This window comes from Chamaea fasciata, unplaced genomic scaffold (assembly GCF_029207755.1).
Source record: "Chamaea fasciata isolate MVZ Bird 193981 ecotype frontalis unplaced genomic scaffold, bChaFas1.0.hap1 SCAF_3, whole genome shotgun sequence".
NCBI classification, from domain to species: domain Eukaryota; kingdom Metazoa; phylum Chordata; class Aves; order Passeriformes; family Sylviidae; genus Chamaea; species Chamaea fasciata.
Genome location: NW_027094088.1, coordinates 103581109 through 103653197, shown reverse-complemented (window position 1 = coordinate 103653197; position 72089 = coordinate 103581109). Strand labels below are relative to the sequence as shown.

The following is a 72089-nucleotide window of genomic DNA, read 5'->3' as shown; positions in this document are numbered from 1 at the left end:
AGATGTTTTCCTCACAAAACTAGCTGTTTACTTTTTGTACAGCAATACCACAAGCTAATGTTCCTCATTTTTAAGAGGGTCAGGGTCTTTGGGTCTATTTTAAAATGAAAAATAAAATAGTGCAGATCAACTAAATTTCAGAAAATAAATCAAACCTCAAATAATGGAAAGGGCAGCCTCTAATTTCTTACTCAGAATATGTGAATGTTGAAGATGGATAAATAGTCTGTTAATTTGCCTTCTAGTTTTAGTCTTTATCTCAAATGTAATTCTAATACACAGGAACTGAACTGCCAAAAATAAATTCTGGATTGCAAGAAGGCATCGTATTGCCAGTTATGGATATGATAGTCCTGTTTTATTACTATGCCAGGAAATATTCTGGGCACTGCAACTCTGCCGCTTACATGGTTAAACCGTAAGAATTGTCCATGATATGGTTTTGTTAAAATCACCTAGCATTTCCAAATTTCCTGGCAGCGTGCAGAAGTTGATATGGGAGAATGACCAGTCAGGACAGGCAGATTGAAATAGTTCACATTTTGGAAATAAAGAAAACTTAATAAAATGTAATTGTCATGACAATGCCAGCTGGTCCTATGGTCAGAGAACAGGCACCTGCACTGTTTGCCCTGTAGTATAAACTTAGCCTGTATGACTAAGACACCTCAGCACAGGAACACTGTATTTCTTGACGCCTCTTCCCAGAAACCCTACCAAGTAAAAGGAAATTCTTGAAAGAAAAGAGTAGCAGAAATATCCAGAAAGGGTTTTCTCCCCACATAAAGCTCCACTTTAAAAACTTAGAAAGATGTGGGTATTTAAAAGCACTTAAAATTCCAGAATGTTTTGTAGCTGACTGGGGGGTTAAGAGTAACAGTGGGAATACTAAAACCTCGTGCATAAATTCCTGACTGCAAACAGTGGTTGACCTGTAGACATCACAGACCTTCTACACAAATATCTTTCAGTGCTGCACAATTGTTTGAGGTATTTCCAGGAACTCCCAAACCATGTGCAGACCCTCTCTCTAGGGCTCACACTGTCTGAGCAGCACAGAACTGTGAGGTGCATGCACACTGCACAGGGCAGAGCTGGGCACACCACCTGGTAAAAACACAATGGCATTTGTCAGAGTGCTGAACCTTGCTTACAGTTCAGGGACTACTCAGGCCTTTGCTCTCCAGATCTTCACTGCTCTGTGTTAATTCTTCTCTGTCACATGGAATCATAGAACTGTTTAGTTGGAAGAGACTGGGCTCTGTCTGTTGTCCACATTTCCTCTCAAGTAATTGTGTCTCCATGTGGGGAGGGTTGGTCTCCACCCAGTTTCTCTGCTGTTCAGCCTTCCCAAAAGAAATTGTACCTGTAGACCAATGTTGAGGACACTTTCCTGGATCTGTAGTCCACTGACAAAGAAAGCTTTCATTTTGCTAAAGTCAACAGGGATATTTTAACTAACAAGGTTAATCAGCTGGACCATTAGTAGAAAATGTGGCTCTGGAGCATCCCAGGTAGGAATGAGAAAAGAATGCTTGAGGCATGCATTTTCCATATAAAAGTTAAGATGTGTCTCATGCAAGGAAAGCAAGTTTAATATAAATTAAATAGCACTTTTTCTTTCCCATATAACCCTTCTTCCAGATATTCAATATGTGATCTACTAGAACAAAGTTGATGTGCAAATGACCTACATTCATCTCCCAGAAGCTGCTGGTCTCAGAACCAATTACATCTTCAGCAATGTGGCTGCTGCCAGTACAGTTCCTAACATGGAGCAAGCAATGAAGGCCCATATTCTGCCATAATTCCCCCAGTCAGTCTGTTGTCATTCACCATGGGCTTCTGAATATTTTTCTAAGCAAAGGGCATGAAGCCATAAGTAAGGAAGGAATATATGAGAAGTAGAGAATCTTAAAAAGAAAACTTCACAAGTGCTATAAAGTATTCTTCAATTTTAGGATTTTGTTTGGGGTTTTAGTGATTTTTTTTTTTTTTTTTTTTTTGAGAGGGGTTGTTTGTTTGGGGGTTTTTGCCTTAAGCAGAATAAATTAATAGGAAAAAATTCTTGGGGAATCATTCTATTTTTAAAATAAAGAACAACAGAAAAACCTGTCAGATCTTGGAATCTTTATTGTCCCTCATTTTATGAACAAAATATGAGCAGGATACCATTGAGGACAGCTAAAGAAGGGGATTGAGTGGGAATGTTACTTGATTCAAACCTTTCTCAAAACTCTCCACTGTCAAGAATCTGTCAAGGGAGTTCCTGTATTCAAATGGACAGCAAATTAAACATATCACTAACCTCAGGGAACCTAGGAATACCAAAACAAGGGATATTTTTAGCCCATTTGGCTACTTGGGGGTGGTAAGTGTCTGCTCTCATTAAACTCTTACAACTGTTTCTCCCAAATGTCAAAATTGTAATGCTGTTGACTGATGCAGCTGAGATAACCCAGGCAGTGGTATCCCAGTGCTTTAGGTGACAGTGGTCTCACCCTGACAGTACAAGGGAACTAATTCAGCTTTCAGAGAAATTAGGAGTCCTTCCAAACCAGCTTAGGATACCTTCAGAATCCAACTCATTTTCTTGAGCTTCAAGCTATGTACAGTGGGTGAAGAAATACACTGGTCTGGTAGCTCTGCTTTTGTCTTCACTTCAAGAACTTCCTCTTTGCTTCATGAGTTTCAGGGCTGTGGAAAAACCCAAGCCAGGATTTCTAACTGAGCAAAAGCTCATGCTATGTAAATTAGAAGAAAAAAAAAAAAGTTACAAAGTCAAAACCAGCAGTGCACATAGACATCCACCATGGGCAGGAAGCCAACAGCAATGTTAGAAAATACAGAACAGAATATGTACAAAACCAGCTCTGTTATTCTGGAAATGCATATCAGAACATGGAGAAAATATACATCTGTGTTACAAAAAATAAGGTCAGATGTGCATGTGCACGTTTTTGCGTGGAAAGAGGAATTTAATTCCTTCCCTGAGTAAAGAACTTTACTATTCCAATATTATGACTTTTTCATTGCTTGCATAGGAATAGTACAGTAAAATATACTCTGGGCTCAGTTTATTTCAACCTCTGCATCTCTGGTGACTTCTCTGAGCTGATGAGGAAGAACCTTTCACATGTCACTGTGCTATTTTAAGCACCTTTAAGTTTTGGCGCATAGAACAACTACAGTGACAAAATAGACCAAAGGAGCTGTTACTGCTTCTGGCCCAACCATTCTCAAAGCTCAAAGAACTGAAGGTGTCTGGACCATGAGGAGAAGACAGTAAGACGGAAAGTTATTTAGGTTAGTTATAGCAATATAGTTGAGAAAAGATTTCTTAGAAATGGGGCATTTACATGGGATTGAGAGGATGGGTGAGGAAGGAACATGTGTGCTTGTCCTTCTGCTTGACTAACCCAAATAATGTCTGGCAGAACTGAGAGTGCACAACCTACAGCAGCCAGAGCTGGCACGTTCTCAGGCTTGCCCAGAACGTGAACCTAAAAAGTCTCAGATTCAGTTCAGAGTCTCAAAATGTGTGAGAAGGCTCAAAACCACCACATCTAGACTGCACTTACATAAGACTATTAAATTAATTAGTCTTGCAGCACAGTACAAAGTGTAATTCAATCCTGATGATAGATTGGGAGATTAATCACAATTTACAGCCTTGTGAAGGCAGATATGCACACATACACACAAAAGTATGTAAAAGGAAAAAAAGGAAAAGAAAAATATTCAAGCACTCAGAGACTTTAGCTTCCAGTAATAATTAAATGTATTGATGACATTTTTGAAAGATAAACTATTTCTCCCTTTTTCTCAGTTTTTCGTCCATCATAAAACTGGGGTTTGACTGCTTTCAATTTCTAAAAAAAAAAAAAAAATGGAAAAAAAAAAAAAAGCAGACAACTGGTGCTTTTCTTTTTGAAAGGAAATCTTGATACTTAGAACAATTTCTTTCTTTGCTGGCTTCTTTTTTAACAACTAAAAAATGTTGACAAATTTGACTTTTCCTTGAAAAAAAAACTTCAACTGAAAAGCCAACAACCTCCAGTGCTAGCCCTGGGCTAATATGGTCTTCTAAATTAGACATGAACATTCTTACACTGAGTTTTGGGTGTAGAGGGTTTTTTGGTTTGGTTAGGTTTGGTTTTCCATTTTTTTTCTGTTTTTGATCAGAAAAAATATCTTGAATTTCCAGAAAGTGAAATTCCATTATAGTCTTGAGAACCCACAAAAACCTTTGTAGTGTATTTGAGAAGTGAAAAGTACCATTTTGGACCCTAAGCCTTTCACTTACCATTTAACAGTCAACACAAAGTCATTTCAGTGGCAGATCTCCAATACTGTAATAACCTGTATATGTTATATGAAAATCATGTTCATGAATAAAAAGTGGCTGTGTGTGTTATTACTTCTTACAGAAAAGATGTGAGATCAGCACATTCCTTGAAAAGCTTTTAATTTGTGAAAGGTGTCTATAATTTAAACTTTTTTTTGCTGTTTTGCAATGATGTGCTATTTCTCCATTTTGATTGAAAATCACTTACATCAATAATAGGAACAGCAGATTTGAATTCCCACAGTTGTTTACTGCAGTGAAAGAAATCCCCTGAACACAATTATCTCGGATGAAGATTTTCATGTCCCTTCACTCAGAGCCTTCCTAAACACAATGTGTTTTGCCCTCAGTTGACTGAGAGGGCCTGAGTTTCAGAGAATAGGGCTTCAGCACTTCCTGAAAGTGTGACAGCTTCAAAGTATGTCCAATGAGACCCTAGAACCACCAGTCATTTTGGAAAAATGTTGTTGCTGTTTCTCTGATCCATTGTCTTTTTCAGAGTGGCACAACTGTGTTTGCTGTGCACAATTCCCAACAAACTGATTGATGTGGAAGGCAAGCCAGGAAAATCTTTGCTCCACCCCACTTTGCGTGTTCCATGGTCAAAAATGTTCAATAACTGCCCAGATGGGGAATATATTTTTTCCTCTCTGTTCCTGTACATACTCCTTCTGCAAATTGCATTATTATTGGGTCGCTTGCAGGCTGTTGACTTCATTCTACAGCTTGTAACCCTTTGCATAGTCTCCCACCTAACACATTGCTCTGGAAAGGCCACCAGTGAGCTGCTGCCATGAAATGTTCCTGTAAATGGGAACAAAGGGAGCATACGGATCCTTTGATTAATCCTTGCTACACACACACACACACACACACACACACACACACACACACACAGAGACATTTTTTACCACCCGAATGAAACCTGTGAGTGTCAGAACACTTTGTGTGCAGCCCTGGGCTGTAATGACATTTGTGTTATATCTTGCTCTTGTTGGGGTGTTGTATAACCATCATCACTCGAGCCTACATTTTCATTCCTTCTTAGGTTACATGACCAGCACTGAGATTAGGAACAGGTTTCAAAGTATGTCCACATACTGGTAATTTATCACACACACATTACACAAATAAATAAATAATACACACATATATATCAACTTAATTGCTGCATATGTAAGTACCTGATTTCACATAATGAATACTTCAAGGAAGCCTATACCCCAATAGATATTAATTATCCTGTCTGAACTAGAGGCCCCACTTTTCTCCTAAACATGCTACATTCAGTGGACTATTGGATTTATGCTGTTGCTCATCACTGTGCTGCTTAAACATTTTATTCGCTAAAACAAAAGCAAAAGTTAAATCTCCAAAGGAGAGAATTTTGTTTCTTGTTTGTGAGAGATATGGAAAAGGTAGGAGAGTTTTGGAGCAAGACTCAAAGAAAATTATCTTTCCAGGTTTTACTTGCATTGTTTTATTTAAATTGTTTTGATGTCAAAAGATAAGAGTATTGCAAGTATTATCTTCGGAGAAAAAAAATCCTTCTGCCCGTGTATACTTCTGGATAATTTGCATAACTTTTAGTTTACACCAGTGCAGCTAAGAGATGATTATTTTTTTCTGGTAGTGGGTTTGTGGCATCACCCAGAGCTGGGTTTCTCCCCAGGAGCAAGCAGACCTTTCTCCCCAGCTCAGCAAATGCAGCACCAGTAACAACAGAGGTACCAACACTTCCTCAAGGGAGGAAATTCCAGCTTATACAGGGCCACCCTCAATTTCAGAGGAATTTTGTATTATTTAGGACCACTACAAATTTCTGGTCCTGATCACAGCAAGTCTGAAAAGGATGCAGCCTTGCAGGCTGGAGGTACATTAGGTACAACCACCCTGTTTGTGTTTTGCTCTGTTGAAAGGACACCATTATTCTAAGTCCCAAGTAATTGCTAAACAGTTACACTTCAGCAAATTTCCATGAAAGATATACAAGTCCCCAGAGAAGTTCTGGCACAGGAGTGTTAAGTGCAGCATCCTTATATTTTAAGTAGGTGATTCTTTGCTACATAAAGGTCCCAGCCTGCTGCACACACAAAGGTAAGATGACCCTCCAGAGACATTAACAGGCTTTTTACCTCCTCTGTGCCTAATTCACAGGCAGGCAGCATCCTACCTCCCCTCTCCAGCCCTGCTTTGCTTATTTGTGTTTATGGTACACAAGGCAGTAGATAAACAAAAAGGAGTTTTAGACACTTTCTGTCCTTAGCTAAACCTTTTAGTTACACATTAGGGAACAGAAGTGTGGTACGACCCTCTGTTTATTTGTGGTTCTTTTAAGTGATGTCCAGAGACCTACATTTCATGCTTGTTTGAAAGTTTATATAACAGTGGGAAGCTGTTAAACAGCAGTTTACCTTCACTTTTTTCTTTTTTCATCATGTAAAGGATTTGAAATTAACACTCGTTCTACCATATTATTGTAGATATTGTACAACATTCTCCAGGTTTTCTCTTCCCTAAGAATTTATATTTCCTGTAAGTAATGATAGAGCAATCATGTCAACAAATCTAAAATCTATTTGGTAACTATGCACTTTAAAATAGCCCTTGAAATTTCCCAATTCAGCTGTCTGTAAAAAAAAAAAGTGATTAAAAAGAAAAAACTGCACTCTTCATATAAGACCTATGAACAAGGCGAAAAGTACTTCCAAAATGAAACCTTTTCTTTTTACTTCCTTGCATTCTATTGAGTAATACGTAACTTGATCTTTTAAATTAACTGGATATGTTTTATTTAAAATGCTCACAACGTCCTTGCACGTCTCCCAGCTCCTAAAGTTTGTCATGTTCAAACACCCTTAGGATCTCTCTAGCACTACAATGCATTCAGGAAATAAGTTTTTCTTTCATATGTCTAAAATCTTCCCTTTTTTCTTTATAAAATTTGACCTTAATTCTGTTTCCTTAAGAGTCAATGGTACTTTTGCTTTGCTATAGGATCCACTTCTTTTACTGCCTTACATAGCGACAGCTCCTTCCAACACAGAATACCTCTTTCATTAAAAAAAGAAAAGTAAAAAAAAAAGAAAAAAAAAGTTTTTTAAAAAATCCAAATTAAATATATAATTTATTTAGTAACCAGGTCTTAATGCAAAGTCATTTTGGGATATTGAATATGTTGTTTTCCTTCAAATCATCTTAAACCTTCAAGCTAAGAAACATAAAACAATTTCAATGCAAATCACTTAGCACAGAAATATGGTTTGGACTAAGAAATAACTGTATAAAAACTGCCAAAATTTTAATGCAAAATATGCATTTTCTTGGCTCCGTATATTAGGATGAAAGAAAATCCACTTTTTAATTATGAATTTAAGTGTTTGGAAAATAATTTTCAGCCTGAAAGACATGCCAGTTTTGTTGTTTTAAAAATTATTTGTGTCCAGGAATTTTTCTGGGAGAACATAGATGGAATTCATAGTAAAATAAATTTAATGTAATTCCATCATTTTTTTGGAAAGCTCACATGACAGAGTCATATCCCATTAATTCACAGTGATCACTAGAAGGCCAACTGAAAACTACAGAATAATACAAACTGGAGCCAAAAAATTTCAACGGTTCACTACACAAGACCTCATTTATTTTAGGTTTAAACAAAAGACATGTTGTCTTCCCCATGATAACTTTGTGCAACAACTCTAACTTAAATGACCATTCTGTAATGAAAGCAATTACCTTTTAGGGTTATGAATTCTCACGGTATAATGTTATGTGTTTATATTTTTTTTCTGCAACACTTCTGGATGCAGATTCAGACTCTGCTACAAACATGTAAAATATTCTGCACTGCAAGGCAATGACTGAAACAAAATTTCTCTTCCAAAGTTGCTGAAAACTTCATAGCTCACATAGACAAATTTGTCTTATTATCATTATTAGTATTTGTCAAGCTATACTATATAAATTCTGTCTATATATAGAGAGAATATTCTATTCACTAACTCTTCTTAAAAGAAAACCTTGGTGAGTGACAGAACTGCAAATCCAATCAAATACCATGAAAACTGGCCATAATAAACTTTGCTATAGTGAAACTCCACTTAAGGGTGCAGCAAAACGAAAATCACAGAGCACGTTTATGTTTTTTGACCGAGCATACTGCATTTACACAGCCACTTGAAAATGTTGATAGCTAAGTTTTTTAGGGAGGAAAAGAGTCACACTGAATGTCTTAATAGGTAATAAAAATAATAATCAGGATGGCTCGGAATGTTCCCCAATACTGCTCTCAATAGAGAGTAATCAAAGGGACCAACTGTAACTTTTGAACATTTAACCAGAATTCATCTCATAGTTAAAAGACAGATGTGGTGTGAAAGCTCTAATTTACAGTTATTAGCTTCCCCCTCCTCAAGCACATACAATGAAAAAAATAAACAAAACAACAACAACAACAACAACAACAAAGGGAGATTCAAAAGCTATAAAGCCCTGTTTAGGCCAACACGTTGTTACATTTCTTGAGCAAGGACAATTTTCTTAGTACAATCATTTCCTCCTACAAGGTAACTCATGTAAACACCATCAGGGTCATACTGTTTGTTCTGCGCTGCCAGATGGGGGATATAAACCATGCAGAAACAATTTCAGATTTCCACCCTGATTAGTTCATCTTGAATATTTTCACAGTGTGAATCTGGAAGTCAGAAGTTTACATAACGGTTATAAATTAGGGAGAAATCCTGCTGCCAAGAAAGTCACACTCAAGCAAACAAACTGTCTCCTTCCTAACATGTTTTAGGTGTTTCTTATCAAACACATTCTCAGCTGTAGGTGGAAAAAGACCTTGAATTCCTCGTCGGTTTTTGGATTGCTGTTTTCCCACCGCAGGCTGTTTAGTCACAGCGGTGATTTACCCGCACCGTCCCCATCCCCGTCCCCATCCCACGCCCGGTGCCCGGCCCGGCGAGCGGAGCTTGCGGCAGCCTGCAGCTCCCTCCGGGGGCCAGCGGAGAGCCCGCAGCCTCCCGAAACCCTCGAGGAGCTCTGAGCCGTCGGCCAGAGAGAAACCACTGAGTAAAACATACCCCCTGCAAGTCCTCCAGTCCTTCACACCGAAGAGTTTTGCTACCAGGCAGCCGAAGGGGTGACTTGTCCTGCACCCCTGAACTCCTTTCATCCGTGTTGTGCCTTCCTGAGCTTCTTCAGAGCATAGCTTTGGCTGGTTTTTACAGTCATCCCTAAACATAAGCCTCAACCCCAGTATTATTTTACAAAAACTCAACATAATGCCAGTTCTTATTAGACTCGATGGTGGCTGTGGTTGAAAGGAAAATAAAGATCACAGTGTGTCTGTAGAGTAGATAACAAATACCCAAGTAAGGTTTATGCAAAGGAAACTCTCAAGGCACAGGCAGATGGAGTAGGCAAAAGGTAAAGTTTACACATTCTTTCCAATTGGCTTGGCTGAGTGCTAAAGCCAGTAAAGCGCTTGCTTTTATTCAGAAATCAATTTAAAATCTATCATGTGCCAGACATATAATTGAAATTTCTGGTTATTGTAAGTACAGGAGTAAATTCTGCCCTCTGATACATACACAAGTTCAGTTTCCCTTTAGGATCATCAGTGTTAATGTACATACAAGTTAGGGCAGAGTTTAATATTATCTCCGTGGAGCAGCGAACAACATTAGGTCAAACAAGCCAGCTTCATTTAATACTAAGCTTGTTTAAGGAGAAATGTCAGAGTTCAGTTCCACTGGCTAATGATGTAAATCAGGAATCACTGAAGCCAGACACCTATTCTGATCTTATATCCAATTTGTGTTAGGATTACTCACTGAAATAAATCAGTTCTTTACCAGGAATCCATCCTACTGACACATGAGCAGTTCATAAACTTTGCTCAGACAAGGAAATCGTGCCACGCAGGTGAGTAAATTTATTTGTGTGGTTTAACTACTTGCTAAAGTTACTTTTTTACTGCTGCTGTTGAAGTATTTTCAGCTGAAAATTACTTCTCATTTTGAACAAAGTTTTGCAGGAAATACCAGCTTCCATTTTTCTTTTCTTTTTTCTTTTTTCTTTGTTCCTTTTTCTTCTTTTTTTTTTCCTCTCCATTCAGCCTTTTTTCTTACTCCCTCGTATTTTTTTTTCTTTTTTCATCTGTTCTTCTTTTCCCCTCCCTGAGACATACTATATGAATTTTTAAAAAGAACTCCTCGAGCATATATTTTCAAAATTTTCTAACCAAAATGTTTTGACGTTTTAATGAAAACACCACAGGTTTTGAGTTTTTGTTTTGTTTCTCTTGTTCTGTTTGTTTGTTTTGCTGTGATGGTGGTGTGTTTCGTTGTTATTTTTGTTAGAGCTTTTTTTGCTGCTGTTGTTGTTATTTCGAGAAGGAAAGGGCAAGTTTCCATTTAATTCATTTACCTGAGAAATGGAAAGAATAGGAAAGAGAGAGAAGTTTTCCAGGAGGCAGAAGAGCCGCTGGAGCCCTGGCGCGCAGGGGACAGAATCCCACCTCAGCTCAGCTGTCCCGCATTCGGTTGCGTTTTGCCGGGGACAAGACCTGTGCTAAGATCAGAATTATCCCCTGCGCTAAAGGACTTCAAACACTGCAAACATACATTAGGTAGCATATCGATACTTCCAGATGCGTTTCCCAAGATCAGTAGTAGGTTGCTGATCTGTTCGAATCCTTCGCCCAGGGGCCGCCGCGGACGCCCCCGCCGGGCGGAGCAGGCCCGGGGCTGAGGGAGCCGCGGCCGGGGCGCACCTGGCAGACCCCGGGCGAGGCTGCGCTGCTGCGGGCAGCGGCCGCCTGCTCCTCCGCCGCCAGGAGCTGGGAAACAGCTGCTCCTTGGAGCGGGAGTGGCCGACCGGAGCGTGTGAGCTGCCGGCGGTGCTGCCCCGGGCAGAGCCGCGGGTCCCGGCCGGCGCTTGGCAGCCACGGGCGCCCCTGGCCCCGCTCGCCTGCTCGCTCCTTCCCCCTCACAAGCTGTGCAATGGCGCCTCCTGCCTACCGGCAGGAGGAAGCTGCCTCTGGAAGCTCAGCCGACTAGCTTTTTCCCGTTCCCCCGCCGAGCTCCTTCCAGGGCTGCAGCGCTGTTCCCTGCGGGACAGGCGCGAACAGCGGGGCGGCCGCAGAGCTCCAGCCCTGCCCCACACCAGCTGTGGCCCTAAGAGACCCCTTGAGCTCTCTCAGGCCGTGGATGGGGATGGACAGCCACCCTCGGAACGCAACAGAGCCGGGCAATCACACCCTGTAGCTGCCGTTCTCCCCGCTGTGCACTGCAGAACCTTTGCAGAGATGCGGAGTTCAGTGGAGATGCCAGGTGAGCTGAATTCCATTTGCAGGCCCGTGTTAGGGTAGATGCTGTCTGCAAGGGCCCTGCCTTCTCTTGGGTTACCATTTTCCTCTGCTACCTGCCTGCAGACCAAAGAAAACCCCTGGCACATGTAACAGCAGCCACCTTGGTCACTGTCCTTGGCTAGCATCTGGTCATTTTTGAGCCTCAGCACTATTTGGTGGCTATGGAGCATGGATGAGTACTCAAACTGGGGGCAAGGCAGCGTTTGCTGCAGACAGTAACTACAGAAGAAGAAGAAAGGGAAACTCAGACAATGATGATGTCGTTCATGCCATTCTGATTCTGTTGCACACAGGTTCAGTACAGTAAAATTCAAATTAGTTTTAAGCAAGTGGCTTTTCAGAGAATAATGAGGTACCCAGACTTCTCTAGAATATATTCTGGTACAAGTTATTTGTTAATATTTTTAAGGGGATCTGCTTTCATGTCTAGGTACAATTGCATCATTTTTTTCACTAGGTATAAATGTGGTTCAACCAAAACTTAGGCCAAATAAAACAAAAAATATTAAGCATGTAGATCCTGGTCTGCCATACTTAACTCTATAACTCTCTGATTTTCTCATAGTCAAATGTTTTCCTTGTCAATTAAATGTCTAATACTCCCAGTAAGCATGATAGGAAATGTAAATATTGCAAAAATAATTAGGACTTCTATAGATGGTTTTAAACATGAGGCATAAGATGCTCACGCAGATTTCCTCACATGATTTCTCATATATATGGCAATACATTCCAGTGGATGTGCAAATTGCTTCCATTAACATTGAAATACACATTTTAATTCTCCCCCAGAGCATTCTGCCCATAATATACACACATATATTTATATTTATATATATATATGTATATGTGTGTGTGTGTGTATAGTGAACCACCTGTGCATTTCAGCTGTGAGGAAGATGACAGTACTTCAGCCTTTTCAAAACATCCCTGAGCTGTGTCAAGGAACAGTCCTAGTTCCACTCAGCTATGTTCTCCAGTCCTGTGGATGATATCTAGGCGCTCTGTGAATGCTGATTAAATCAAAGTGCATAGATATACCATAACTGCAAGCATTTGGGTCAGCATGTAAAACAGAATCTCCAAGTCTCACACTCCACAAAGCTCTGCCTTTCTTTTATAAATATGATGAACTCAAGGAAGAATGTGTAAACTCTCCCTTCTCACACCTTTGCCCTTGTTTTCTCTTTAGTAAAGAACCTCAGCTTAAAGCAGTTATATCTGTGGTGACTATACATCTGCAGCCTTTCAAGAGATGGTTGTTCTCTCTCAAGTTCTCCCTTTCAGTCCTAAAAAAACACAGACCATGGACTAAATGTGATTTAAATGGAGGTTTTCCCACCAAGGTGGAAGAAGATACCTGATTCTCAACAGTGATACCTCTGTAAACCAATCTTTCAAGTTAAGAACATCAAACTCTGGACACATTGTTGTTTCTGAGTCACTTCAATGCATGCCAAGCATTTGTCACATCCTATTTCTGGATTTCACAGACAGACAATGTCTGTCAGGATAACTCAGGTGTGAAGTCAGCTTGGGCACTGGCATCTGTATTTCATATAATACTTACCTCTCCTTTTAACGGTTTTTTTTGTTCTTTTCATTCAGAAAAGTCCTGTGGGCATGTGGCCGACAGCCAGACTGCTGCTGTTCAGGGCTTTAAATGTATTCACCACTCTCATGACCAAAAATTGAAAAGGGAAAGGTTTTTTTCCCAGTTTCCATTAAAATCTCTGATGTGTACAACAGTGACACCAAATATTATTTACTTTTGCTTTTCTTCTTATATTTTTTTTTCAGTGATGCATGTAGTTTCATTTAAAGGAAAGAGAGAAGTAAAAGAAGTGAAAAGGGAAAAAAGCACTGTGTTTGAAATTTCTTCATTTAAATCTTGAAAAGGCTTTGACATCAGATGGAGAATGGAGGGGTGGGTAGACCCCCTTTCCAGGACTACTGCTTGCTGGAATCAATTTTCTGGAAAACTGGTTTCATACTGCCACATCACATCAGATTACATTCTGATTATTATATCTTTCTGACATTAAGAAAGAAAAGTATTTTGCTAATTTTTTTGTTTAATTTACAAAAATATAACAAAATTCAACAGCCTTATTGCTGAAAACCATAAAACCACAAAAAGTAGGAATGTGTTCATAAGTGTATTTCAATGTGACAGCCAAAGCTTCAACAGCTTTCTCAAAGCTATTCATGTGCTTATTGGTCAGGTTAGAGCTAATTGGGCTCTTCAAAAATCAGAGGTAACCACTGAAGAGAAAAATCTCTTTTTTAGTTTTTAGCTTTATCTCCAGGCTAAAAAATACCATTAAATTTCCGAGCCATCACTACTGGCCTTGTAAAAGTAAATGGGAAAATATCTTTTTAATTCTATATTCTTCCCCTAAAAAAATAAAAAATAAAGGAAATCTTGAAAGGATTTGACTTCAATGCAAAACAAACAAACAAAAAAGTCTTAAGCTGAAACTGAAGGACTTTTCTGCCCCCCATGAACAAAAAAAAAAAAAAAAAAAAAAAAAAAAAAAAAAAAAAAAAAAAAAAGTAAAGGGTTTGTTTTTCACACTGAGTATGCAATATTACAAGACATAAGGAAATCTTTTCTGGAAGTCAGAAACATCTGTAATTACAATTACAATGCCTATGGTACATTATGATTCTGACATTTAATTGGAAAACTCACTGTACAAGACACTTAAAACAGAATCAAAGGAGGCTTTTTTAATAAGCAACATTTATTTCAATCCTCTTCATCAAAGGCAACGTGGGCAACTTTCTGGCTCACAGAAGTGGGACAAGGTTTGTAGCTGATAAGCCACGAGATTTGTCATAACACACCAGAGAAGTGGGTTCTGGTCTGATCAGACATTGTATGTTGGCTCTGAGGAGGCAGGGTTGCTGTCTTGAGAGACATCAGGTCTGTGGTTGCAGCTGGAAGGGAGCTGGCAAGCTCCATCTCTGTGAATGCTTATGGGGTGATTCAAGAGCATCAAGAACTGCTCAAATTCCTCACCAACACCCTCCAACCGCCAAAAGTGGAAGATGGGAGAGGGACCACACAGAGCCACCACTCCTGCCTGTTAACAATTAAAATGTGCTTGCAAAAAATTAACAATGAAAATCTTAGCTGTGTCATATTTGTTCCCTCACACATGAATTATGAGGTGAGCCCTTACTTTTGTACACATTTGTGATACCACACTTCCCACACTGTAATGTAGTCTCCTTTTTGTACTTACTCAATGTAGGCTGGCTGGTAGCAAATGATACACTTTGGGTTTCCATGAATATGTTATAAGCACATAAAATGGGTATGGTGGGAGGAAGAGAGCCCATGGGTCAGGCACATTAATAAATAAGAAATAGAAGCAAGTAATAGCCATTCTTGTCTTCTCACAGCATGCTGAAAATGACGTTTTGTGAACCACCTGCACTCTGTATCGGCCTGCAAATGTGAAGGCTTCAAATGAAAATTAAACCAATAACTATGGGCCGCCTTTGGCACTTCAGCAATAGCTCCTTAGGTTTCGCTGTGTCTGTCCTCAAAGAAAAGAATTGGCTGCATTTCATCCGCATGATACATTGGGTAAAAAAAATATTTCACAGTGTAGGAAACAGCAGCAGGAGCAAAGTTTTGCAAGCAGAGACTAAAACAGAGGTTCCCATGTTCTCTGTTCCCCATACATCACAACTGGGCATGGTGTGAGGTATCAGCATCTGTCAAGCTCCAGGCAGCCACCTGTGGCGTGAAGGTTTACAGCAACGCTGGTCACTCTGCACTCCCTTTGTGCCCAGGGGGTGGGAGTAAATATTTCTAGGGTACCAGGTGACTCAGCTGATAAGTAGATATTAAAATGGGATTGTTCCCTTCGGAACTGCACCTATTTCATCTCCATTGGCTATAAAGAGGACCCAGAATGACTACTTCAGATTTAGGTACCTACGCAGTAAACAGAAAATTAGGAGAGTCCTTCCACCCCAACTAGGGAATGCAATCTAGCAAGTGACCTTGGGTTTTTTCCTTTAAAGGCCATGGAATTATGGAATCATGGAATGTTTTGGCTTGGAAGAGACTAGGAAAGTTGCCCTCCCTGATTTGTAGCTTGTTAACAGAGAAGGTCTCAAAAGCGAAGTGGTGATTCATGGCCATTTTGGTTACAGCAGCTATGAAGTGCTTGAGTTTAAAATCTGTTGACAGGAGAAGTGCCAGCAAAACTTCAACCCTGGACACAAGGAGAACAGGCTCCAGACTGCACAGGGAATTAGTGAGTTAGGTCTTCTAAGAAAATGAGTTTGAAGAGGCTGGGGTCCATCAGTGTTGATTGCTTTTTAAGGACCACCTCCTAGGGGCACAGGAGTAGGCAATTCCTAAATGTTGGAAGGAACAGAGATGAGGCGGAAGACTGGCTCTGCTGAGTAGGGATCTTCTTTTGTAGCCAAGGCAAAAAAGGAAGGAGCATGGTTCTGAGAATTATAAATTCCGAGTTGAACCTGAACTTGTGTGGGATTTGTTGCTCCAGCTGGATCCCTATAAGTCTATGGGCATTGATAGGATTCCCCCTGCCATGGAGGCATTGGAACTAGTAGATGTTTGAAATTACCTCTTACTTCTTAGTTTCAACTTTTTTCCAAAACCACAGTCATTAAAAATTCAGATAGAATACTCTGTGGTGTGCTGACATGCTTGCAGAAAGAGCAACGGTTCTGATTTTGGTGTGGAAGAGCCATTTTGAGGAATTTCTGGCCTTCCATTGGGAAGTTTCACGAAGTGGAAGAAAAGAACTGGAATGAAAATATGGGGAAAAAATAAATTGAAACCTTTAGATGCTCAAAAATGTAGATTAGTTCTTCAGCTATCTTTTATTGGTAATGTTTCTTGACTTTCAGAGTAACACAGGAATTTGCCTCAGCTGATACTAGTGCTGCTTCTGAGGGCAATTTCTGCTCCAGTGACTGCTCAGGGGCAGGGATAGGGGCTTCACCAGGAACTCTTTTGAGTAGCAGAAAAATTTAGTCCTAGTATATTAATTCTGTTTAGCATATAGCATTTGGGTTTCTTGATTTTTTGAATTTTTTTTTTGGCGGGGGGGTGGGGTGGTTTGTGTTTTGTGTTTTGTTGGGGTTTTTTTGTTCCTAGGATTCTCATATTGATGTTTGAGTTGAAATTCTCAAGTGGCACTGTTGGGGTTTTTTGTGTAAAGCTCCTGTCAAAACTGATTTGTATGATAAAATTTAACAAACAACATTAAAAATAAACTCTGATGTGCTTTGCTAATTTATTATATGTAAGAAAGGGTGCATTAATGCCTGGAATCACAGGGACCACACTATCACAGTCCTCTCTTGTCAATAGATTTTGTGGATTTGGAAACAACCATTTCCAAACTCTATACACAGGAGTACAAATTGTTTCTGTTTCAGTGGATAAAGACTGGAGAACTGTGAGATGATTGCAAGGCTTAATACTCTTTAGAGAGACATCTCAGATTTTAGAAGTATGTGAGTACCTCTGTAACAGTGGTAATTTCTCCTCCTCATTGTTTGGTAAAATAACACCACCACATATCATTATAACCAGAGGAAGGAAGGAAGGAAGGAAGGAAGGAAGGAAGGAAGGAAGGAAGGAAGGAAGGAAGGAAGGAAGGAAGGAAGGAAGGAAGGAAGGAAGGAAGGAAGGAAGGAAGGAAGGAAGGAAGGAAGGAAGGAAGGAAGGAAGGAAGGAAGGAAGGAAGGAAGGAAGGAAGGAAGGAAGGAAGGAAGGACATGAATAATTTATTAACAGTCACCTTCTTTCAAATGGAAATTTTGCTGCATATTTTCTAAATTAAAAAGTGTTTGAGCCCCTTTCTACATTTTCAAGCATAAACCTGGAAAGACATGAACTATTTCACTGAAGGTGAAAATGTCCTTGTGCTTTTTTTTAGTCACTGCTGTAGTATTTTGTTGTTTAGCCACATAACTCTCAGGTACAGCATCTGCATAGCTAGACTTCTGCTCAGTTCTTATGTCACCTGCTGAAGCAAAATGCTCAGACTGTCTGAGGACTGAGCAGCCATTTCTTTGAAGCAGTTACCAACACAGCTTCTGACTCCAGCCCTCTGCCAGCACACATTCAACCAGCCTGCAGACATCAGTAGCTGGCTTTCCCCCACTCTGAGGCTTCAAATTAAATTGCTGTTGAGATTCTATGACATAAATTAAGAACAGAAAAACCAGTTTTAAGCTTACAGCTCTGAAAAAAAAATCACTAAATGAATTCTATTTTGGCAGCTTGCTGCTCACAACTCAGAAAATACGACAGCAAAGCAAATCACATGTTCAGTGTGTGTTTTATAACCCTGCACAGTCTAAGCCATCTTGTAGGCACATGCTTGACTATTTTTAGTGGCTGTGCTCCTGCAAATATGGCAAAGTCCTTTAGTGTTGGTGAGTCACTAGGGGCTACTTGAAAAGTAGCAAGAGATGTCAGTTGCTGGAATTTTGACTGAAAATAATAATACCTGGGTTTCAGATTTGCTGCACTCATTTGCTAAAGAGCAAATGAAGTCAGCTCTGGCAATGTGACAATCTGCTGATTGCTGCCTCCAGCCATGAAAGCACAGGATCTAACTGTGTTTTATTTTCATCACCATTGCTACAGCATCATTTTAAAGGTACACGATGGTTCATGGGAATGCCAGTTTTCCAGGGTATCCATCTGGGATACCAACTCTCCTTCAGTTCCGAACAGGCACTGTGGTGTGTCCAGAGGACTTATAACTGACACAGCCCATTAGTCATAGAAACATCCCACTAAAATTAGCGGCAGCTTTTCATCTTTATGGGCCTCATGCCTTGGTCCATATGTAGAACATACAGAATGGATTTCTCTTTTCTTGGCATGTAACCCCGTCTTTCCGGTACTTTGGTTCCAGACCTTCATGAGCAATGCAGGTGGCTTTTGTTGTTCCACAGCTCATATTCTTGACAGTTACTGCATCTACACAATACTTCTGGATTCAGCCAGGCTGAAACATTCTCACAAACAGTTACTTAAGATTACCAGCATTAGCACGTAAATATAATAGTAATTAATAACACTTTGGCTTCTTGAAGATTCCTTGTGCTGCTCTGTTGGCTCTATTTCAACAGCACCAAAAAAGCCAGCAGCAAGGTCTCTGCCCACCCCAATCTTGTTTTTAAGATTTCTGTAGTTTGTTTTTAAGGTGTGCAGCTGAGGCATGGGGATAAACTACTGTGATTTTCTCTTTGAGAGGCCAAGGTTTTCATGGTCACTTCTTATTTGGTACTGTATGTATTTATTCATCTGTTGAGACCCAGATGGAGACAATTCAGACCTGGTTTTCAGAGGTGTCGGGCAATTAATAGCTTCCATGTGAGCCAAGGGAACTGTGACCATGAGGTACTGTGCTAAATATGGCTTCTGATTTTTTCAAGAGGGCATGCACAAGACACCATTTAAACAGAATTTAACTTATATCTTCATTCTGAATCTAAACTTATAGCAAACAGAGACTTGAATTACCTCTGTGTCATTTACAGCATTTATGAAATGAGTAAAGGATCCAATCAGATATTTTACATCAGTAATATATTCCAAAAAGAAAATTCAAGACTTCCCAATCTTATCCTTCTACTTGAGTTTCTTTCTTGCTGCCTCAACATATAGGTCAAACACTGAATAAGAATCTCCCTTTTCTAAGAAATAGCTACACCAAAGTAGAAGTGAGGTTGTCAGTGGTGCTGTCATGGCACCACTGTTTTACCTGGCACACTGGATTTTATTTTCCAGTGCTGTAAATACACAAATTTTCCAAAACATTGCACATGTTAGAAAGACAAGAGTATGCCAGGTTGTCTTATTTGAAGTCCTCAAGTTTACATATCCCATTTTTTAAAATAAAATAGAATATGTAAACTACCTGGCTTAAACTCCAGGAATACTTGGAGTTTACTAATAATAGGGGCAGCACTTTTATGCCATACTGTGCAATGTATTGCAATGCAGGCAATGGCTGTTCCAATCCAGAAATAGAAAAGGTGATTCATTTTGATTTGGAATGAAACAGCAGCATGTCTTGGTGTTGCTAATAAAAGCCTTTAGGGTTTTTCTCCCTGCAGGCTTCATTGCAATAATAGCAGTGTTTCTGTTATCTCATTATCAGCATTGCTGGCAGCAGAGGAGGCAGAATTGGTTGCACATTTAGATTATTATTGTCATTGCAACACTTCATACTAAGACTCCTTAAACAAAGGATTTACAAGCCATGGCAGAGACAGTCCATCAATAGAAGCTGTTACAGAATCCCTTACTACAAGGACTGATCAGCCTTTTCTTGATACCCTATGAAAAAATTGCTAACTACCCATTAACTGTTTGTAAATGGAGCTGTAGTATGCAGACACATGTGAGGAATATGAGGGATCATTTGGAGGATTGAATCTGGTTCCCTGCAGATAACAGGTCACAACATCTTGGCAGACAAGTTCTGCAGTGAGACATCAGTTCCTGGTTGAGCTACTTCATCTTTCCTTGAAAGCCACCTCTTTTAAACCTGAAGTTCTCAAGAATCCTTAATTACTCAATATTTAAGCTTGAAAAAAGGTGGTTATTCATGTGGTTCCAAATTTCAGATATTAAATAGTCTGCTACAGCAAAGACCCTTCCACTACTGCAACCTTCCCCCTTCATTCTCACTTGCCTTCTTTCACTTCATTTAAATTCTGAGTTCTATATAAAGTAAAAATCATTACTTAAGAATTAGGTTTTGGTAGAATCTGAGCTCCATCCAAGCTAGAGATCAGTCATGCTGATGTTATTATGAGCAAATGCTAACCCATCCTTCCAAAACTTACATAGGCAACATCTAAATAAAAGGTTTAAAGGCTCAGAGGTTGGCCACAGAGAACAGAGTAAATAAGTGATGGATACATCCAAGTCCTTGCCACTCTCATACCATGGTGAGTTTTCTCCCCAGAGCTGCACCTGCAGGGTTACAACCCTTGGGAGCACCCTCTGGAAAAGGACTCCCTCTCCCAGAGGGAGATAGTGACCAGTCTGCTTCTTATGGGTAATTTGAAATAGTGAATTAAAACCAAAACTAAGGTAAAGTGACATCAGCCATGCTATACCACACGCAATCACTGGATTTTGGTGTTGTAGCAGACGAGAGCTGTGGGCTCTGCCCAAACTACTACTCTTCCTGTATCCGTGAGATTTGTGTCATAGCCTCCCTTTCTTACAGACCGCTCTTCCTTCCACACTCCCTCATAAGCCTCTCTTTAGCAAACTTCTTGTGCTGAGCTTTTCTGAGCACACAGAGTGACCTGGCATAGAAACCCCAGGGTCCACTTCATATTCCCTCATAAAGTAACTTGGATCATTTCTTGTTTTTCTTGAATAAATGCAACACATTCTGCCTATTATTTTGCCAAGATATTTTGCAACAGTAAAGCTGGAAACTGTGGAGTGCTGGCCAGCCAGGCCAGGAGCTGTGTTTGCTGCAGCAGTATTCCTCCACCAGCTGGTTCTGCTTCCTGTAATTTGTTCAGAATTTGTGACAAGACCTCTAAGTTCACCTTCTGCAAAATATTTATTTTTTTTTCTCTCTCTTCTCTCTCCGAGAGAAATGTTACCCCTCTCTCTCTCTCTCTCTCTCTCTTTTTTTTTTTTTTTAGAAGAAAATAATTTGCCACTAGATTGGAAACAAATTAGTACCATGTTGGCAGGGCAGCTCTGCCTGTTTCTCAGACACATTTATTGTATTTGCTAACTTTTTTCATCATGAAAATGGCAGAAAGGTAGAGGTGACATCAAATGTATGCAAGGAGCTTACTTAACAGAGGTACCTCTAAAAAAGAAAGGAGACCTCATCCTCTGCAGTTATAAATGTGTTCCATTCATTGTGGCTGCAGAACTCTCCAGACATTCAAAGGCTGGTAAATTTACATTTCAAATCAATATTGACATGTTGCTTAAAAAAAATCTTCTTAATTGAAAGATTGTTAGGTCTGGTTATTATTACTTGTTACACGTATCTGCCTAATTCCTTGTCTTTTGAAAATGTTGAACTATCTACCTTGGTCATTAGATTTAATTTTTGCCGTGTTCCTAAGATATCAAAAAAGTTCTAAAATACTTTCTTGATGAAGAGAATTTGTGATATAAAGCTAAAATATTATATAAATTGAAAATAAATTTGGAGGTAGAAATAAGAATTTTTACCCAGTTTTAGGAAAAAAAAAAAAGAATGTTCAGATTTTTCACTTTGACACACTTTGAGAGTAAGCCTACTTGAATCTAATGTAAAATTGAAATGAAGAAAAAAATAACTACAAGCTAAATGAAGTGTTTTAAATCAAGCAGTGTGTTTAATTTGATCAGAATTGAAATACCTTTCCTTTCATTTTTCTTCTGGCAAAACTAACAAAAAAGTCATTTTGGGTTGACCTGAAAAAATTTTTTCCTAAGTTTAGACAGAGAGGGGAAAGATTAGTTATTTAGACAGCACTACTCCTAAATTCAAAGGCTGTGCCATTTTCAGCAGCCTATCCTTCCTGCCTTAAATGAGCTTTTCATCTTTATATATATGTTTATAACAACTGATGAAAGAAATATTGAGCAATCACATAGATCACAGTCAAAGTTTCAAAATTCTTTTAACTATTTGACCTTCCATTCTTGGAAGGGGATCCTATGTGTATGCAACTTATTCATCATTCCAGTTTATAATGAGATCTTTTTGTTGTTTATTGTGGCCATTTGTTGTTTAAAAATAAAAACTTTCCATATTAATCTGCTCCATCTCCTGCATTGTGGGAGATAATTTACAGTGATGTGCCTGGCCCTAAATAAATGCAGGTTCACTTACAGTAGGAAGAAGTGTTGGAAAAAAATACAATGAGTTGTCTCCAAAATAAACAAACCTTACTATTTCATTTTGGTTCTGCCAATGGCTGTGTGATACTGAGTATATAGGATCAGATGTTTGCTGACCATCCTAAAAATCTCTAATGTTTCAGTCATGCTGAATGAATCACTTTTGCTCTGTTGGCTTACAGAACAGCAAATATCATTTTTCTGATTCATCTTCTAGACACTATTACTTTGGAGAAACTATTTATGAACTCAAACACACTGAGCAATCTTTTTTGTTCCTTAATTCCTTCCCCATTTTCCTACTTATAACACCTTTTCTGACCTAAACATGTGCAGCATAAACCTCATGTCCTGTGTTATAGGATAGAAAATCTAAAATGCTAAACACACTGGCCCTCTTTGGGTAACACCTACAATCATAATGAAGTGTTTCCTGGCACACACACTTAAATCACTTTTATACTGAGCTCTGGAAGCATTCGGGCTTTTTCCCAGTTTTACCTCTGCAATAGTTCCTGAGGAAAGAGAGCTGGGATGTGGTAGGCAGCCCCTGTCCAGGCAGTGGCTCTGGTGGAGGTCAGAATTTGGTGTTGGGCTGAACTGTTCCTACAGGCATTTCCCAATGTTGGGACAGGAGCACCAGCTCTGTCAGCAAGGCTGCAGAGAGGGGAACCTCTGACCAGAGCCAAGGAAGGAGGGGTGAGGCGCACTTGGTGGTACAAATGTCTTTTTCCAGCAGGCTCCAAGAAGAAGGATTTGTCTAGAGATTAGCACTAAAACCCCAGTTCAGCACCACTGTTAAGCACATGTCCAGCTGAGAGGAGTAAGGCACTTAAATGCCAATGGGTTTTCGCACCTTGTTAAAATGGGTATGCACTCCAGGGGCTGTTTGGGAAGACTGCTATTTTTTTTAAGGACAGAGAATGTTTAGAGAGACCTGATGGAATAAAAGACAAGAAAACTGAAAAAGAAAAAAGTCATAATATGGGAAGAAAATAATACAAATGTTGATAATTAACCAAGAATTCAACAATTCTGACAGAAACCTAGGAAAGATGAGGTAGATTAGATTTCACATGAATTGGAAATACTGTGTGTGTCCAAAACATGTTAAAAACACCTCAGCTGGGAAGATAATAATCTTTTTCCTTGATTATGTTGGAACTAAATGTGACAGATGTGTATTTTAATTTGCCACAAAGACCTTCATGTTCAGACCTTACATTTGCTGACTTCTGAACATTTTCCTAAACAGCCTGATCATCTTGATGGCTAAGACCGCATACAGGCCATAGCTCCTATTCAAACTAGATTCCATGTAACCTTGTCTTTATTTGAAAATTACCAAATGACAAGTTACTGTCTGTAATAGAAAGACCTAAACTTGCATTGCAAGCCTGAGAGGACATTATTTGATCTCACAGGTGTAATCAACACTGTTTTCTGTAGGTTTACAATGGTTCATTTATCAACAATTAATTGTATCTGCCAGTTTCTTACTATCAAACTTTTAAACACTGCTGCTAACTTCATAGTGTGAGAACCATCCTTCTGCAACTCTGAAGATTCTATGAAGTTCTGCTGCTCAAAAAAATTCAGCAGTTCTGGAAAAGATTGTTTCATTAATGCAAGTCCAGGAATTAGCAGTAATGGTGTCCTCCACTTTATGTAACTGATTTTAAACAAATGGATGCTGGCATCAGGTTTGCACTGCCAAGCAGCAGCTAACCACCAGCTGGAGCTTAATTAGGTTCATAGTGCCCTGTTCTGAGGACACAAGTCTGCAAGATTCTTCAAGAATCTAGGTGAAGAAAAGGAATATCCATCCAGAGAAAAAATGGGTATAGAAGTGTACATTTAAAAACAACACCTATGTAACTGCTATTAAATATTAATTATTAAATACTGTTGTACATATTAGGAAAATTTAGATATGGATAGAAAGCAAGTTATATTAAATTAACTAAAATAATTTTAAAGTCTGTGAGTTAAGCAGGAGTATACACAAGCATTTAATTTCTTCCTTTGATTTCACTGGCTTCCATTAATTTCTCACAGAAATAGGCTCAAGTCACTGGTGAAGCTGCTGTGAGGTAAGCCAGGGTGCAGATTTCTGGAAGTTCAGCCACTTCACCCATGGATGACCTTGTTCTGCAGTCAGCATAGGTAACTTACTTGACCTTTGGTACCAAGGCAGGACATTTGTATATGTCAGATGAAATAAATGTAAATCCAGATCTTCAGGCTAAAAAAAAATCAAGTCACAGAGGATTTTAAAGTATTAAAAAAATCAGTTTATATTTACTGCATATGCTATATTTTAGGTTAAAAAAAGTCCTTAGGATTAAGATCGGAAAAGCTGCCTCACTGATAAAAATATTTTATAGACTATTTATAGAACAGTCTCCAAAATAATATTCATCACTTCTTTGGAATTTTTTAACTTCCTAAAAATCAAAATAGTAAGAATCTGCAAAAAAAAATCCAGCACAGGCCAGAAGATACACCAGATAAGTGTTTATCTGTTATTTGCATCTGCTGTGACTGTGAGTGAAACACTGAATATACCCTTCACTTACTTACTTTAAGAGTATCTCTGTCTATTTTAAGGAATAATTCTAAAACAAATCTTTCTCATTCTACACATCTTCTGACTTACACTCATCTAAACTAGGGACATATTCATACAGCTTGGCATGGATATTATTTAGTCATTTATTATCATTGTGGCTTCAGTTTCTTCTCTGAAATGGCTTGGATTGTTTTCCTGAAAAATGATCATTTCTCACTATATCCATTATCCACTCATAGTTCTTGTGTGAGTTCCAGGGAGGACACATATTTCTTCTCAAAGTTTTCAGAAAGCTCCAGCTGAAGAACCCTATAAATGGAGTAATTTTTATTACCTTAACACTCTCTTCTTCATGTTGTGTCTCTCCAAAGAAAAGCCTAAGGCCATTCTAACAATCCAGAGGATCCTGACCCTTTAAAATCACCTCTGATCTTGGAGGAGAGCTTCCACATTTCACATGAATGCAGCCTTCCTTCCCAATCTATTTTGAATTTTTTTACAATCCCCATGTTAGCCAGGAAGTCTCTGAAGCTCAGCTCCTACCAGAATAGTTTTATACCTTATACCTTTGACAGGAACTGCTGGCATTTGCCTGCAGGAAGCTGACATGTGATTTAGGAGGGGATAAAACATGTACATGTTTGTTACTTGAGTTTTACAGCTCTGCAGGGAATGAAAATCTTTTTCACAAAGGATTTAAAACCTTGGCTTTTTTCCCCACTAGAAAATTTCAAAATTCTCTGAAGGGAAATGGCTAGATGAAATTAATTTGGGGTCAATTGAAAGGTTTCAGTCTGACCGAACCCAAAATCCTTTTAATTTTGTCTTTCATATTTATTTTTTTACATTATAATATACTGAGCAGCGTAAAATATGAGATGCTATTCCTAATGCTTTAAAGAAAGTCTTGAACATATGGTCCAAATGTAACTGATACATTGAAGTCTAGCTGAGTTTATGGAAACCCTAAAACAACAACTGTGGGAGATATGAAATGAGCTATTCATCCTGACTTGTGTCCATGAGTTATAGTTAATTACAATGATATTTTAAATAGTTTATCAAGGAACATGACAAACAGAATAGGAGAAAAGGGCATGATACAGGAAAGACCAGGTGTTGTACAAAAAAGCTTAATTTGGTGCCAAGAACAAATTATATTTGCTAAAACTGTATTTTTATAAAGTTATAAATGTTCTTATATCCTTGCATACTTATGTGCTTTCCAAGTTAAGACACACAAAACCTCCAGCAGCAACAAAGCTCTGCTAAGGGGAAGAAGAGTCTCAGGAGACAAAGTTTTTGGTGCCGCCAAAACCCGCACTGGTTTAATGCACAGCCATTTGCACTGAGTGATAAAATATTTTGGTGTAACATTTGACTGAAACCTGCTCCATCAGAGGAGCTTTCTGCCCTCTCTACCACCACCACCACCACTACATTAGCATTATTGTTTCACCAGCTAGAAGGACAGGAAGGTAATCAGGAGCAGTCAACATCAGCAGATCACACACCGCCAGCTCAAGTGCTTTTGATGAAGAAATGAGTGTCTGTGCAGATAACATGTAATACACTCTGACTTCTGTAAAACTGTTGACACCCTCCCACACAGTGTTTTGATGTGTAGGCTAAGGAAATACTGGCTAGACAAACTGTCTTCAAGATGGGTTGAATACTGGCCAAGGCACCTCATTCTAATTAGTGTCTCAGTATCAGTTTGGCAGCCAGCAACAAGCAGAGCAGCCTGGTAGCTGATAGTAGGACTGGTGCTCTTCATCACCTTTTGCCATGACCTGGATAACGAGACAGAAGCCACCCTTGTCAAATGTGTAGACAATACTTAATTAAGCAGAAAAGGTAGGGTTTGACACACTCTACAGCTGAAGTTTGAAGTTGAAGAGACCCTAACAAACTTGAAGATTAATCTTAAGAGAAATCTCACAAAATTCAGCCAGAATAAATGCAAAGGTTTATACCTGGGGCAAGCACAAATCAGTGAGTAAACTGTCTGAACAGAAGCCTTTTTGAAAAGGACATTTGGCATTTGGGAATATCAGACTAATGGACACAAGGGTGCTCTGGTCACAAGCACAGAAAACTGCATAATGGACCACATTAGGAGCAATGTGGCCAGAGGAAGGCCAGATGAAGCTGCCCTGCCTTTCAGCAGTGATGTGGAGGCAAAGGGATGATTTAACAGCAGGCTACAACTCTTTGAAGGAAAGCTGTAAAGGCAATGGGACCAAACTACTCTCAGGAGTAGGAGATGGTTTAACAAAGGGCAAGAGGAAAGTGCTGCAGCTCGGGAGGCTCACCTTGAACATCAGGACTTCAATAGGATAGCAGTGTAACACTGGAACCCATGTCTGGGTGGAAGGTCTGTCCTCGGAGGGTTTCAAGAATCAGCTAGACTTGGCCTCAGCTGGTCAGATCTTCTGTTGTTGTAGTCCTGTTTTAATCAAGATACTGTTCTAGATGAACTCCAGAGAGGTTCCCTTATTTCCTTGATCCTCTGATTCACTATTTTTCTTCCCCTCCCCTTCAACGTATTAGGAAGGTCAAATAAAAGTTCAGAAAAAAATTCCCCTCAGAATATGAAGCCATGTAAAAATGACCTCAGTATACTCTTTTAATACAGGCAGAAATCTTTTAAAATGTAATTTGAAAATAACGGGAGGACACAGGTGCGTGAAGTGGATCACCAAGATAGTGTGACTTGTTAAACCCTTATTGCTTAAGACAATACATAGCAGACAATGGATTTCACATGATTACTTTATTCTATATCCTTTACAGCAATGACAATGAGCAATCTAAATCCCTTCCTCCCTTCCTTCCTGGCAAGATCTTCACTCATCAGTTCAGTATGCAAAGAATGGGAATCACCATGACTTATTGGGAATGATTTCAGCAAACCGAAGTCCTTCAGGCACTCTGTTTTGTGAGAGAAGGTAGCAGAGTAAAAGTCTGGTCACAATCTGGAATTTAGGTCCAATATTTTGGACCATTTTACTCAGAATTTGAGTATGACTAAAAATTACACTGTTCTTTTCTTTGATTATAGATCCATTGAAATTCTCTGTTACGAGGGAAAAAACCAAAACATATGAGTGTGCTGAGCAGATATCTTGTAATCTCAACTCACTACTAGTGAAACTCCACTGACCAGACAAATGTCACCAGGATATTTACCCTAAATCAGTAACTTGCCAGAAACACAATTTCCCACAGCCTTGGCAGCAGTTAAGCATTACTTGTTAAGATACATGCAAGATAAAATTAACGTGGTGGGAAACACTACCTACATACGATTTCCCAAGTAGACAGATAATAAACAACACAGTGAAACAGGAACCACCAGAGATGTTTGCTCAAACAGAGAATTGGAAGTTGTTAATACAGAGATTCTGAAAATGGGCAGTTCTGGCCTCTGGAGAGACTTTTTTCAGTCTGTGTGGCCCTTGGAATATTTTGATCCAAGAGGAGTTCCCTTGGAAGAGATCCTTGGAAAATATTTCCCTTTGATCTCTGGTGTATTACTCCTCCTTTGCAGCCAGCCAAAGTTTAAAACTAACTTGACTCCCCTTTGACTGATACCACTTCTACAGTCAGATACAGAATTAGTATAGCAGGGAACAGAAAGACTCCAAGAAGCACTGCAAATAATCAAAACACTGCTCATCTTGGGCAGTGGTAAAATGAAAATTTTGGATATGTCCGGAAGAGACTTGTTTCATCAGCATCAGATGCTTAGACAGACATAGGCTATGGGGAGAATCATAAATGAGTGTAGAACCCACAGATGCACAGAAGACAATGCAACCAGATCAACTCATACCACCTGGGAATCTGGGCTCTGAAGACTGAAGTCATAACAATGGAACTAAAAATAAGTTCCCACAAACTGGCCCACACGTCAGCACTGTATCTTGCCTTAGTGAAGCTGGAGATCTGCTACTAATACAGGCTTCTCTGCCCTAAATCATATATTTTGACAGCTCATAAAATATGGAAACTCTAACACTCAATATTCCCCACTCTCTCATGATTACTGCTCAGGGACAGACTCTTTATATCAAACAGAAACTTAAAGACTGTGGCATGTTATCAAAACCATAATGAAATCTTATGCAAGCACAGTAATCAGAGAGGGCTATTTGTCAAGACATACTGTAGAGAAAAACAAAATCCCACAGTAGAAACAGGAGTGCTTGCTCTGCTGAGAGATCCTGTGAAAATGAAATGAAGCTCTTTTTTTCTTCCTCCTTAATCAAAACTCAGTATGAAAACAAAAACCTTACCAAATAACTTTTGCTGATAAAAAAGAAATGTTGGCTGGAAAGGAGTAGTGCATAATTTATACCGAAATAACATTAAAAGGGGGATTGTTCACATAGATCTTTCTGAGTGTGTGATCAAAAATTTTGTCCCTGTGGGGAGTTCATGTTACTGCCACTACTGGGTTGAGGCAGGATTTTACTCTCTCTGTGAGACAGACAAAACCTGGGAAGCTGCTCGGGAACGAAGGTGTGGGCAGATCTGATATCACTTAGGAAGTCCCTGGTGAGGGCATGCCTGTGTTTTGACCCCACCTGCTGCCAGAGGTTACCAGTTCTATCCACAAAATATCTGTAGAGTTTTAAACTTGACTCATTGCTTAATGAAGAGAAGCGCTGGAGGGGAAGTTACATGCTCTGGGATCTCCTGGCCTCTGATTTGTGAGCCAGTGGCCTACTCTGTAAATCAGGAATAACGTTATTAAGTTACTTAAATGGACTGTTGGGATGTTAATTACCCAGCACATTTGCAGTCAGTTTGCCCTTCTGAAAATTAAGCCACTTGGCTGTCTAAATGATGCTTAACTCTGAGTGCAAAGTTCAAAGCTTCAGCTTAAATGTCCCCATTCTCAGCTCCACAGGCTTTCATTGTACCATTGTATTTTCAAATACCATCCCATTTCTAGAAGAGGAGGGCATGGTTAGGTCAGGATTTTGTTTCAACCAGAGATCTGTACAGAAGATCTTAAAAGAAACAGTGCTATCTAGTGTTATTGTTTGCACAGTTGCACAAGCACTGAATTACTGGCTGTGTATGTAAATGCTGATGAGTACAGGGCAGATGGGGTGTTTGGCTACAGGGGTATAACAGAATACTTAGTTTTTGATCATAAATACAATCTATTATTGTGGCAGAGCAATGCAAGGTTGGTACCTGTCAACAAGACAGCTGGAGACCTCTTTTTCACTGATAAATGTTGAGTGCAGCTGTGCTTGGCACATGCTTAGGCTGTAAACAGGAGCTATGGCTTTAACATCATTCTGATTTTTCCTCTCCTGATAATTGCTGCTTCCACTTCCTCAGAAGTGGTGCCCCGGTGGAATCCTGAAATCTATTCAAACCCGGAGAACAAATTAGCTCCTAGAGCTGCCTGGCCTTGTAGGCACTTGAATTCAGTAATTGATCTGTATTAGTTGAAAGAATTATAAGTCCTTAATTTTGGTTATATTTAGACCCTGAGTAGTTGCTTCATTGGTGGACAACCACAGACACAGCAGGGCTTTTCATGTTCTTCATGGTAACACCCAATTTTTGCAGCAGCCCACACTCCAGTGAGGAAGTGGATATGATTATTTCCTAGAATGGCATGATGGTCTCATGGTCAGGGCACTTGCCAGTGCTGCAATTCCATTATCTATGACTAATTTGTGACTGCAGGACTCCTATTTCTCAGATTTCAGGGTGACATGGAAAATGTGACAGCTGGAATTAGACCCTCCCAGTTCCAAGAGATGTGCACTGTAGGAAGAAAGCAATCACACCTAGAATGAAGTACTCAGTATTTTCTATTTGTTCCTGCCCCATGATACTCTTTAATTTTGCCAAATTTAACTATGTGACCAAGAATAATCTGAAATATTAACATGAAAAGAGAAAATTTAAGACTCAAAATACTGTAAGATAGCAGGTGTCAGACAGAATCCACATTTTTAATTCAGAGCACTGTGGACAGGAAATATGTTGATAGGAAAGGTCTTCACCTTCATTTTTTTCTATCTAAAAATGTAAACATTAATAGTTAGCAAAAAGGAGCATAAGAAAAGGATAAGTAGAAAAAAACCTTTTGACTTCCCTGCAGAACCTTAAACGTGAGACAGCTAGAAACATCTTCCTGACTCATTGTCCTAAATCCATATCTGTTCTCTTTTCCTTGATAAATCTTTTATTTGTTTTACCCTTCCCCACACTAAACTTTATGACCAGTGGTGCTCTTTCTTCATATCAGCTCCTGATTTTTACCTTTTACCTGCCAGTTGTATAATCCTTCACAGCTTATTTCATGTCTCCATCTGTTACTCTGGATGCCTTACCAAAGAGCAGCACTGCTTTAAGCCAAAATTCTAAAGGCAATTTATCTACAATGACAAAGTAGAGGTGAAGCTGAAAGGTAAATAGATCTTTGCTGTTGTTTGAGGGTTTGTTTTCTTAAAGCACATGATTCATATATGTTATCAAAGCTCTAGGACTTGTTACAATTCTTTCACCATGTATCAGGGGTGCATCTAGGAGGGCTTTGAGGTAAGTTTTGAACTCATTCTGCCTGACGCCTATAACAACCCCAAGTGAGTCAGATGCAGATTCAGCGTGCAACTGTAACTAGTGCTGCTGATTTGGAGCTGAATTGAACAGTTCAGCTGGCTTGAATCACCCACAAATGGACCCATGAGACTTATTTGGCCTGCTGTGGGTATCCACAGCATTACTGTCAGCATCTGAGTCAACCTTCTACACTGTTTTTAGAATCACTGGGGAGATAAAATCTCCCTTTGGAGACCCTGTCTTTCTCAACTGAATGCAAAGGAAGCCTGTGCAGTTCTATGTCCAATTTTCTAGGCTCAGATAACAGTTCCTGGATGTGGATATGAAAGTAACTGGCATCAAATAGTTACACAGCTGGACCTCCATTTATAAACCTTTTGCTCAGAGCAGTCATCTGCTGATGGCAAGCTAGAAAACTTACAAGCATTTCCTTCACCCTGGTGTGTAGTGCATTTTGAGCGTCCAGCAAAGCACAGACATGGCTCTGGCAGCCACTGTAACACTGGCAATTCCATCACCCTTGGAAGTTATGGTAAACTTTCTAACAGCGCACTCTTCCTGCTGTGAGGTGGGTGGATATTATATCACCACCCTATTAACAGTATGTGATACATAAAAGGTACCTAATACTTAGGTATTAAAACTGCAATTAAATTTCCATACTATTGAGTAACTCTCATAGAAACCATTTTAAAAGATGTACATATTTATCTCTCCAAATAATTAAATTATATCCTCCAGTGGTGCCCAATGAAATATTATCTATAAATCTGGAAATATTATTTCCTTTAAAATTTTCCTTCATAGTGTTTTATTGATCTCTTTCTTGTCATTGCACCACTATGAAACATCTGTGTTTTTCCTTCAGCTCTCTATCAGTTCCCATTTGAAAAGTCTGTAAATTCTATGCTCCTCTAAAATCTATAGATAATTGATTCCAGGAGTGTGTGTCCACAGCAAACTGTGTAGCTGCAGTTCCACTTCATTTAACAATGTACAGTTCTTTGTTAGGTAGAGATGAAAGAATATGATTTTATTAAGTTTTATTTGCCAGATTGGAAAAGAATGGGCTTGTTTTATTAAAAAGAAAAAAAAAAAAAAAAGGAAAGCCAAATGTTTTTCTAATAGAATATAGAGTGAAAAAGGAGGTAAAACAAAACTAAAAGCAATTTATATATATCTTGAAGTAATTTTCAATCAACAACAGTCTTAATATATACTGCATTCAAAATATTTTTATCATTACCATAGAATAGTCTCATTACCAAACAACATACAATAAGGGAGAAAAAGTCTTAGGAAATGCAGAAGTAAACAAGTATTTGCTACAATGTGCGGTTCAGGAAAAAAAAAAAAGAGTTGGATGGAAAATAAAAAGCGAGGTTATGTTTAAGTCTGTGTTACACTTCCGTGCCTCTGACTTCATGCATTTGATCAACTTTGAGTCAGTGATTGTGTCCATCAGAGCTACCAATTAACATGTGCCAGTGTCTGCAGGATCAGATGTTGCCTATGTAGAGGATGCTGAAATTCTGGGAGCAGGGAAGCACCTGATGCCTCAAGCACAATCAGGACATCATTTCTGTAAACATATGGTCTTTGTACACCTATGTGAGGGTGATACCTCAGTGGCACTGGGTTCAGAATGCTCTGAACCATCCTAAAGGGCTTTTTTTTTTTTTTCCTAAATTAAGAGAAAACATTTCCACAATTGTTTAAAGATCTTTTCTGAAAGTGTTTGAAAAACAGTTGAGATGAAAAGATGAAATAGAAAAATCAAAACAGGATGTCCTGGAATGTAGCTGCCAATAGCAGCTTTGTTTTGGAATGGAGAACTTCTCATCTTTTCTGTGGTTCTTTATTGCTTCTGTTTTAGGTTTTGGGAGGCCGGGGCACTTCTTTCTGCTTGAAAGCTTGGTAAAGATGAAAAGCAGAGTCCAGCCTTTCTTCGCTGTAAATTAAGTGGGTTGAGAATGTGCAATCATCTAAAAAATTTGACACTGATGTGTACCATGGAGCAACTTAAATAATTTTGGATATTGACTCCAATAAAGTTAATTTAGCTAGTTTATTATTCTGTGTGACAAAACAGCATAATCCCTGATACTCCTTTATTTTATAAAGTCAGTTTTTTAGCTCTGGTTTCTGGCTTAATATGAGGTTCATGTTCATAGTGTGTAGAGTTTAAAAATTGGACTAATTATTGTAGAATGGGGCATTATAATTAGAGCAGATTACAGCTGCTTGCCCAAGAGTTTTAAAATACATAAACAACAAAAAAAACAAACACTTAAATAAATCCTGACAAAGTGCAAGTGCTTGGACAACAAATTATTTTTTGCAATTTTGTGTTGAAAATTCTAAGTAATATGAAGAAAGTACACACTTTGAAATGAAAATTTTGACATTTTGTATTTCTTTGTATTGAAATTACTTCTTAAGCCATTTTTCAAATAGCTCAAAATTCAAGATTTAAATGATTATTCAATTTTATCTAACAAGTGTTCAAGAGTGAATATGAAAGAATCATTATTTAATTTTTCTTATAATCAAAGAAATATCCCATTTTCAGATTAAAAAATATCCAAGAAGAGGAATTTTCTTACATTCTTTTCATAGACCTCCAACCTCTTCAAAAAACTCAAAGTGAACATCAAACCAAGGCCAATAAATTTTTTTATGAAATGTGCTGTGAAAACAAAAATGATGTTAACTTTGTCATAACTTGGTCTGTCAGTGTGCCAGGATGAAAACGGTTTCATTTAATGCCCAACAAAAGTGGTCTTGTTTTATTTTTTCCCCAGTTTTGTTTTTTTTCATCGAGAAAAAACAGTTTTTATTGTCTTTGGTTTACTTTTTATTTTTATTTTAATTTTTATTTTTATTTTCGTTAAGCAGAATGTTAAGACACCCGGTTTTGGAGCATGTTTAACATCTCTATCTATTGTCAGTATTTTCCATGTACCTTGCTTTTATTTTTCTCAATAAAATTGGCAGACAAAAGCATAATTTTGCCAAAACTGGAGATAACCACACTTCATTAAGTCGACTGGGTATTGCTACTTAATGTAAGTAATCATATTTGACATGTTCTACTGCAATACTGTTTCTGTATCTCAGGCTAATTTTCACAGTATTCTTTGGGGTTTTTTTGAGCAAAAAAAAAAAAAAGGAAATAGAAGTCTGTATTAATTCCTTCTCATTTTAGAAATATAACATGGAGTACTTATGGTATATATGCTTTAGGATCACAGTTTCCCTGAGTTCTGTCTACAGTAAAAGAAGATAGACAGGAGCCACCAGAGGGAGGTTGAGCCCATAGAAGGCCTAAACCAAAGTAGCATATAAAACAGAAAAGTGTTTCTGGAAGGGAATATTGAAGAGAGGAAAAAAAAAACAAAAACAAAAACAAAAACAAAAACAAAAAAAAACCCAAAAAAAAAAAAAAAAAAAAACCAAAAAAAAAAACCAAAAAAAAAAAAAAAAACCACACGCCACCACAAACAAGACAAAAGAAAAAACAAACATACCAAAAATTGACATTAATTTGTGATATAAATCTTTGGTTCATGTACAGTTTCATCACTGTGTCCTCATCTCTAAGAGATTGTTGCAACCTATTAAGAGAGAGACAAGAAAGATAAAGATGGACACTGAAGTGGAAATATTTTCACCAAAAAGCCATGAAATTTGGCTTAGAGTTTTCTGCCTGAGGAAGATCTTGCAGAAATGTGTACAATTATGTCCCTCAACAAAGTTGAACTTGGAGGACATGGTCCCTGTGCTTCATTTTTTATAAGAGGGGATTTTACCAAATGAGATGAACCCATGGCAGACATGAAAAAAAAAAGCAGGGGTATGTAACAATAAGAAATAAAATATCAGAAGTCATTGCAATGTGAAGCAGGAGCAGTGTGGAGGAAATCAGGCATTCTCATGGCATAAAAATAATTCAAAGCCTGCTCTAGATATGGGGCTCTCGACAGTGAGGATGTTTGGCCTGACTCACTCTTATCCTCCTTGATTTGCTTTTCTGAATAGGTTTCTGTGGCCCACCGCTGAAGGGCATAGGAAGCTTTAACTCTGGCTCAGTAATATTCAGTAATGTTTCTAAAGGTGATGGGGAGGTCTTAAAACACTGCCTTGCCTCACTTAGAAAATCTGTGGTGCAGCCAGGCAACTCACTCCAAGTCTATAGCTAGCAACCAAAGACATCCATCATGTCTGAACAATTTTTTTTTTTTTTTTTTTTTTTTTTTTTTTTTTTCTTATACAGCTTTTTCCTGGGGAGCATGGAAAGAAAGCATCTGCAGTCACTTGGAGAATTTGGTCTCCTGCATGGCCATATGAGACACTTCAGTCAGCTTGTGGGCACAAACATAATTTCTGAATTTCATGTGTATATATCTATGTTATCATATTCTTTCACTGTGAAAGCAGTAACTACTGTATGTGGTAAAATGATATATTGTTGTCCGCAAAATGTCTTTGGCAACAGGATGTTCACTAGCCTTGGAATTTTGCCTTGTATAAATATTTTTAATCTACTTCATGTAGGCATATTTTGGCTGCAAAATAAAGGTTTTTGGAGATTAATATATCCAAGCTCAGTTCTGCTTATACATGCTACATACATCAAGGTTTTATTGAACTCTGCATCTAGAAACTTTGCAAAGCAGCTGTTTTTTTTTTTTTTTCCTTTGTTTTTTTTTTTGTTTGGTTGGTTTTTTTTTTTGTTTGTTGGGGTTTTTTTTTGCCTGCTTTACTCAAAGGGGGATTATGACTATATCCTATTTTTATACTCTACAAATGTAGTAATTTAATCTACAGATATATTTTCATTCTTCAGATGTAACCTATTTAAAGCATGTTCAAATTTATAGTCATTGTTTTTCTTGTAAAGAATATTATTGGCCTCTTTTCAAATGTCCACATTTTCCCAAGGCCTGTCTAAATAGTTATTTATCAATGAATAAAGAATATAACAATTTTTTGACAGTATCAAGTACCTTTTAGCTAAATACCTCAAGGCTTTTTTCAACTATTTATTCCTCCTCACCATGCCCTAGGGAGGTATCATCCACTGGTCACTTTTATTGGCACAGTGACTGGGTCTCAGGGAAGCTGCATGCCTGGTTTCAAGTCTGAATCCATCAGTCACAGGCAGAAACACAACCCAAAACTTATTCCCCATCACTGCTCAGTGGAGCAGTGAGTCCTCTTGCTGGTACAACTTCTGCAAGAAGAAATGTAAAGTAAGGCTAAGATGGTTGCTCTGCCCAGCTGCACTTTGCCATTTCTTTGTCGAGGGAGATTTATACATGTACATAAGTGTACACCTTTACCTCATGCAACCATTTAACCAAATTTTGTAGGTTATTTTTCTGTTGCGCTTCAAGTGATGCTGGCTGTCTGAGACTGTCAGCCTTATGCTGGAGGTATAAGTGGGGGTCCCCCACACCCCAGCCCTTGATGCCTGAGCACAGGCAGTCCAAAAGACAGGCTCACTACAAGAAATCAAAACTCCCGCTGGTGGAGGGGTGAAACAATATAACAGAGAGAAGGGTGTTTTCCCAATTCAAATATCAACAGTTCTACTGAGAATACAGGAATAGCTTTCAGATGAACAATGGCCATTCACATCTTTGTCCAATTTCTGCCTCAATCTGGATATGATAAGATGTCTGCAAATGCCAGTTCAAAATACAATTTAACAGCTGCCCAAAGTGCCACTACTTCAAGTCAAACCTCATTTGAGTAAAAAAATGTGTTTCCCACTTCTTACAGAGCTGGAAGTTGCTAGCACTGGTGGTATGTGCTTTTCTTCATGTAGCACTGTATACATTTCAAGTGCAATACAAGTAATATCAATTGAAAGAGACTGTTAGATCTTTTGTTTATACTTGCTACCACATGATTTTTTTCAGAACTTTGCTGGGACAATTAGTCTAGTTCTCCTGTAAGTCTATATCCCATTACAAAGGACCAGACTGTCCTCAGTAGCACAGACATACATATGACATCTTTAACTGGAAATGAAAGGCTGGCACTGACACCATCCTCTGCCCCTTCCAACCTGGCTCCATGGACTTCGTGGTGCGTGAGTGTGAGAATACAGGGGTGTGAGATGGATTCTCTTCCCTCCCACTCTCCTGCCCCCGAATTCAGCAGAGTAGTGAAAGTACCTTTTTCATGCTTTCAGCAAGTTTTTGGCTGAGCTCATTTCCACAGGAAAAAACAGGTGGAGGGGTTGCAGCAGTGACTAGAGGCAGGTTTCTAGACATGCAGAGTAATGCAGCATGAGAAACAGGGCAGAGCTGTTGCTTAGCAGATGACAGTGCCTGTTGGAAATATAGTGGAACCAAGAGATGCTGTATTTAGAGGGGTGAGTCAGTATCTGTCCTCAACTTGACACTGCCATCACTGTTGACTCAAAATCTATGGACTTATGGCCTAATACATCCACTAGCCTGGAAAAAGGAACAAGAGTGACCCATGTCACATTGGAGAGACAGGTATACACTGCATTTTTTTTTCTGTGATAGAGAAACTCAATTCTTCAACTTCTCATGACAAATCTCTTTGTTCATTTTTTAATCTTCTCTCACTGTGTTTATTTTTCTTCATCTTGTGCATATCTCTGTCCTCCTTGAAATCCAGACCTCATCAAGTAATTTTGTCTGAGACCTTATAATTTTTAGTTATCTGCCACAGGTTGTATGAACTTCCTGCAAGAGCATCAGGCTGAGGATTAAGAAGCACAAGAATTGCTGTAGCCCCAGAGTTACCTCCTGCTGGGGAGGTGCAGCAGGGATGCAGATGGGATGCAGAATGGTTGGATTTTGGATCCTGTGGCAGTCTTGCAGCTATACCAATTCTCATATTCAAATGAGCTGTTTGTTTATGGTCCAGAGAATTATTATCTTCCCTTAAGGAATGATATTGAAATTTTTCCTATTCCCCAGGGGCTTGCCCTGCTCTTCCTGCATGGTTTCCCACAAGAGGGGAGTGATCTGGACCATGAAATGGATGCTATTTTATGAATAGTTAGTTTCATGTGTTTACAATGTGTTAATGATAGTAAAGCATAGGAAGTCTTTAAATTAATGCTTTTGCAGACTGAGCCACTGTGTACATAGAGACATTTTTCTTTCTGCCACTGCCCTTTTAGAACACAGTTTTTTCCTCTAAATCATTTTTACCATAACTTCACCATCAATAAGAGCGAACTACAGGCTTCTCCCACAGACATGGAAAATTTCCAAATAGAGACCAGTCTTCAGGAAAAGTAGTTTCCAAGCCTTGCCACAGAATAACTTCTCTTTCCAAAAGGGAGGTTATGATGTCATGTAACCTCATGTGACCATTTCTGGCTTCTAATGATGGCCACTCTTATACACTGGAGACATTGAAAGTAGTGGTGGTAGCACTCCACTTTGATCTCTGCCCTTGTTCCTCCCCACCTCTGTTGTACCACCAGAGATGATGGAAACCATGCCCTCGCACTCCCACTGTGATATTTTGAACTGAAAATCCTTGGTCTTGCCTTACAGACCTTTCTGGATACATTCTTCCTTAGCTTGACTTCACTTACTACCCCCTTCAGAATGTTATAACATTTCATCTTCTACATTTTTATTTATTATGTGACAGTGCTGGCTTTGCTCCTTTGGCTGCGAAGGATACACATTTTGTGTCCCAGGAGTCACCAGGGATCGTGTGAATGTCCCAGTAACAGTGAATGCAAATAGTACATTTAGATTTAAGTACAAAATTGAGGATTAAACTCTTAAGACCTTGCTTTATACTTGCAGTCCTCCAGCTAACATACCAGTGCTCCTGGCTGGAGTCTAGTAGTAAAAAATTCTAGTATTTTGTTCAACAGGAAAAAGACTCAGAATAATATCGTCTTTTTGGTTATACATGTATAATTGATCAGTACATATTTCTGTGGTCTAAGTAGTCATGTTTCACATAATCTGTAATAATTAGCAAAGCCTTGTTGACCTGTAGCAATCTTAGCTGCAAAGCAGAGTGTGTGAATTTCTACTTGAGGAAAATTCACCCTTAATGTAATTCCATTAACTTCATGCCCTTGAGATTTATACAGATATCTACCACTAACATCAAAGGTCTTGGATAATTAAAGTGTAGAATAAAAATTACCCTTTTCCATCCCTTAAAATTCCACTCAGGCCAGAAGGGAAATCCCCTGTGGTTTTATTGTCCCTTCCCATAAGGATAAACAGCCTTCTCTGAGAGCTCTTGTCTTTACCCACTGTGACAGTTAAATGGACACTGCTGGGTTGAAAGTAATGCTCCCAATTCTGATTCTTATTTGCACTAGTATAAATCACTAGTAGCTCCACTGCAGAGAAATGAATTACAATGGAAAAAATATCAGTATAGGTGGGAAGAGACTCTCATATTTATAGCAAAGGAAAGAGCGCTATCTATATCTTACCTATAACCTTTCAGTCTCACAGAAATCTATTTGTTCTTAAAATTTACTTCTCAGTCTTCATGGTCTTTAACTCAGCCTTTAACTCAAAATTTTAATAAATTTACAGAGTTTACATATTTCAATTATATTTTGTTTCTGCCACATAGCCAAAAAAATATTTTTACTAGTTCTGTGACACAGTAAATAATATTCTTTGAAACAGTAACATCAGGGAAGTTTTCTACCATGACTTTAAGGATTCTACTACTTTAAGCAGTGGAAGACCACTACATGTTCCTGTCTCAAATAACATGTTGCTGTCAAAACCTGAGGAGCTTATATGAAAGTCTGGGTAATCCCCATGTATCATTTCAGTAGCATTTCTGTGCCATCAACTATATGAGATTAGGTTAAAATTTTATTGGGAAAATACCTTTACTTAAAGCAATTTCAAACTTCACTGCTTTTTGGAAAATTAGATATATAAAAATACCCCATGGAAAAGAAAATCCATGTAAAAAATTGTTTGGTCATAATGAAGATTTGAGGTTTGAAATTTGCATGATCAAATAATTCTTGGAAGATCACCCTCTAAGCCTCAGCCAAGGTTTCCACACTGCCCAGCCCCACCAGCACTAAGGAGGGTCAGGACCTGTGGAGATTGGGGCAGCCCTATTAGCATGAACCTTAGAAGAATAAACAATTTCTGGTCCAACAACCACCTGTGCGGGTTGGCAGGAGCATGGTAGGCTTCCAGCAGGATCCTGTTTGTATTTCATCAAAACTTCATCAGACCTGACACATTCCTATGAAATACTTCTGTTTCCCCATACTGGCATTTTCCAACAAAAGAAGTGTTTGATCGCTGGCTCCCAACCAACTCTATTCTGAAGCAATCTGTACAGGCTGGCCCATAAACAGTAACAGGTTATTTCCAGCAGTTTACACCTGACTGACACATACTCAGCTCTCTTTCACTATCCGAACTATTCCTCCACAAACTTTTGTTTACAGACATATCCTTTGGGAAAGAGCATAATTTAGTCTCACTAAGAAAATATATCAGTGGTCACTGATCAATGTAATATACTTTAGAGACTAAACCAGATTAAAGTGAGCCTATTAATACCACAAAATACCAATCAATATTTGAACTGTTTATCTATATATACGCTAAAAGTGCATTAGCAAAATAGCAACATATATACAAAGCCGCCCATTGTACCCACGCTGGTCCATTTTTCTTCAGCCTACAGCTGTGCATGTACCCCCACTGGTTGTAAAATGCCAAAACACTGCTCCTGACAGATCACACCTGCTTCAAATAACACATCTCACCCCACACTAATCTGCAGCTATAGGCTGGTTTTAATGATTTTAAAATGCCGGTATTAACTCTTAATGCTCAACTAGTTTTTATGGAAGCAGCAGAGTACATTTTGTCCAGTTTTAATGCAATCCCAATAAAACAGCTGGGAAATTGCAGTGCCAGAGAAAAGACATTCAAATCCACCATTTCCCCTATTGTAATAATAATCAGCTTGACAAAGTCAGATAGTAAAGCAGATTGTAGCACTTTGGGGCTTTTTGTACATATATTTAATTATATTATTAAGTTCCTCATTTGAAAGCAATTAAAAAATACTTTCAGTTCAAGATTATAAAACTACCCACTTCTGATTTCAGTCTGACGTTTTTATTGGTAATCTGAGTTATAACATGCTCAGGTTCATTCCTCCTTGATTGGCTGCTGAGCTTTCTGCCAGGATTTTATAGCTTAATGGGAAAGTACAGTATTTAAAACCCCTTTAAATTCATGGGCTACTCCTGCTTCTGAAAAAGCTTCTCTTGACTTCTCAGAAATGCATAACAAGAGTCCATGTTTACTTAAAAACATCTGCTTCATCCTTTGTGCTTTAATATAAAAAGTGGGTTGATGTTTTCCACGTTTTCCATTGACTGTCCCTGGAGGTGTTTAAGGAAAGACTGGATGCAGCAACCAGTGGCATGGTCTAGTTGACGTGGTGGTGTTCAGTCAAAGGCTGGACTCAATACATTCAGAGGTCTTTTCCCACCTAATTGATTCTATGATTCTGTAACTCTACCCTCTTTTCAAACTAGGAGATGATTTCTTTGGGGCTAAACCTGGCTCCCCCTGTATCTCACCACAGGCAGTGGAGTTGTGGGGTGAGATGGAGTGAAAAATGGGCATCCCAGAGGAAGGGCTGACATACCATGGCAGCATACACCAGTCCTAGGGACTTTGACTGAGGTCATAGCTACAGCTTGGTTTGAGCAAAGAGTGGGCAGGAGGTCTCAGTGCCTGAGCCTGTTGTTGGTTTCCCAGATGAGAATAAAAGTGGCATAAAGACCAGTAGAAGAAACACAGACACCAGAAATGTTCCTTTTTTCAAATTTTCAGGGAAATTCAGAACATATAGTGCTAGCAAGTGCAAAGAGCTGCTCTTTGCAACAAAGATATGGACAAAAAAAAACCCACATTGAAATGGTCTAATTTTTGTTATATGGTTCTGCAGCATTTCAGTTCTTCTAAAATTCTGTTCTGAGCTAATTCCAAGTTACAATTGGTTTTTTTGTTGTTTTTCAGCTTTCCATTATTTTTATTTACTTTATTCTTTTGCACACCAATCATTTGTCCACCTAGGAGACAGAGGTTAGTGTGAGTGGAGGGGATAAGAGGATGCAGGGCTGCTGGCCCACATCACTGGGACTTGCAGACCATGCCCAGGGGCTCTGATGATGATGGAGAAGCTCTGTGGGAAGTCACCAGCATGGAACCAAGGACATCAGTGTGCCATCTCCTAAGAAAGTGGCTCTCGCTCAGCATCTGAATCAGAAACTGGTAAAGCTCTAGCCCAGGAGAGCGTAGTCATTCCTACTCCATGCTGTGATATTCTGAGGGGAAAGAATTGGGTACAGTCTGTACTGAGGCCATCCCTGTGCCAGGCAGTTGGCACTGCTTCTGGTAAATACTGGTGAGCACCTGAGTGGCTACTGATGATAGATGTTTCTGCAGTGTGGTGAACAGACCAAGTGAGATTTGTAGAAGCTAAACCTCCACATGAGAATGTAGAATGAGAATCATCACACAAGGCTTTCAAAACATGCTTTTGATGCCTGTTAGCCAGAGGCTGCTCCCTTGTACTCATCCACACCACAGGCTGAACCTCAGCAACGATTTTTATGCCACATAAATCCAAGTTTGTTTTTCCAGACCTTTTTAAGAAGGCAAAAATTCACAGCTAAGTCTCCACCAAACTTAACACTGTACTTTCTGAAGGAACATAGGGTGTATGAATGTTATAAAAACATAACAGTAAGAAGCTGTTTATACCCTATAATATTATAACTCAGCTTTTGTCATAAATCTCTCTCCTTGATTGCACATACCTCCAGCATGAATTCATGCTCCTTTTGATTTTCCTCTTTATTACCCTTAGCCAACTGAGTGATGTGTGAGTTCCTGTCATGGTGCTGACTCTATTATAAAGTGCAAAGGTAATTTACATCATGGGGCTGGCAGGGCAACCAATAGCACCACGCCTGGGAGGTGTGCAGCTCCAACAAGCTTCTCTCTTTTATGGGTAATGGGGACCAATATTTTTTTAAAAAACAAACTATAAATTTCTGTGCATAGTCAGAGGCAAGTCCTTGGGGTGGGATAGCAGATTTACACTTAGCCCACTAGTAGTTTTGTGAGGAGTCAGCATCTTCATTTGAGTGAAAAGCCCCAAGAGCAGACAGTGAGCCATCCCCTCACTGCCTGAATTCTTTTGGCTCATCGTGGGGGAATCAGAGGAGTGGGGAAAACAGAAAATTGATGTTTCTTTGTTCAAGATGTTCACTGTAAACCAAGACTCCCTGGAGTCAGAGCTGCAGTTTTCACACAGCTCCATACCCTGTACTACATGTAAATTTTAATTTAGTTTGGATATAAACAAACCTTCACTCTATTTGAGTTCAAGCAGGGGCAAAAGCTCACCCAGGAGCATAGCCTGAGTGAACGGGGTCAATCTTCAGAGGGCCAGGAGGAAGCAAACCCTTTCCAGGTGGCCCTCTGTGGATATTCACAATATCAATGGAAGCAACTAATTTTAGAGGCCAGTCACCCTACACTCTCTTTATACCATTAAGGAGAGATAGGCACCTCAAAAAGTGGTTTAGAAAACCCTATTTAGGCTCTTACTGTAAAGAAGAAGGCTTGCCTTTGCCTGTGGTGTATAAGTGTTACTCCTACCTGAGACAGGAGCCCATGGTTGGCCTGTGTGAGCACACCCATCTGCTGCTCTTCATCTGTGCCACTTCAAGATTGGAAAATCCAAACCTCCCTGTGGATGAGGACACAGGCATAGTATCAACCTCAATTCAGGCTCTCAGACAAATAAGGATGGTAACATGCACTTGAGTGTCTGTCAGTTGTGATTCAAAATACTGCAGGATACACCCCAATGCCCCACATTCTATAAGCACTAGAAAAACTTAATTTTATGGTGAAAGGTCATTTTCAAAAGCAAACCTGTCCCAGGCCTTCTGACAAAACCAGTGTTCTGACCCCAAACTTTGCAGTTGGATAAATATGTTATTGCTCTGTTCATACAGATCGTTGGGATGGGAGGAAACTTCCCCACCTACATATACATCCCATGGATTTACATGTGATAGTTCTGTTCTACTTGTAAGAAGTTCAGCAATATAAAAGGCAACAGTGATAATTGGGAGCCCTCAAGTCACTTCTGCACCACATAGGGAAAAGGATTTTCCTGCATCTTCTTCAGGTTACTCATGGGCACGCTGTTTTCATGCTCCAGTGAGAATGTTTAAATAACAGTTGTACAACATTCATTAGAACAGCTCTTCCTCCAGTGTTTGACAACATTTTATTATTAGAAATATATTTTGAAAATACAGTGAAGTCTGGTAGATAAAAAAAATGGGTCCATTTGATCAAAGCTATTCAAAGCAATCAGCTCCTATTTCAATTATATGTGAGTTGCATGACCAGGTAATTTGGTGAAATGGGCTTCAGCACCCATCAAAATCAAATTCCCGTGTTTGTTGAACTTCAGAGGAAACAGTGTGTTAAATTGCAATGGTGGTCCTGTATCTTTATTCATGGATGTGCTGCACACCTTCACCAGATGCATTTCCTAGTAGCTTGCATGCAAGACAATTCAATGTAATTTCCTCTATTGACTTTCAGCGCACAGTTTAATTCCAGTACTTTCATAAAGGGGTTTATTTTAAGCCATTGATATTAGGACTGGGGATCTTTCCATAAAAGTATAATTTTTTACTCCTCCCTTAGCAGAAATGGGAAAGAATTATGCTCTGCATAACTTCAAGAGAGCCTCAGCATTAATACAATAGAAACCAATGTAGCCTCTCTATAAATACTCTCACACCAAACATTTCCACAGGACTCGTTTTTGCAGCAGTAGCTTAACTCCAAAGCCATATAAATCTACCTTGTTTGTAAAACTACTGTACGGCAATACAAAACAGGCCAAATCTTTGCTCCACTGACATCCATAAGACTGATAGCAGCAGAAGAAAGCAACACTCCCAGATGTTTATTGTATCGTATTTTATGCAGCTGTCACGTTCCACAAGCTTTGCACCAAGCCGAAGTCTGACCTTCATCTTAGTACGAAGGTGCAGGGCAGAGTGACTGCATGTAGGCTGCTTTATTCACCAGCCATCCCTGGGTTTTGCATTATCTCCCTCTGGGGCATGTTCTACATCTGCTTTAAGGGTGTGTTTACACTGGAATGAGTGTAGTGTGAGCAGACATTCCTGAGTAAGCATTTTAAGGAGTATCTGAGAATTGTTTGCAGTACAGCTGTGATAGCACAGACTTCAGCACAGACTGGGGACCCTCATATTTGCTCAGTTTTAGGGCTAGTCTGCCCGAGGCCGAAACTGCTGGCCAGGACAATCTCTCCAAAGGCCAGGGAAATTTGACTTAATAGGTCCATTCATGGTCTTGTTCTCTCATCCTGTGCACAGAACAAGGTGGTGAGATTGCCGAAGATGGAGCAACAACCCATAAGCACATCCAACATCCCAGTCAGCAGACACCACATGCACTAAAAATATTTATTAAATATTTATTAAATTTGAATTCTAGACAGCCAGAAGAAAAATGCATAAACACTCACTTATTCCTAGGCTGCCTGGACTAAGAGAATGGTCTCTTAGCCTTTCATATTGAGACCAGTCTGAGCTCTTATGATTAGTATTTGGGAGTGTTGTAATGTTAAAGAAGCACAAGGTCATGCTTTAAAATGTGTTATTTCAGTGTGAATATGATCAACTTATGGTTGCTTTGACTGTTGTTCATGTCCTTTATATTCCCTTGGCACCTGGAGCATCCCTCAATAACCCAGGCAAGCCAGAGTGACATGAACAAAATCAAGGATGTTCAAAAAGAAGCAGAGTGCAGACAGATCCCAAGCTGACAGAAGGAAAGAGCATGAGCCCATTTCTCTGCATTGTTCTGCTTTACTCATAATATGATGTTCTAGTAAAATAACATCTGTGTCCTCCTCCCCATAGCTCACACACTCCTGTTCATTCTCTGTTAAATCAGTGAACTGTGATTGTGACTGAATCTGTGACAGAATTTGGATAATTGTTTATAGCCTTCTTATCCATGTTTCAGTAACTGTACACAGGAGACCTCATGTGATAGGGCCTGCCATTTCCCTTCCAACTCTCCTCAAGGTCCAGCCAGGCTTCTCAGATTGAATTCTTGTAGATGCTGTTTGAAATTATATTGGTCATTCTGAGAAAACTGAACAGAAGGCACCAGAGATGATTTGAAGACACTGCCCCTCTAAAGACACTTCCTTAAGCAGAAAGTATCAAGTGTCTATCCAAGCATTTGCATCAAGTATAACCAAGGCAATTAGTGCCATCATGATCCTTTAAACATGGTACTAAATTGGACCTGAGACATCTGTAGTCTGATTTGTTGGGGGGTGCTGAATAAGCTGGTTTTTTCCTGAATACCTTTTTCACTAGTGAAGTAACTTCTTCACTAGTGAAAAGGATAAAATTAATTTCCCCCATAAGTCTTTTGAGATCCATTAATTAATAAAGACATCTACAGAAACAAAGTTTTATAAGGAATTATACTTAATATCTTTATATCTTTTTTACAAGTCCACCTGTGTCCAAAATCTGTTGTACTGGTGGAAATGAAAATTGTTGTGGCTCAAGTGTTTGTACAAATGTAATGAATCTAAATATTCTGGGTTTTTCTATGTTTGTATCTTCATTTTCCTTAAAGAGGAAGATTTCTTTATCTGAATATTTACAGCTGAACTTTTTGAAAACTGTCTTAATTAGAAACAGTTTAGCTCTGTTGTATGGAGGAGAATTCTGGCTGTACCTTTAGTACTTCTAATAATTTCTTTTTATTTATTGTAACAGCTCCAAACAGTAAGCAGCACATTGCTATAGCTGGCTATTTATTACACCTACTGTACAAAAGGAACCAAGTCTGTATTACTTTTTTATTCATATAGATGTTTCTATAAACCAGATAGTTAAGTGATGTATTTATTTTGGTTTCTAGCCAAGCAGAAATATTTAATCCCTGCTTTTGGAAGTAAGAATTATCTAATCACTCGCTAGCTTTTATAATAGAGCATTTATCATGGAACATTAATCCATTAGTACTTATTTTCCGTCCCATCCTTTCACTAGCACCTTGCTTTGAACAAAGTTGAGTTTGGCTGTGATTTTTCCTTTTATCATATATCATAGTTACATGATGGGACACACCAACATTGAATTCAGAAAAAAATCTTGCACTTTGCTTGAACTTGGCACCCAGATGTTCTGCCTGTGCTTCCACTGCTAACAAAATAGTGCATGTGTGAGTTCTGAAATAAGTCTTTCATTGTAATGTACCAGGGTTTCGTGGGTGTAAGGAGGCATGTGGAAACAGCTAAGAATAATTACCTGCTAAAGAAAAACTTCTGTTTTACTAGCTTTGTTTTTTCACAGGTTTAATTTGCATAGCACATCACCAAACTGCCACACTTAAGCTCTCTGGCATTAAAAGCAAAAATTAATTGCTTCAGGGGAATTTCTGCTTTATTTTGTTTTGTTTTGCCAAATTAGAGATTAAAGGTAACCCCTGAATAAAATGTGCAGTCCCTGCCTCTGTGATGACACATCACCTAGGGTGCTGTGTGGCTGATCAAAGGCTGGACTTCCTCGGGTTCTTGCTAGACCTGGGTTTTCAAAGCCACTGCTCAACACAGTGTCAGCTCAGGACCAGAGGGTGACACGTCCTCTTACAGCACCAACCCAGTGAGAGGAAGGGGAGCACTCAGGGAACTCCATAGCCTCATTCCATTTTCTTCAGCTCCCTCTGAAAAAAGAGATATAAACAAAGAAAAGGAAGGTGAGAAAATCATGAAAAAACAGGTAGGAAAGTTCTTGAGGAACAAAAACTAGAATGCCTTTGCAGCTGAGAAGCTTTTGCTTATCTGTGGCCTTTGTGTGCTGCTCTTCCAAGCAGCATCCAGATGCCCAGGTAGGTAGGTAGTTATCTCTGGAAATATCTCTGAATATCACAACAGTTGGATCTCTCCTCCATTCCCCAGAGTGTGCTGGGACCAGGAATAGGGCTCAGGCTGCAAAACTCAGCCTGATCATTCCCCTTCTCACATTTCAAACATTGCACAACATAGATGCTGTGTGGCCCCAGACTGGGTTGTGCAGGCTGGTGTCAAAGAGAGACTGCTGCATTTGCTTCCCATTTCTATTAAGAAATTAATACTTAATACTTTTGTGAGCCAAAAAAACACCCCTTTTTGTAGCATACATTACAGAATGAATGAAACTTCAGGGCCAAATCCTGTGAACTCTCGGTGTAATCTTTACTGCTGGAGTAGATCCTTTGCAACCCATAGGTGTAATAAATACTATGTCAATCTTTTACAGAACAAGAGCCAAACTATTATTAATTGTAGCATTGGAAGACATTGATTCACTCCACCTCTCTTTGCAGATTTAACTGATGCCTGTGTTGAGTGCTGGCTTTAGGTAGGCTGCAGCCCAGGAAGACGAGTGACTTGAGTGACCACAGTGATTCGTGAGGCTTGGGTAAGACAAATAAAATGCACTGAAGAAAATTACTCCTGGGAAACAGGGAATAAAGGAGGAGAGGATTTTGAAGACCATCCATTGTTTCATTATTCAGATTTTCCCTGCTGGTTGTTAATAGATAGATGAGAGAACTGTGGTCTCTGTGGTCCCCCGAGGAAAGTGCCTGTCACCCGATGAAAGAGCCTATTACCCTGTGGGGGCTTGAAGTGTCACAAAGTTACAGAACACAGATACAGGAGTAGCTCTTTGTACATTTCAGACTTTAATCTTCATTAGAAATCTCCCCTATGATTTTGGAAGAGAATAAATTTCTATCTTTTCACTGTAGGTTTTTAATCCTCAGATAATTAGTGTGCACCCTACACCTGTACTTCTCATACAGCTTCTGTGGACATTAGAAGAAATTTTGTGTGCAAAGACAGATGCAATGCAGGTTCAAAGAAAGCAAGCTAGTCACTGAGCAAAAGTCCCTAAAAAAGTCACTTTAAAAATTCTAATTCGTGTCCAAGCATTTAAAAGAATACAACAATATGGTCATGGTTAGAACATGAAAAGTCAACTCCTTAATAAAGTTACATTTTTTTAACTTATTCCAGTAATTCTTTCCTACTAATTTATGTGGAATTTTTATCTTTGAAATATGGGACACATATATCCACAAGCCTGTATCCCTATAATTCTAAAAATAGGCCTATCCTTTCAGATTACTTGTATTTTCAGTATTCTAATGTTTATATTTAAGATACCCTTCCTTTTTTTTTTAATGTATGCTTCACTTTTTTTATTAGAAAAAGCCCTTCAGATGTTTTTATCATAGGTATTTCAAAGTTATATTAAAAATTATGTGTATTGAATATCCAGATATTACTATTAACAGAAAAAAATATTTTCTTTCTTCCCATTGGGAAAGAGGTAACTGCCTTCTCAAACAAAGTTATCAGCTCAAGAATCTGAGAATTTCTGTCATTAAAATGGTATTACCTCATTTTTTAAGTTCATTAAGTGCAGGTGTGTGTAAATGATCTGATGGAATTCCCTCAGCACCTACTGAGCCAAAGATTAGTTCAGTACTTGCGTCAAAATGAGTAGCATCAGGGCCACTAACTTTTGAAGCTCGGGGCTATTCCAATGGGCTGCTCCAGAAGCCAGGAAGATGTGATGAAGCCAAATTCAAATCACCTTTCCTCTTCTGGAATCAGACCTACTTGTGTAAATAACAACATGTAAAATAATATGCTGTGAAATATTATACAATAAGTATGAAACAAGGGAGTGCAATACAATAAATAGACCTAGCATTGCAGAAGAGTTGTGAAACCAGAAACTGAACTTTCTATTGGTTACTGACACTGGGACACTAGTAGGAAAACCTCTTCTGACAGGGTCATCATACCTTTTGATGAGCTTTCTGACCTCTCCATACTTTGCTGGAGAACATTCCTGCATGATACAGAATGTCTTACCCAATCTGCTGCACAATCGTCCTGAGAGATGTTTACAATATATGAGAGACCACTCAGAGGGAACTTGACAGGCTTGAGAGTTGAGTCCATGTGAACATCATTCAGTTCAACAAGGCCAAGTGCAAGGTCCTGTATCTGGGTCAGGGCAATCCCAAGGACAAGTGCAGGCTGGGTGGAAAATGGGTTGAAAGCAGACATGGGGAGAAGGACTTGAGAGTAACAGTGGACAAAAAGCTCAGTGTGACTTAGCAGTGCACACTCACAACCCAGAAAGCCAACTGTATGGTCATGGAGACAGGAGAGGTGCCTGAGAACTAAAAGAAAGCAAAACTAAAAGAAAGCAAATGTCACTCCACCCTTCAAAAAAAGCAAGGAGGATCCACGGAACTACCTGTCAGCCAGCCTCACCTCAATCCCTGGAAAGGTGATGGAACACCTCATTCTGGAGGCCATCTCTGTCCACATGGATGATAAGGTGATCAGGAGCAATCATCATGGATTCACTAAACGTGAAATCATCCTTGACCTGTCTGATTGCCTTCTAAGATGAAACAACTAGCTGGATGGATGAAGGGAGAGCAATGGATATTGTCTACCTCAGTTTCAGCAGCACTTTCAACACTGCCTCTCACAACATCCTCATAGACAAACTGAGAAGGGGAGTGAGGTGTATTAAGGTGGATTCAGAACAGGCTGAACAGCAGATCCCAGAAGGCCACAATCAGTGGCACAGGGTCCAGTTGGAGATTTGATACTTGGCCCAGCATTGTTTAACTCATTCATCAATTGCTTGGAAAAAGGGGCAGAGGCTGTCTCAGCAATTTCCCCAATGACATAAAGCCAGGAGGAGTGGCAGATATCTCAGACAGCTGTGCTGCACTTCAGAGGGACTGTGGCAGGTTGAAGAGATAGGCAGAGAACAATCTGAAATGCAGGAAGGGCAAATTCAAGGTGCTGCATGTGGGGAAGAATAACTGCAGGCACCATTAGAGGCTGGGGGCCAACCTACTGGAAAGCATCTCTGTCAAGGTGGCCAAGCATTGGAACACATTGTCCAGAGATGATGTAAAGTCTCCCTCACTGGAGATATTCAAGAACCATCTGGACACAATCCTGTGCCATGTGCTCTGGGATGACCCTGCTTGAGCAGGAAAGTTGGACCAGATGACCACTGTGACCTTCCCAAACTGATCCATTCTGTGATTTTGTGATTCTGTGTCCTGGGCTGCATCAAAAGCAGCATGTCTAGCAGGTCAAGGAAAGGAATTTCCCTCCCTACTCTAATCTTGTGAGACTCCACCTGGAGTAAAATGCTCAGCTGTGGGGTTCCCAACAGAAGAAGGACATGGACCTGTTGGAGCAAGTCCAGAGGAGGCCACAAAGATGATCAGAGGACTGGAAAACCTCTCCTATGAAGACAGACTGAGAGAGTTGGGACTATTGAACCTGAAGAACAGGAGCCTACATTAGAGATGGAGAGGGTTTTTTTACAAGGGCCTGTTGGGATATGATAAGAGGCACTGAAACTAAAAGAGAGTAGGTTTAGATTAGATGTTAGGAAAAAATTCTTTACTATGAGAGTGGTGAGGCACCAGAACAGGTTGCCCAGGGAAGCTGTGGATACTCCATCCCTGGAAGTGCTCAAGACCATGTTGAATGGGGCTTTGAGCAGCCTGATCTAGTGGCAGGTATACCTGCCCATGGCAGCAGGGTAGGATCTGGGTGATTCTGAAGGTCCCTTAAAGCCCAAATGATTCTGTGATACACCAGCACATTGGAGAAACAGACCCATTTACATTTGATCTTCACCAAGTACAAAGGGGAGACTTATGATCATGCAGGACTGGCCTCCTACTCATCACCTTTATGACAGAGAAACTTCGCCTTTCAGGACGTATGAGCATAGTGACAGACCTCAGTGTCTTCTGAATAACAATTCAAAGGCACAGATTTGATTAGTTTTTTGCACTCATTAATTAAATACTTATAGAAAACTTTACAGAGGGGCAAATGTTTGCAAAAAATAGCCCTTATTATGTTCTTTTTATCATAGGGATGCATAGGGAGGAAAGCAACACTGATAGTTAAGGTGGGTCTCAATCTTCCAAGAAAATTTAAATATATTTTACTTCTGTGCTTTTCCAACCACAGGAAGGTAACTCCTTTAGGATTTATCCTTTATTAGACTACTGAATGTGACTACAATCACAGGAAATGCTGCATACTTTTGTCTGTATATACTTAAAGACATTACAGGACCTCTTATATGGGGGATATTGCTAGAACTGTTAAAATATTAAAAAAAAATCTTTCCACTTGAAAAAAAGCTGCATGGAAAAAACAATCAAAATTGTCTAAGCAATACTATCACATAATTAGATTGCCTGGCATAAGCTTAATACATGAAATGTCCTCAGTTCTCATGCCATTCTCTGTCTTGATTAAGGAAGAAACTAAAAGACCAGACTTTTTCCATTGCTAAATTTTCCATTGTGAAATTTGATGTGTTCATGACTGCAGAAGTTCTGTTAATCAATAAATCACTAGACAACTTTGATTAATTAACTAGTCAACAACTCATAAGACAGTTCAGTCAGAACATCTGCATTTCCCTTTGTCCTATGTGATTTTTCAGTGAAATAAAATGTGGCTGTTTCTTTCCCAGACTGTTTGCTTTAAATGTTCTATAGAAGAATTATGGATTATTTTTATTTGTGCTTCAGTAGCAACTAACAGCCTTGTTTAAGCCTCTTCTAAGCTCCAGGCCTAATTTGTGCTAGGCTTTACATGATCCCACTTTAATAAGCAAGGCTGGGGGTAGAAAGAGATGCAAAGTAATTCCAGGGGTGCTGATCTGTACCCCCACACAAGCCCGGAGGCAAAGCCTGCACCAGATCTCGGATGTGTGGAACCCTCCCACAGCAGCCTGCCAGCCACGCTGCCTGTCCTGAAGGGAAACACAGAATGCTCTGCTCTAAGAAAACAGCATTGTTTTCAAAGACAATTTGCCAGCATGAGCTTTCCTGTAAAAGGAACCATCTTATTAGCACTCTGGGTGGGATGTCATCCTCCAACAGGATGTCTCCCATGGAGCCATCTAACCTGCAATGCAACACTGGGTGCTGAATGCTTACAAAGGTCATCCTTACAAAGTCAGTGCCCAGCCCTTCTGCAGACTATGTCAGGGTGGTGGAGAATGGCAGCAAGACATGAATAGGCACATATGGTCGGTGAGGGCATGTTCTTCTCTGGAGAAACCTAAAACTTGAATAAGTCTTGGTCAACAGAAAACAACCATGTCTGTGCACAGGGCTGGGTTATAAATTCAGTCACACTGGGATGTCACTTGGATGCCTGTCACAGGAAATGGATCCTTGCTTTATTTGAGATTTAATGCTCTGTTTTACCCAGCTGACATTTCCAGACACTCCTGATTAAGGGAGCATTGAAAGCCTTCCTCCCACTTGCAAGCCCAACAGAGACCTCTGAGCCACCTTTGGCTGCCCATGCATGTAACAGGTCCTGTAACTTCTGAACTTAGGACTGCACCATGTTTTGGTTTATGTAAATATGTGAATTGCTGCCTCTACTCTTATTTCCTTACAGTGGTTCCAATTAATCTGTATGTCTCCCACTGTTTTCATCACTGTTCCTCATGACAAGTCCTCTCCTCTGTCTCTCACAAATCCTTATTACAAAAGAGGATGAGAAAAAATATGAAATGTTGGGATTACTACTAGACAGAAATCCCAGTATTTCAGGCAGATATGTTGCTGATCTTTCCAATTCTGACAAAAAAGGAATGAGTTTTCCTATCATTTGCCAGAACACATGAGAAGCAAAGTGTGGACCAGGGTGTCTTCCCCCAGGGCACAAGTAGAAACACAGTTTGGTAGTCATTACCCAAAGCACCATCTGAGACTTTGATTTCAAATACATGATAGCTCAGTTTCCATCTAAAGCAGCCAGCAAACAAGCAAACCAGAGAACTTTACCCATGATCCTTTATCTTAATCCTTTTTTTTTTATTTTTTTTTTTAAACTTGCCTCAGAAACAAAAAACAGAGGCTGCAGAGCAATATATTGAAAAAGTTGAAACATACCAACCTTTGAAGAATCACATACAAAATACTATTTTAAATCAAAAGTATGTGTGTTGCACTTTGGACCAGGTTGCCAGCTGATGTAAAACAGCTCAGCTCCTTTAATCATATGGGGTTATGCCAATTTACATCAGCTGAGGATCTGTCTAATAATAATATGTGAAGCAGGGCTTCACCGCATACTGTACTGAATGTTGGAAAACATCCTGTACTTAAATGCATGCAGCTCTTTAACTTGGAGTATGAGACTGGCCACATTGTTTGACATAAGGGTTAGTTTTCAGATAGTGAAATTTCAGTTGCCAGGTGCCAGAGGCAATTTATCAGACACTCATAAAATAAAGATCAAAAAGCCCATCAGTCTCCCACTGCATCTGGGATCTAGGAAGGAACACTTACAGCCCCTATCCTTTAAACAGCTCTCACTGAAAGAGCTCACTGTTTATAATAACAAGAAAAGGAGAAAGGGGTCAGGTCAAAACCAGCTGAACAGCAGGTGGTGTTATAAAGTTTTTTTTTCCACAGTTAAAACTTTGGTGAAATAGTGGTTCAAGTGTACTCACACAAGCCTGTTTCATATTTTTAATCTGTATTTTTAGATAATTTTTGGCAATTAGAATACAAGTCACAGATGACTTGACTTTTTTTCTCTGTTGTTTACTTGAATATGTTACAAAAATAATCCTGAATTGTTTCCTTTCATGCTTCCCTTTTGACTGAAAGCCCTTGCTACACATTACTGAACTCAGCTTTTAGATCCAGAACTGAAATTCCTCCAAAGTTCAAAGGGGTTTCCGAGCCATATTCCCGTTCATAACCAGCTTAGCTGGAATGGTGCAAGATGAGGAGTTTGGATTCAGATCTGAACTGTACTATTATTTAATATTTAATGAGCACTCACACTCAGTCTTGGCTGAAGTCAGAGACATGAACCTTGCCTTATGAAATGTTTCAATATCAAGGCTCTGGTGTTGCCCTCAGGTCTCCTCAGTGGGGTGGAAGAAGCATCTCTCCACCTCCAAGGAATGTGTCACATTCTTATGACTTCATTCCTCAAAGACAAAACAGCCACACTCTATCAGGAAAGAATTAGCCACGTATGTTCAGAGTTGTCATCAAAACTCCCATAAGAAACGCCTCAAATGAGATGAATATAAGACACTTTGCTATTCCAGAAGAGACAGTGAGTGTCACATGAAAGTCTCCTCTCTAGTCAGCAACTGACCATGACAACCTGACAAATTTGAAACAATAATTAAAATATAGCATTATCCCTGAGGACACAGGATCGGAGGAATTATGGCCCTGATATACTAAAAAAAAATCCCATGAAGTACAGAGCACACAGCCCCCAGAGACATTTCATGGCACTGAACACACTGGACCAAAGGGAATATAATTTGTCTTGACTAATTTTAATCCCTTAATTTAGGTACCTCCTGAGGCTCCAAGTTTAGCAAAAGGAAAAAAGAAGGTATCTAAATTAATATCTTAATTGCAGAACAACTCAGATATTCTGCATCATCCTCCAGAGGTGCTTTCCTCCATCAGTCAGTCTTGGGGGCCCTGGCTCCCACATAAAACCCTTAAATATGATCCTTACTACAGGCAATGTGAGTGACCTCACTGATAAAAGCATTATTTTCTGTACTTTGTGTTGTTTGCTCATGCATCCATTCAAAAGTATTCTCCTCTTGTTGCGCTTACCTCCACTGAGTCTGAGTTTCTTCACCACAGCTTTGATTAATGACTAGTTATTGGGAACAGCGATGTCTCCAAGTTCACAAATACAGTACTCATCATTTTTCAAAAATGTAAATGTTTGTCAACAGCTACTGCACAAAGGTAATAAAAATCCATGGGAAAGAAGTGGTGTGCCTTGGATACAAAAAGTATGACTATCATTAGTACTATTTGCTGGCAAATGTGACTTTTTTAATAGGGACCACAATATTGTTACCATACATCAGCATTCACAGAGGCTAGTACCCCCTAATTTTCTGACTGCTATCAGGCTTCCCAAACACCTTGTCCCAGAAATCATTTTTCTATTCCAAAGCATGAGTCAGGTCTCCCATCTGCTTTGGACATCCATTCAAAAAATCTCACTTGGCCTTAATCCCAGTCCCTGAATTCTGTGTGGTATCCAGTATAGTGTATGCATTATTTTGAAATGCTGTAATATTGTTATCTTTGCTTTATAACTGTGATCCCTTAGAGCTTTCCTTTGTATTTCCAGCATTTGTTTCCCAGGCAGTTTTATAAAAACTTAATGAGGTGATATTATTAAAGCCTATTAACTTATACAGGCTTTTTGCCTGATGAGAACTCAATTTTATTTTCCTTAAGCAGCAGGCCAGATTGCAATCAAGCAGTTTCTCCAGTGAGTATCTCAACAAATTCATCACCTTTTTTCTTAGTCTTAGATAATACCACAGTAGAGACCAGGCCAAAACTTTCCCTTTTCAAAATTACAACGAAGATATATTTACTCTTTTCAGAGTAACTGGCTGTAGTAAGGTAGTTCTTTCCTTCATTTTGTAGTTTCCTCTCCTGATTTCCAACTCTCATTCCAGATATTAGACTGAGATATTTATGGATTGTGCTGAGCTCATAGGTTTTAATTAAGTTTTTTACATACCTGAATAATTTCTATAACTTACCTCTTCTAGCAAGACTAGCATTAGGCTTGTGCAGCATGTAGAGGCACAAGACCACACAAAGCAGGAGGCTTTGCATTCCAGGTCATCATCTCCAGAGGCCAGAGCACAGCAAGAGCTGCCAAATTGGTTCAGATGGGCCCCAGCTCCGCCTGCAGCTGTCAGGGCCCTCCCACACACTGACAAAGAGAGACTTTCCCACCCTCCTCTGACCTCCAGAGATGTGCCTAGTATGGAAACCTGCTGAAAGCACCAAGGTGTTAGGCATTTCTGATTAAAAGGGCTGGAGGAGGAGAAAGACCTTGCAGTGAAAGCACAAGGTTGTCTGGCTTCAGTTCCTAGTCCTGTTGAGCGTTGCTTGTCTGACCTTACATTTTACACCCTCTACTATTCTGTTTTGACTTTGTGTTTCATAAAGCATGAGAAAAGAACTTCTAGCTGTGATTCACGGAAAAACACAGCCATCAAACAATGCTCAGGTTATTAGTGAACTTTGTGAAGATAGGGCAAAACTTAAAAAAATACGGGGGGGAGCTTTTCATATAGACTACAGAACACAAAGACCAGATTCATTACAAGATAATGTTATACATTTTAAAAATATTAATAATTCAGCAGCTTGGACATGTGATTCTGCTGTAACTTCTAAAAATAATGATATTTCATGCATACTGGGCTCCTGAATCTCAAAAAGCCAACATCTTCTGGCACTGCAAATATCTCACAAGATTCCTTAATTGATCCCCTTACAAGTGTCCAAAATGCACAGATTTTTGGAAAGCTACTTTCGTTGAACTGGAATTCTTCCTAAATTTCCTTGGCACTCATCTAATGATATCTGAGGTAGTTTAACAAGTATTTCACAAATGCCAGGCCTAAGACAAAATGCTGCTTCAAGCTGTCTCCATGGATAGGACATTAGTGGGATGGCTGAGCAAGATTTTCACGGCAGACCCTTCAGCAAAGGATCCAGATAACAATATATATCACTTTAAAGGGGATTTCTACATTTCCTGTGCAGTCAGCTGGGGAAAATGTGTCTTTCAAGGCATCTACTGAGAGACTCAATCTCCCTAATTTTAGACACAACAGAGTGGTGAATGGGATTTCCTCTAGAACAGGCACAGGTCACTGAGGCAGGTGAGACACACCTTCCACTACCTAAGGAAAGCTGACCTAGTTTTATGTATGGCCTTTCTGTACCAAAGAGAACCACTTCACACCTCAGTCTTTTACATCTTTTTTTGTACTTGGCTCTGCCCTTGGATCTCCCTAAATCATCTAAGAAGCCAATCCTGAACAGAACAAACCCTTCAGAGTTTCAATTTAGATCTCCCTCTATAAATTTTCTGCATACTAAAGCCAGAAGAGATTATTATGGTCACTTGATCTGTTGTGTAAGACACCCCCTACATTTGCTTTCATAATATATTTTATGATAATATACTGGCTTTTAAAGTAATCGATTTCTAATTATACATGTACAAACTCCATATTTCCTTAGCTAAGATGCTCTAAACTTTCATTAATTATAGTACAGATCAAGTTTCACATGACAATAACTTGGAGGATTATGATTTAAAACAGAACTTGTGAAATTATGACTTCTGTGTATATTGGTGTGCAGCTAGACAGCAAAATATGTGCCTGCGTATAAAAATTGACATACTTATTTCTGATGTGAGCCCTGTCACTAAATGGAGTCAATTATTCCTTTTTGCTATTCAAAATTCTACCAATTCCTTCCAGTACAACTCAGGTTCAGTTCTTGGCTGCTTCTTTATGCTGGCTCTGTGATTTTCTCAAATCTAGCTTTTCCACTCATTAAAATCATAGCTAAATTCTCCTTTCCCTTCTGTCTCTCTGCTCCCAAATCCTTTCACCAGCATGTCTGATATGTCTTATCAAGTTAGAAGCAACCTCCTTACTCACGTCAACCAAAGATCTGGAATACAGTTCCCACCTACCTCTGCAGCCTTCTCTCTGCCCATTCCCACGGTCTCTCTCCAAGCACCTCCCAAGCCTTCAGGCTATCTGCTCCAGTTGGCTCTTTTCCTGCTCTCTGTGGTCCTCAGGAGCTGCCAGCTGGCCTGCTCTTCCATCTTCCTCAGAAAATTAGATACTTTTGCTGTCCCCACTACCCAATGTGGAGTCAGGTTCATGTAACACCATCTTCAGAAGGAGAGCTCTAAACTCATTTTTTTTTTCTCTTGTCTTGCTGTTGACACCATTTCTGAGGCCAGACTCCAGTAAAAGGAAATCAAAAAGTTTTGTACAATTCTTAGCAAAGGTATGATGAGCTGGCTCGTGAACATCAGCTGCTGGATGGAATCTAAGTTCCTTGATGGTTCCATGAGCGTGTCACCAAACACTGATTTGCCTGTAGTTCCAAATGTTCACTGTTTGTTTGGGAGGCAGAAGCATCTTAGTTGTATGCAAAGATGGTGCAAAAACAATCCAGAGCTGTCACTAAAAAGAGAAGAATTTGCTAAAATTGTTGCCAGAAAAATATTTAATTTACAAAAGAAAAAAAGCTCTCCTTCTCCCCTCAGTATTTAAAAGTCACATCTGGCCATGCAGTTTTGTTGCAACGTCTTAGGTAGCCACTGATTCTTCATTTTGGAGTGTTAATACCTAGTTTACAAATTGCCAAGTGTTGAAGTACTAATGATAGAGTTATTTAATGTTTCTAGACAAAGGGAATTACTTTTCCCATATGTTATGAGAACTAATCATCCTGGGAACAAAAGGAAAAGTTGGCTACTGAACCAGAGGAACTAACAGATCCATTACTTTCCTGGAAATGTTTCCTTTTAGTTGGCTAATGTGCATTATGAGCTAACGATAATGCTGCACATGACTCTATGGAAGGGATGACCTTTTTCTGTCTATTCTCTGAGAAGACAGACATAATCTATCTCCATTTCAGACAGCACACAGCACATTAGTATGTTTTAGTGTCTATTTACACTAGAACTGGGTGCTAGGATGGCTCAGTAATTTCCAAGTCACAGATGGTTCATGTCTGGGCCATTCAATATAAAGCCTGCACCCATTTTTATGGACATACCCACACATTAAAAGCTCAGTTCTTTGAATATCTTTCTCATCCTTTTTGATTATCTTGCCAGGAAAGTTGTTGTCTTAGAAGACTTATTTTCAAGCTTCCTTCTGGGAATGAACTTGATTTTATTTGACAGATGAAAATGAGAAGAAATACAATCCATTTTCCCCTGTGCCTTTCTCCCAAATGGTGTTCTGAACCTGGGTTACTTTTATTTCCTCTGTTCTGACAGAGGTGGCTCATTTTTACTCTTCCCAGCTTCATCTCATGTTTGACACCCATGATAGGATGGAGGGGTCAAAGAACTCAGCTCAGCATTTTTTGTCCTCAATCAGTGGGAAAAAATTATCTCATTCTAGAAGTGTGTCCTCTTTCTTCTTTCATTCCATCCCTCCACAAGCACAAAAAGACAAAAAGAGGAGAAATATCTGGTAACAACACAAGACAGGATTGGAAAACTGCTGTATAAATATCACCATGTCCTGTAAGGCTTAAATAACACTATATGAGGCTTAAATGATAGTATATGTCCTGCAGAGAAAAGTACTCCTGGCCAAAAGAATTTTTACATCCCCATGCCTCCTAGTCTGAAACATTGTTCCATTGAGGAGAAAGGAAGATTTTTGTGGGTTTTTTTTTTAATTGTACTTATAAATTATTGTGGTGCTGCAATCCCCCCCTCATCACAGAAATCTCACAAATATGTTGTCATGCAGACCCCTCTGACATTTGTAAATTTGCTTTGTTCTTCAGGCTGCTAACCATCAGCAGGATCTGTGAAATCTGAGGCTGAAGTAGAATACATGTTTCATAAAGAAATGTATTTTAGAGACAGCATTATGCGGGAGGATAATTAAATAGGGCTCCTGAATTCCTCTGTGTGTGGGGCAGGGCTGCACATGACTTGGCATGCCATAAAATATCTAAGATGAAGCATGGGACAGTGAGTTTTTAGCATATGCCAAATTCTGTACAGAAAGAAGAGATTTAGGTTAGGCACTATGTGTAAAACTGAAGGCTTTATTCTCTGTTTTGGTCCCTGATTTAAAGCAGTCAATTTTTTTCTGGAAAACACAGAAAGAAATTTTTATTATGTTTGTTGATTGACTGTCTCTGGCCCAAGACAGTAAATGAAGAACAGTTACTCTTGGATTATACCCAGTTTCACCATTACTGATTGATCTTCCAAAGAGAAGTCAGCACAAAAGGCTCGTCGCCTGCTACTGCTTGGCAGAGAGGAGACAGCAGTGTCAGGATGGGACCACTGTGTCAGGAAGGCAAAAACAGACTTCTGACAGCAACCCAGATTTAATGTCAGTTTTGTAATTCACCTGTGGTATTACATCCTTTACAGCTGGGAATGCTTCATTAAATACCAGGCATTGTTTAAAAATAAGTTTGCCAAGTTGTTTTTTTTTTTGTTGTTTTTTTTGTTTTTGTTTTTGTTTTTGTTTTTTTGGTTTTTTTTTTTTTTTTTTTTTTTTTTAAGTCTAAAGCCAGCAAAGAAACTGCTTTCTAGACAACAGAGATAACTTAACTTCAGCAAATGTACTAATGCTGATAGTGTCACAGAAGAAACACATCTCTGACAAGGACTGAGCAGAGGCTGCACAGCCGATAAGGAAATTATTTTTTTTTAAATAAAGCCAGAGGAAAATGGAATAAAGATAAAAAGACTTTATAGTTGGGGTTTTGTTTTTTTCCAAGTGACAAAAATCTGGTGCATTAATACAAAATCAACAGGACTGCCTCATTAAGGAGCAAAGTTATCTTGAGACTTGTTTATCAAATAAAATATTCTAAGAATCTGTTTTAATTAAGAACATTGCTTCTATCTTTTACGAAGTGCAATCTTCCATTTGGCGCAGCTTTAGTAACAAGTGGCAGATATTTAAACAAATGGGATTTTAGCCATGGAAGAGCAACGATAACTATCCATTTGGTTTGTTTAGAGTCCGTTCACACCTTGACTGATACCTACAGGTCTTGCACAGATGTAGCAAGGCAAATGCATGCTTTACTTTGTGTTGTTGGCTCTCTCCTACGTAGGAGTGGGTTGGTATTGCAGGGCACCAGCAGAAGCCTGATTACACAATGCCACTCTCTCCCCCTTCTGGCAGGAAGAGCAAAGCAGGACACAGCCCCAACAGTGACGAACAGCTGCAGAATTGCCCCCTCTTATATGACACAAATCACAGTTGCTGTTCGGTTGAGGAGTTCATTCCTTTTAATTCTCCCTTCTTTTTCTCCCTTAAACTTCCTTCTCCTCACAGGTATGTTTGTCCTAGACAGGCACACCTGGGGAGTCCCATGTGTCTTTCCACCTTTGCGCTGTGGGAGAAAAAGACTCCTGGAGTTCTGTACTTCAGAAAGGCAGAGATTTAGCAGTGCCATTCAAAGCATATGTCCTCATTTAAAGCAGCTACCTAGATACTTCAGTAGTTAAACTTCAAGTGCTATTTTGGAGAAAAGCGTGGGAACTGAGATTTGCTAGATGTGCCCCAAAGGAGAATTTGTCTGGTTTTAGATTGTGAAATACTCCAGCTTCTGGTATTGTTGTTCCTTTTCATTTCTCAAAGTAAACACATATTGCTACTCTGATGTGTCTGGTCCTTCAAATGTTAACACACAAGAGTAAACTTTTATGGTTTCACAGATCAAAGGGTTGTACAAAATTAAGAACATGCATAAAGTGTTTGCAAGATCAGGAATGCAATCTACTGTGCCCAAAATAAAAATTCAGAGAAATTAGAGAAAACTTTGTAGAGATTTTCTTCATCTTGAATTCAAACGAATACATCAGAATGGCCTGAAGCTGAATACAAAACCTTGGAATTTCAATCTGCTTCATGAAATCTCTGTCTAAGGCAAAGAATAAACAACTTACAGAAAATGAAATTCTGGTTCTGGCTCTGCAAACTAAATGCCTGTGCTTAACTTTATGAACAAAACCTTTTATGACTGTGGGTTTACTCTGTAATGGTTTGTCACACACTGGATCTGTGTGACTTTTTTATGGTTTGGCCTATTTAGATGTACTTTTGTTTGCAGAGCACTGAAAGGAATCAATGGTCTCATATAAGTTCAGCTTTCATTTCAGGGGATTTTTCAAATACCTGGATTTTGTTGAGCAATCCATAATATAAAAGTTCCTCCTTGCAGTTGCAAAACAAAGCTTCTTCAACACTAGCTGCTGTATTTCACATGCATATAATATTGCTATCAGCTGCTTATTGACTTAAAAATGTTTGATTTCTCTCTCTCTCCTACTTTGCAAGATTAAAGGCTTATATGTTCTGTTATACCATACCATATGTTAAAAGGAAAGCCTAATTTTGGCTGCCTACAACATTCCAAGCCCTATTTAAATAATATTAGCTAAAAGCTCAACTTGTATAAATGCTTAAATCTGCAGATGTAAAGCTTTGATTAACAAAGCCCTTTAAGGACCAAAATCTGCAATTTACTGCTTTTGAAAAGTCTGCCATGCTCCAGGGAGATGTACTGTTTCTTGGTGGAGCCCTGGCAGGACTCACTGAGGTATTCACAGCATTTGTTCACACCCACTGAATTTAACTTAGGAAAAAGTCTATGGAACTCCCCTAACCACATCATTATGATGGTTAAAAAGCTCCAAATTTAAGCCAATTTCTACTTTTCTCTTGCTTAGCTCACTGAAAACTACAAGCAAATGCTGGAAATTTTTTTTTCCTGTATTCTGTTCCCCTTGCTCTTAAACGAGGCCTGAATGAGGATTTGCTTTCTGGTGGGTATCACACCATGCAAGCACAGGGATGAGTGAGAACTGCTGACATCAGCCTTCTGCCAAAAGCTCATGAGCTGGAAGGTCAGGTTACACAAATCAGCCCTGTGATAAGATGCTAAGGGGAGATGATCACATCCTCGTCAATTGGAAGAGTTCAGTAACTTTTTACAGAGCGTTCTCTGACAGCTGCTAGGATTAAACATATAGGCACTAAATTAAGGATTTGTGGTTCTCTGATGGGTGTAGATTCAGTAAATCTCCATTCTTACAGAATTTGGGGGCTGTGGGTTGCTGCAGTAGGCAAGGAGAATCAAATTCTCTGCATTCAGTGAATGTCTGTATTTCAATCTCAAACGTCAACTTGTTGTTTGAAGAAATCAGAAAAAATATTTTTTTTATCCTGATGAATGACTTCAAAAGTTCTTCTCTTTGTTTGCTCATTTTCTGTTTAGCTAGTGGGTTGCTGTTTTGGATTGTTTGGTTTGCTGCATTTCTCCTCCCTCTGTGACATTGCACATTGGAAACCTTGGGACAGAACAGCACTCTGACAGGATACAAAATTTCCCTTGGCCAGCTGGGCCCTCTGCATTAAGATTAAGACATAGATCAAATGATACAACCACACTCTCTAGGATTATGTGTAGTGAGATATATAGATATAAATTCACATATATAGGTATTTTAAATTATAAATATAATGCCATTAAACTCAGTTGTTTGAACCAGTATTTAAAAACAGGAAAGAAAATATAAAACCTATGATCTTTATAGCACACACTTCTTTTTATGCCATGAAGCCTTCGTGCTTTGCTTAAGTACCACTCTTTCCATACAGATTCATTTGCTAATAATTCCATATCTTCACTAGATGCTGGATCTGCTCTGCTGCATGACTGATCCTCATCTCTCCCATGTGCACGTTACCATCATTAGCTACAGGTGACATCACTTCAACAATCACAGAAAGACCATTAATTACTCTGGAATTCCTTCAGTCTTTCACTAGAAGTCAATCTAAAGCTCTGCATTGGAGCATAAACACATCCTTGTGGACTTTTCTTTTAAAACTTGGATCTTGGTTACAGTGATTTCTGAGGGTAAGCAGTAGCCAATTGAGTTTTAATGTGGCACTGTAAATATATGTGTTCCACAATGCCTTGTAAGCACAAAGCAGTCCAGCTGATGATCTACATCAGACCATACATGTGGCAAGCATCAAGAAGATATTAAACCTGCTGCCTTGAAGAAAACAACACCAGCAAAGTCTGATTGTATTGGGAATTTCATACAAAAACGTATTTCCATTTTGATATGTGAATTATACAGTGTATCAATGCCTTCCAGGATTGTCCCAGCCACCCCTCTTGGGTGACCCTTCAGATCCCATCTGTTGGGACCAGTCCCTTTGTATATTCACTGTATAGGCAGTAAGTCACCATCAAGCTTTTCATCAGGCTACTTGGGATGGTTCCTAGGAAGATGGGAGAGGTGTTGATCACAGAATATACAAGTTATTGGCCAATCCTGGGAATTACCTTTAGAATTAACAGACACAACTACAGATTCTGGTTTCTTAAGGAAAAAGTCACTAGGGGCTACTGTAGATTAGAGAGACACAGTCATGCCTTGCATCACACATTAGCATTATATTGTACATTCAACAAGTATTCCCAGTTGGATTTTGTTTGAAATATTTCCATGTAGTACTTTTCTATTTTCTTAAAGGTATTGATACAGATTTAGGCACCTTGCTTTTTTTAAATTTTTTTTAAAATTAATTGGATATGCTGGTTTTTGAATGATCTGCAAAAATACCAGTGACTTTGCTTCACATGTACATTAATGATTTTAAAGGACCATATTTGTGCTTCAACTAATGCCTTAACTGTTTATTATTGGATATACTTTCAATGCTTATTTGCTTATTTATCAATTTCTGTTACAGAATTTTTATGAATTCCTAATTTCTGATCCTCTAATTCATGTTTTCTTTAACCTAAAAGAAATGAAAGACATTTATAGTGATGTGATTGTAACCATGTTGGAATAACAGTGCCAAGTGAAAAAATACTCCTGGAATCTCAAAATATCTCCATATTTCAGACATCAAGATGTCTTGAATTCCCAAAAGAATTAATCATTCAAGGAGCCAAAACCCTGTCTCATTCAGCTGGGCATGATGTTCACAGCAGAAGCTGACAAGAAGGGGCTCAGCTTTACTGCAGCAGTAGATGATGTTAATAGAAGAGAAAAGCTGGAAAGGGGATGGGCACTACTTCTCGTGGAAACTTCTTATGTTTCCTCCCAAAGCCCAGATGTGCCTGTTCTACAGTGCCTCAGAGGGATATCTGTACACTGCTCACACCCACTGATGCTTTATTTGAAAGGTCCAAACAGGACTTGATTCTTGCTGTCTAGGGAGAAGCCTCCTCCCAGCCAAGGAAAGCAGCACCAGAGGTATAGGTTGGTTTCATGCTAAGTTTTTCTTTACATATGGCAAAGATACAGACTTATCTAACAATGGTCTATTATGATATGTCAAAATCATAGGATTATCTTAGACTGGGCTGTTGGGATAAACTAGGCTGATCTATGTCAGTACCGTTTGGTGCCAATTTTAGAGGTGTTTTGGACTCTGATAATGAGACACAGGATGGAGGAGAGAAAAACAAATTGAGAGCAAAGACAGGGGGGTTTAAAGGAGTAAAATGCTATCAATAGCGAAACAGATATTCCTGGTGATTAAAAAAAAAAAAAAAAAAAAAAAAAAAAAGAAAAAAGGTTTGGAAACCAGCCATTCTTACTATAAAGTATGTGCAAGAAGAACCTCAGACTGGTTCCACTTCATCTGTACCTCCCACTGTTTTCATCACTGTGGCTAATGATGAGTCCTCTCCTGAACCCTGTCAGTCTCCCTCACAGACCCTTATGGTCCTTCCTCCTGTTATGGTTTTGTGCTTTTAAATTGCTCTTTGTCTGCCAGGAAAAGCAAATGTCTAAATATATAACTGATACACCCGTTCACCTTGGGATGAATGTTTTATTGGTTTGGATGTCATCATATTCTTCACAATCACACGTTCCTCCCTCCAGCACATATGGAAAGCAGCTGTATCATGTGGGTACTGCTCTTACAGTTTAAACCTGGGAGACTCAGAAGTTCAAAATTAAAACAACAAAATAATAACTCTGACATCTTCTTAGCAAGCCCTACTTTTAAGCATTGCAGAAGTCAAGAAGGTCAATGAGAAAGCAGAAACTGAGCAAGGAATAGTAGTTCTCCTGCCTTCAGAAGATGCTATTCGAAAGGAGAAATGGCATTATTACTCCATATCTGTGTGCAAAAGTTCTCAAAAAAAGAAAAAAAAAAGGCACAAGTTTCTGATTCTATCTTCTTCAATTTTATTGAAGAAACAGGAGTGAATATTTGCATCTGGCATAATCAGATGGCAGAATGCTCTAAAAATAACAATCAATGTTTAACTAGAACTTTTCATCCAGATATCTTAAAGCCATTTACAGCAGTGGATAAGGTACATTATCCCCACTTCACAAGACAGAAGATTCAAGATTCTGTTGAGTTAATTCATCTGCCCAAAGATACCCCTTATTTTCAACTAAGGTACAGGACCAGATTTAGGACAATCCGAGAAGCTGAATCCTCTTCTTCCATTCACTCATTCTGTTGTATTTCCCCAGGGCAGCACATTTCACATTAGGTGATGAGTGAGAGGCAATGGGACCTTCCAGAACACCCTCATGCCAGGCACACCCAGCTGTGCCTGGCCCTGTAGGCTAATAATGCCCCACAAACTGGGGCATGAGTGAATAAACAGAGAACTGCTGAACACTTTGTCTACAGAAAAGCTTTAAATCATTAAATCAAATGATCACCTAAACTTTGTCCTTTAAAGTCCATGATCAGACATGGCCAAGACTGCAGAGACTAGTTTGAATCAAAGCCTTTGAATATTGCAAGCTCTTGGCATAAGTTGCTCAGTGCAGCAGGAAATCCTCTCACACAGCAATGCACAGCACTGGTGCCTGATTGCAAAGAGCCTCCCACTCACATGGCCATCAGGACAGAAACCTTTCAGCATGACTGCACAGCACATAGCAATCAGCCAATGCTATATTTAGACTGAGATGTTTTCTTTCACTCCAGCTGCATTGAGAAACTGGAAATTGCCTTGCATACAAGACCCAGAATTAGCTCCTTGACTTCATTCACTTCACTAACACACCACTTGCTTTCTCCTTCTCTCCTGATGTCCTGACTTTAGTGAGCCACAACAGAAGATCTTTTCCGAAGTTGCAATGAGACTGTGGTGTGTGGATATTTTCTTGACACATCTATCCATTCATGCTGCTTTATTATTGACACATTCACTTTTACTGACAGCTTTTTTTCTCTTTTTCCTTTTCAAATTTAGTATCTGTCAGTTCTGAGTTACTATACTTCCTGTTTACAGCAGTTCCTTGCTCTAAACCTGCAATTATTTTTTTCTCACATAAAGCATAATTCATTCATTTTCCCTTTGTTGTTTCAGTTAATAGGAAAAAAAAGTCCTCCCAAGATACAAAAGAGCATAAGGCACAAAGAGTCATTACTGTCACTTTTCAGGATAAGCACAGAGACAATCTGAATATTTTCTCTCCTCCCAAAGCTTCCCTGCTACCATTTCCAATGGGGCTGTTCAAGACAGTCTACAGCACTCATTATTAAGAAAGTAATAGATGCTCTTCCAGTTCTCAGGATCACGAGACGTGCTGCAGCTGAGCTGCTTGCTCTGCTGGTCACACTGGTGCTGTTTATCATTTCATATTATTTGTCTTGCTATTGCACCAGCAATCTCCTGGTGTCAAAAGCTCTTGGGAGAGAACATAAATAGACCTTCAGGTACAAGTTTGGCTTGGAACATTTCATCTCTGAAAACGAGAATGCTGTGAAGCTACACTGATGATTTCACACATGTGACCTCTCTAATATAAGAGATCATCTTCCTTATGGGGCTGAGATGAGAGACATCAGGTGGTAGAGGTCAGAATCCCTGCTCCATATAAATAACCAGGAGATCATCCAAGAACATTGCAGGGGATTTCTTAATGGGTACCAGCATAGGAAAGGGAATCAAAATCTGAAATAGTTGTGAATTAGGATATCCAGCAGAATTGCTCAGATTGGGAAGTGGCCAGAACATGGAGACTAACAAGATAAATGTGCAGAATCTGCTTTATTGCTAACCCATCTCTGTGTCTCCCGTTCTCCCCTGCACCTTTATTGTCTTTTGATGGTGTTTTCCAACAGCACTGTAACTTTTCAGTGTAGAGGCTGATGAGCCACAATGTTCATACAAAAAACCAATAAAGCCTGGGCTTTGAATACTTCCAGATTTCTGGGTGTATGCTTCCATTGTTCATCTCAATAAGCACATAATACTGGGATGACAGGATGAAGCAAGGGCTAGGAGATGCTGAAGGGAAGTGTAGCCATCCAGTGGTCACTCAGTGCTCAGCTATACAGCAAGTGCTGCATGGAGCTGGGAGGATTTCCTGGGATTGTTCCTTAAAGCTGTGAGAGAAAAAAAGCTCCCTAAACCTCTGGCAGAAAGAGTGCAGGACACAAATTCACTTGACATTTTAGTGACCATATTTTGGCTTCCATGAGATGACAGGAAATACTTCAGAACTTTATTGTGAGTCTTCCTATTAGTTAATTTACTATACAAGATAAATATGTAACATTCCTACAGTGTTACTTCAAATTTGCTTTCTAGTAGAATCAAAAATCTCAAGCTGAGCTCAAAGCCTGGTGATCAGTAATAATGATTTCTAATGAATGGCAACTTTGCCCAAGAAGATTTTAAGATCAGACTGGGAAGAAATAAAAAAGTGCCACTAGTCACCTAAATCATCAGAGACTCCACATGCAAAGAGTTAATGTGACTTCCATGGTGACCCCAGAAATCTGTGATCAGTATATGAATCGCTGTGTCCTGTGTTTTAGTCTAGTGTCACCCTCACATAGCTTTATTTTCTACACTGTGCATTCAGCACTGAGAAGCTCACTGATTTAAATTCACATCACCTTACATTTGCCAAGTGGCTGCTAGGAGAATCACAGGAGCATAAAAAATGGAAAAAACCCAATATATTAGCAATTCGGCTATTGTGAAACATTTTTTCCTCATCACAGAAATAGAGTGGTTAAATTTCAGGGTTTTATCTTAGAACAGACAAGCTTTGTGTTTTGGGTTCCAGATATCTTTGGGCATTGACCTGTTCATAAAGAATAAGGTATCAACTATGTACTTTGCTGATATGTCAGAAGTCATTTTCGTGAAGTGCTTTTAGATGACTACAAAAGAGAGATCATAAAAGACTACAGAATTATTATTATATAAGGACATTTGGCCTCAAAGGATCACAACTGATAAAACTATTCATTGTGATAAAAAAGTCCATTTTTTTTAATTAGAAATGGGCTGATAGTGTCCAGAACAAGGTTAGGGTTGTAATTCAGGTTTGGGGACAAATTGGACAAATGCTCAGTCATATTAACAGCAATATCCTGAGGCTGCTTTTATAAAATTTGGGAATGTCTGAAGCAGAAAATAGGCCCTTTCCAGTATTGAATCCATCTGCTATTTTGATGTTAAACATAGATATGTATAAAATAAAGTGCAGAGAGGTAGAATTCAAAATTCTATTTGGATCATCTTTATTTTTCAGCTTTAATAAAAAAAAAGCAATTTCACTTAATCAGAGCTTGTATATTACGTAGTTTTTCCAACACTGAATCCTGGAATCTCGGTAGTGAGCAATGAGTAGGCATGTTAAATGTTGGACTGTCTGAGGTTAAGCCTTCAAAAAAACCCCAAAAAATCTTGTGGTTCCACTATTGCTAAACAGTAAAATAAACCCTATTGACTCAGGCTGGATAACCATCAGGTCAGCATTAAGCCCTTTAAAAATACACCGCATCCTCTCTTCCTTTACACAGAATTGGTATAAAATTGACTTATTTAACCTCACTAAATCTGGTCACAAACCTCTCTAGTTATTATGTTAAAACAGATATATCCCAGGAGACCTTGAGGAAAGAGGAGATGAACAACATTTCCCTTGAAGCATCTCCTTCTGGTCACAGGTGGCTGCTGGGTACTGGGTACTGGCTACTGGACTATATCAACAATGGATCTGATCTACTGTGGTGTGGTGTTGTCTGGAGTCGTTTACCAGCTTGACCACTCACAGTCCACATGGAAAGTTTGTATCCTTAGGTTTTGTGCATCTAAACCTCAGACTGAAGTGTGGAGAGGGTGTGGAAGAAGAAAGAGTGACTCTCAGGTGGGTTGAAGCTAGATGTTTATTGCTCCCACAGGGCCATGTCCAGAGAGAGTGACTTCTGGGGTTCTGGTTTCAGCTTTTGTATGGGGGGCATAGGGAGGGGCAATGGTGAACCATAACCAATACCAGGTAAGGAGGGAGTGACCAAGACGGAAAGACAATACACAGGACATCTGATACATGATACAGGGCGGAGAAGTCATAGGTTCTGACAGTCACCCCAGCCTCTCACCAGTGTCTGGGCTGGGTTGCAGGGAGATGGACAGGACCCACAGCTAGGGAAAAACAAAAGGGGTTAAAACACGGG

The 72089-nt window shown here is 39.2% G+C and overlaps 1 long non-coding RNA gene across 2 annotated transcripts; it reads right to left on the bottom strand.

Moving 5' to 3' along the window:
- Window positions 1-27986: 27986 nt before the first annotated feature.
- Window positions 27987-57794, bottom strand: LOC136287863 (uncharacterized). Of its 2 annotated transcripts, none has more exons than XR_010720397.1 (4): window positions 57606-57794; window positions 48443-48636; window positions 44491-44581; window positions 27987-28126 (listed from the first exon to the last, which is right to left on the bottom strand). It is a non-coding gene; the product is annotated as an uncharacterized lncRNA (long non-coding RNA). The 2 variants fall into 2 exon arrangements; XR_010720396.1 differs by lacking the exon at window positions 27987-28126 and adding an exon at window positions 35326-35406.
- Window positions 57795-72089: the final 14295 nt, after the last annotated feature.